Here is a 72,089-nt window from a genome sequence, read left to right on the forward strand (position 1 = left end):
CCTACCATGTCTTCCAAGTTGTTTAGCATCTCACCCTTATAGATCAATGTACCTTCCATTGATTAAGGTGCTTTGCCTTATGAAAACAAATGAGAACTCATAGAACTCTCCTGCATATTCAACTTTGATTGGAATGGGCACAGAAACAAGAATATGTCAACAAGATAGGTCATAAACCTCAAGTCGTGTGCTAGTGTTAACTAACAGTTTTATTCTTGATTTGTACTTGAAACTATTCAAAAATCTTAAAACTCCCATTGACCTCTTGACATATAAGATTCATTTTGTCAGGGAACACTACTTGACAAAAAAATATTCAAGAGTTGGTGTGGTTCCTTATCAAGACTAACACTTCTAACAATTGGTCTTAGTTGGTTTTTGTTTTATCTAAAACATCACATCTTACCAATTTCAAATGTACAATAGTAAGAAACATTTTACTCTACATTTGATAAGTGTTATAAACCTTTCTTAAGATTATGTCACTCAAGTTACAATCTTGGAGTACAACTCTAAGATTTGGAACGAAGTATGATTCATCTATTTGATTTAACCATTCCAACAATTCACGATTCCTCTTCTTAGCCATACAAATGCACTAAGATGTCCTTAGAGGATCAATTGTGATATGGTTTTCCATGATCATTAAGATAATCATAAAAGATGATACTAAAGTACGCTCACATCTTTTCAGATTGAAGAAACTTTTATCTTTCTGCCTAATTTGATTCTTCTTATTCGTCCTGATATACATTGAAACCCTTCCAATGATTCAGAATTATACTTAAACTTGTAAGTATAACCATATTTACTAAACTTTAGTAAATCATGACGAATAGTCTTATTGATCTTTGTGGTGGACCTAACCAGCACACAACCAAGTGCACCAGCTCTCCTAGTCCTTCACTTGACTCACATCTTCATGTGAACAAGGAATTAGTCTTAATTTTCCAAAGATGAAAATTCTCATTCATCATACAATACAAGTTGCATGATTCCAAGTTTCTATCCAATTGAAACTTGGGTGATGAGAATCTGTCCTTATTTGGTAAATTTGACACTACCACAAATGAAAGAATCAAACCACTTTCCAATATTGCCATCAATGGAAACACATAAGCAATAATTTTTCACAAATGTCATTGTAAGGATACTTTTTTAAATAAGATAAAAACAAAATTTTTTTCTTTATTTATAAAACTGCGGAAAACTTGTCCTTACAATGCAAATACAAGTGAAAACTATGTTGTTATCTATTCCTAAGCAATTTATCATAACTCTTTAAGCAGCAACTCATAAATCTGATCACTGAACCATGCAATCGAAATTTATTTCTTCACGATTAGACTCAACATACTCTTACTTTAAGCTTCCTTTGATTCTACAAAACATCAAAATGCAATCTTTTCACATCATGTATTAAGAATCAATCATTAGGAACTTAACAGAGTTAGACAGTGGACTTACCTGAAGTAGAGTCAAACATTTTGACTTTACCATCTGTTAGATCTCTCAGGTAGTCAGGGCAACTTCGCTTCTAATGTCCCTTCAAATGGCTATAGAAACAAATGGCTTCGGGAAGTAGATATTCCAAACAACTTTGCTTTACCAGTGCGCCAAATCATTTCTGATTCAGGAGCAACAAGCAAATAGGTAAGATCAATAAAGGGTCATGTCGTGGTCTGTCATATAGTAGTCCTTTAAAACTCACTATATGACTCAGGGAGTGACTGAAGAACCCAGTCAACAGCCAACTTCCTCAAGATTTTGACACCCAACTCTCCCAGCATATGTCGACTTTCCATCCTTGGATTTGTTTGCCAATAGGGATTGAGTGACCTTGAACTTTTCAAGTCTTTAAACTTGTGGGTTAGGGAGAAGAATTGGAGGAGGTGGAGGAAGTGAAGTATGATTTCCAGTCCCACTAATGCACGACAGAGGGATTAATCTTTCATCTTGATTGCCATGTGGGATATCATCTTCATTAGGAAATTCTTTTCCAAAAGGATAAGGAAGACCATAGTTGTCATAACTAGACATCTACGAGGGAGAAATTCAAGTTAGTTGATTTAAGTCCTTAATATAACACCCAAAATGAATATATTAAGGCTAGGACCCAACACAATATTTTACAATTGCGAAGAGGGATGCCGTAATCCAATTGTAAAATATTTGAAGGTAGGTAAATGACGATTTACCAATTTCCACTATGAAAACAAAATAAATTATTAAGTTTTAATTGGATTTGAAATTCCTAGATCCTTTGAGATTCATTGAAATTTTCAATGGCATGTTTAAATCTCGATTGTGCCCTCTCAAGTTTGTGACTGGGATGCCGAGGATCACAAACAAGGTGTGAATAACCATGCAAATTAGCTTGGTACACCTAATGTTACAAATCACCTAATCAATGTGCCGGTTAACCACACATGCTCCATTGATCTATGATTAACATCAAGCTACCCTTAGCCACTCACTCTCAGTCCCAGATTAGTGTGCCGGTTAACCACACACGCTCCACTAACGACTTAACAAGGTGCTAAGTGCAATTTCATGGGGGTAGCACCATTTTCCACATTTTTCCTAAAGTAACTAAGATTGGGAATTTAATAAAAGTTTAGTTACTTTATAATTATCATTATACTTATAATGAGGATTAGTGTCCCGTCCTACCCGTTCAGCTAACGACCCTCCACCAGTCAAGGAAGCGGTGGGTGAGAGTGCACACCCATTAAACTGCCATTTTATAGGCAGTAACCTTATACCCCCCCTGATAGACCGACTTCGTGAATGAGGCCTACTAACGGTAAGACTGACTTATTCTTATACATATATAAGTATTAAATTTTAATATTATAATAGTATAAGGGTGTATTTTACACATTTAAAGTATATAGACGTTTAATCTATTAATTTAAACTATAATCTTATTTTAATTAAACTTAAACCATGTCATTATGGAATTATTACATTCTCCTTTAATTAAACACTTCAATTAATTTAATAAAATCCATAAGGTTTGAATTTTAACTTTTAAAACTCTAGGGTTTTGGAATTAAATGTCTTATTAATGTGACTTTACAAATTCCAAAACTCGAGGGCAAGTTTTGAAACTTTTCAAGACTTTTCATATTCATAACCTATTAATCATTACGAGTTTTAATATCCATGAATGTGACTTTTCATATAACTTGAGGACAAGTTACAATAACACATTTTATTAACAATTAGATCAAATTTTCGATCAAACACAATTATCATATAATTTTTCCTATTGATCTAAACAAACTCATAACAAGACAATTCATATCAAATACTATATATAATTAATTTATTATCTAAACATTTGACAATTGCCTTTTAAATGGATGAAGACAATAATTACAAATTAAAAAAATACAATTTTTATGATTACAAAACAGTTTGTGGTAATGAATTTATCCATTTTAGCCAAGAACTCGAATTTTCTGCACACAGGAGCATCAACTTGCCGAGTACAAGAACTGGACTCGCCGAGTTGATGCCATACAGAGTGGACTCGGCTAGTCTGTTCATGGGACTCGGCGAGTTCATCCGTCAGAGTGCAGAAAAGTCGTTTTTTTAGCTTTGAAAACAAGTGTGCATCAAGTATCATAGAAAGCAATCCTAGGCTCTGATACCACTGTTGGGTTTTTTATACTACAACATCCTATGGTGCACATACAACCCCTAAAAGCTTTGGATCTATGTTTTCTCTAATTATACATGTAATATTGTTTCCAAAGCTTTAAGCCTACAACTAGCATACAATATGACAATTTGAACAATTCAACTAGTTAGATGACTTACCTCTTATTAGGACTTGTAGTTCTTGGCCATTGAAAGCTTTAGCACCTCAAGTGTGATGCCTCTAATGTGTCACAAACACCATATGCAAGAGGAGGCTTGAGAGGATAAGTTATCATACACAATTTCGTTCCTCACTCTCTAAGAATGCACTAGGCAACGATTTTGGCTCTAAGGGGGTCTTTATATAGTGTTGCAAAGGTTAGGGTTTCATCCATGAAACCCTAAAGCTCCATGACCTTCCATATCCCTTAGGGTCCATGGGTTAAAGCTCCATGGACTATCCATGAACTATTTACCCCATCCTAATGGATCATTGGCCCACACTACAAGAATGATTGATTTACATAATCAACCCCTTACATTTAATTAGTCTCTTTTGATCACTAAATTAATTCCAAATTAATTCTTGACCAATACTAATTAAATAATATGATTTCTCAATTAATATATTATACGTATAATATATTAATAAATCACCAATAACCTTATTCTCAAAAGTCCATCCTATCAAATTGCACTAGTGAAGGCAACCTAAAAGGACCATGCTACTATCGGGTCAAGTACATACCAGTTATAGTTATGGGCTTAGACACCAAATCCAACAGTATGTGCCTGGTAGGGAGGTGAATGTGGGCGAGGTCCTGTATCTCATCATTAGTTGAGTACGGACGGGGTTCCGTATCTCATTATTAGCAGAGCAGGGGTGGGGCCCGGGATAGGAGAGAAGTGAGTATGGGCGGGGCCCATATCTCACCATTAGCAGGAGCGTGGACGGGGTTCCATGACTCTTCAGTAGCCGGACAGGGGAGGGGCCCAAGATAGGCGAGACCTTAGAACATGAATTCAATAGTGTATGGTTGCTTTATGTGCTAGTATGTTTATGTGATTGTATGTGTATAGCGGACGGGGCCCGGAGACAGGCGAGGCCTAAGAGAAACAGATCTGTATACCGAGCGGGGCTCGATGCCAGGCGGGGCCTGATGCCGGAGCGAGTCTGATGCCGGGAAAGTCCCGATGCAGCGGGCGGGGGGCCAGTATGTGGTAGGTTGGGGAACTCACTAAGCTTCATGCTTACGGTTTTCAGTTTTGGTTTCAGGTACTTCCGGTAGCGGATGGAAGAGCTCGGGAGGACTGCATCGCACACACCATGATGTTTAGCCTGGGATGTTTTACTCTGATTTTTGATATGGAAGTCTGATGACAATGTTTTGATGAAATGTTTGATAACTTATGGTTTTATTAATTAATTAAAATGAAATTTTTGGTCTTGATTTTTGGGATGTTACAGAAAATGTTATGTGTTAGATAAAATAATATGAGATGAAATTTAAATTGATTTAATCATATAAGTATTATACACTTATAAATATGTATTGGGTAGTGACAGGGGATGGTAGATAAGGATATGGTAGATAGGTGATGGTAGATAGGTAATGATAAATAGGTGATGATAAATAGGGGATGACTAGGAGATGCCATGACCTTGACTTGCGATGTTACGATGTAGTCATCTACCAGAGTATAGATGACGATCACTGACTAATCTAAACAAGCCACGTGGAAACACCGGCAGGCTCATAACCTGTAGGTGATGAATTACGAGTTCAGGCGATGTAGTCACTACGTATTCATGCGATGATACTCTGACCCTTATTGGACACATATTAGGGGAGTAATCCCTGAAACAGTACTGTCTATGCGACGTAGGCGATGATCCTTAGGAAAAGTCCTTAGCAATAAGCATATAAGGAAATGCGATGTAGGCCATGATAGGTAAACGCGATGTAGGTGATGATCCTTAGGATAACCCTTAGGGAATAATAAATAATAAAACAGGGATGGGTAATTGGGTTAATTGTTCGTTCGATGATTAAACACATTAACTATATTACTTTGGGATGAAAACCCTATGTACTCACCAAGTTTCCCAACCTGACCCACTCAGTTTCTTTGTAACACAAGTAGCAGTACAAAGTTGCACGCATGATGAGAGATTCAAGGAGATGTAATTTGTTAGTATAAGATAATGTAAGGCTCGTTTATTCTTATATTTCTGTATTGACGATGACATCCCGAGTTCTATAAATAAAACACATTTCTTCGAACATGTTTTGATAATATTATTATCATGTTTTTGGGATATATTCCGCATAATCAATCTTTTTTAAAAGAATACTATGATTTAATAAGCATAAACAAATCGGTCTTTTATGGCCGTAAAAATGGAGATGTCACACCAACTACCTCCCACCACTAACCAATGTCGCCCCACCTTCACCACCTTTATCCTTCCCATTGGTCATTTCATATTTCTTTCCTCCTAAACCTAAGGGCCTCCACAATCCATTGAACTCTATGGAGTTCAATGGATTGCCACATCTTTGCCACATCAATATTTCACTTTTTATTCAACTATACTCTTTAACATCCACACTCAATTAAACTCTACATAGTTTAATAGATTCTTATATTTTAAATGTAATTGAAAAAGAAAACATTAAATCCATTAAACCGCTAAATGATCATATAACTCTCTCATTCAACTCTCCTCCATGTCATCACTCACACTCCATAAAACTTCTATTTAATCCTAGTCATCATCTATTCAACTCTTATTAAACCCCAGTGTGGATGCTCTAAGCATCAACCCCCTTACACCTAAACACTAAACCTGCTAGATCGGTGTCTGGTGGGTGAAAGAGAAAGAAAGGGTAAATGTGAGTCGTATATATATATATATATATATATATATATATATATATATATATATATATATATATATATATATATATATTGTAACACTCTAATTTTTCAAACAAATTTTTCATTTTTAAAACCTCATAAAACATAATCTCATATTTCTCAAAACCCAAATGTATAAGTTGTTCAAAAAACAAGACAACAAAATGTTTGACAACATCCCATAATCATCAAAAATATAATCTCAAGCTGGTGTGTACATTCAAGTCGGCGCCTTCCCGCGATCCTGAGAGGTACCTGAAACACATTTCACAAAACACTGTAAGCACGGAGCTTAGTGAGTTCCCCAAAATACCACACACAAATAATCAGCCTCTCATGGCTATAACTCAATAAGGACCCTCCAGTCATATGTCTCAGTGAAGACCCTCCGGTATCACAGCTCGGGTCAGACGCTCCAGTCCGATATCTCAGTGAAGACCCTCCGGTCTCACAACTCGGTTTGGACCCTTCGGTTCTAACTCAATAAGGCACAGATGTAACGCCCGTGTTTCTGGGCTAGGCATTAATGTTGTTGTAATAATCTAGGTTAACCTTTGTAACTCATTTTGAAATAATAATAATGTGTTATTTGAGTATTATGTGTTTTATGCCTAATTATGTGGCTTAATTGAATTAAGAATAAAAATAAGCGTAAAAATAAAATATTAGATAAGCTCGATATCTATGAAGGAAGTTGTAGTGGTCGTGGCAAGGTTTCCGGATATATGAAGAATGCTGAAATCCGAGTTATAACGAAGAAGTTATGACATGTCGAAGTTTCGCGACGGAACCGACACGACGCTGAAGGACGTAAAATATGAATTTAAGATAGAGCGATATCTAGCCTTAGTGATCTAAACGGAAGTTGTAGAATACGTTGAACCGAGAGCGTGCATAAAAAGAACGTCTAAATCTGACTTCGTATGAGGAAGTTATGATTTTTCTAAGTTTCGACTTAGCAGTATGCAGCCCGAAACTCGAATATGAGATCAAGTGATTTTTAGCCGAAACAATCTAAACGAGAATTGAAGATCTCGTCATTAGTAGTCCAACGGTAAAAAGACAGACGAAAACGGACGTCAGATGAAGAAGTTATGATTTTATAACGAAGTTTTCCTGTCCCGGCCTACTAAAAATAATATAATAAAAATAAAGTCAAAATTAGCCTCGATGTCGTTGTTGATTTAGTCATCTAGCGGAGTATGGATGACGACCACGGTCTCATTCTAGACAGTCCAGTGGAACACTAGCAGGCTCATAACCTGTAGGTGTTGTGAACGATGTGTTCACCGGTGTACTCCATCCCCCTGATGGTTGCCTTTAGGACATCTATTGCTAAGGAAGCCCCTTTGCAGTAATGTCCGTCCCGATGAAAATCCTAGATTAGGTACCTTGTAATAGTTGTTGTTTTAGGGACATAAAGTGAGGATAACGGGAATGGGTAATCGGGTTATTGTTGGTTGGTGAAATTAAATATAATTATTTATTGTGGGTTGAAAACCTTATATGCTCACTAGGCTCCCAAGCCTGACCCACTCAGTTTCTTTGTATTACAGGTAGTGACGCAAGGGCATAAGTTGGATGACATTGTCAAGATATTTTTGGATTATAGACCTGTTGTTATATGTAATTGTTGCAAGGTCTATTTTGTATTGTTTATGCTTTTGGTCTGTATCGGAACATGACATCCCAAGATTTTGTTATATAATGAAACATACATTTCTTTATGAAATGCTTTGATAAATTCTTATCATATTTTGTTTTGGGAACAAATTCCGCAACTCTTTTAATCAAAGGATTATTCTGATTTTATTTAAAAGCATAAATGAAACCGGTCTTTTCTGGCCGTGATTTTGGGGATGTCACAACAGAATAATATATAACATAAATCACAAAGACAAAATGCATGATATCAAATAACCCAGAATAAGCACGTAAGACCTTCCGGTCAGTAACTCAAATAAGACCCTCCGGTCAATAACCCAAATAAGACCCTACGATCACACAGTATTACCACTGAGGTAAGTATAGTGAGAAGAATCACCTCGTACGTAAGCAAGTAGGTCTCGTACTCAACGGTCGGTCTAGCTCCGCCTACATATCATAATCATCTCTAATTAACACTTTATAACAACAACTCTAAAGATGTTAAGCTAACCCCTTTTTCTAACTCTCGGAAAGGGTGAAAGACCATTTTACCCCTCCATGGTCTCCATAATCCATAACTCAACTAAACCCTAAAAGTCAACGGAAGTCAACACTCGAGTCAACAGTCCATGTTGACCCAACTCATCGAGTGCATCTATGCGACTCATCCAGTTCCTTCGTTTCTCTGAAAAATCGGGAAAATCCAACTCAACTCGCCGAGTTGTCTCATCAACTCGCCGAGTTCGTAACACGTCCAGATTATCGGGGAAAAACCCTAACCAACTCGTCGAGTCCCTTCAGTCCATTCTCTCATTCAGACATTTTTAAGCAGAACTAAGGCCCCATACTCTAGATCTAGCCTCCCAAGGCTGAAATGATGCGTAAAGCTGCAAACTTTACGTTCATGCATGTCATCTAGGGCTAAGTTTGCCAACCCAAAGCTCAATAGAGGGTTTAAGGCATGAAAGTTGGCCAAAGCTTGATAAAGCTTGAATCTTTTGGCCTAAGGGACCTCATACTGTCCAAATCTGAAGTCTCATCTTCAAGGCATGCTCAAACAACTAAAGGACTCAAAGAGAAGATGGAAATGGCCATAAACTCCCTAGTGAAGAGATATAACAAACAAATGGTCAAGGTGATAGCTTTTTACCTCCAAATGGAAGCTAACGCTGAAAGAATATTGGATACAAGGGTTCCTTCTCGTTCCAAGCCTTTTTCTCCTCAAACTCCTTCCAAGAATGCACTAAAACACACACTTTTGGTGACATCCCCATTTTCACGGCCAGAAAATACCGATTTTGTTTATGCTTTATAAAAATCAGAGTACTTTTTTTAATAAAAATGTTGCGGAATTTGTTCCCAGTAAAACATGATAAATACGTTATCAAAGCATTTCCGAAGAAATGTATTTTTTTATTCATTTAATAACATTTGGGATGTCATTGTTAATACAGAAACATAAGCATAAACAAAACTTACATTCATTTACACTAGTGATCTACACCTCTTTAATCTTTCAGTGTAATGTAACTTCGTATTTGCACCTGTGATTCAAATAAGCTTGATTGGGTCAGTTTGGGAAACCTAGTGAGTACATAGGGTTTTCAACCTACAATAATATAATTATTATGTTTGAACATCAAACAATCAACTCAATTACCCATCCCCATTATTTTCTTTACTCTTAAGGATCTACCCTAAGAATTAGCTATTCCTCGTTCATTCATTCCTAAGGATCATCCTAAGGAATCGGCATGAAATCCATCGTTGCCAGGGTTTACTCAACAGACACTAAGTCGCATAGCCGCCAGGGTTTAGGCACTAAGTCTCATAGTTGCCAAGGTTTATACAACAGACACTAAGTCGCATAGTCGCCAAGGTTTAGGCACTAAGTCTCATAGTCGCCAAGGTTTATACAACAGACACTAAGTCGTATAGTCGCCCGGGTTTAGGCACTAAGTCTCATAGTCGCCAAGGTTTATACAACAGACACTAAGTCGCATAGTCGCCAGGGTTCATCCAACGGGTGCTAAGTCCATAGCACATTTATCGACATTATTATTTTCAGCAATCCACCCGAAATACATGTCAATGGGTTTTTAGATTACACCGGGTGAACACATCGTTCACAACACCTACAGGTTGCAAGCCTGCTAGTGTTCCACTGGACTGTCTACAATAGTCTGTGGTTGTCATCCATACTCTGCTAGATGACGGGGCCAACACTTGGTTAAAGGCTTCTCTCATTTCTCACCTCTCACCCTTATCTCATGATCTATATCACCTTTCATATCATCATCCAACTCATCTTTCATCTACCCATCTTTACCCATTGTAATTTATAGGTATAAAATATGTATATAGTTTAAATCATTTAAAACATGTATAATAGTGTTCATCTAACATAGATAACAAGTATACATATAATATGCACACATAGCATGTAATTTATATAAAATACTTCATATCTATGTGTAATGTGACATCCCCTAATTTCTCGGCCAGAAAAGACCGATTTATTTTATGCTTTTTAAAACAAAATCAGAGAAATCTTTTTAAAAGATGTTGCGGAATTGGTCCCCAAAACAATACATGATAAAAGTTTATCAAAACCCTTCTTTAAGAAGGTATATATTTTCCATATATATCAAAACCTCGGGATGTCATGTTCCAATACAGATAAAAAGCATAAACAAGACATTATAAGCCTCACTACAGTTATTTACAACTACTGGCCTATAATAAAAAATCTCTCATCGTCCTCCGACTATGCTCGGGGTCCACTACCTGTAATAATAAAAAGCTGAGTGGGTCAGGCTTGGGAGCCTGGTGAGCATATAGGGTTTTCAACCCATAATAATAATAATAACTTATTAAGTTCACCAATCAACAATAACCCTGATTACCCATTCCCGTTGTCCTCACTTTACGTCCCTAAACACCTAACACAAGGGACTTAGCCTAAGGAATATCATCGGGATGGAAACTACTGCTGAGGGGACTCCTCAGCCATACATGTCCTAAAGGCAACCATGAGGGGGATTGGAGTACGCCAATGAACATTTAGTTCATCAACACCTACAAGTTGCGAACTTGCGAGTGTACCACTGGACTGTCTAGAAAGGTTTGTGATCGTCATCTATACTCCGCTAGACGACTACAACAACAACAACAACAACACCGAGGCCTCTCATCATTTTAACACCCATTGACTATTTCGTCTACCCATGTTCCACCCAACATATTTGTAGATAAAATACATATACAGTTTAAAACTTGTATAAAACATCTATTCAACAGTCACCTCAAATAAACAATTAACATATTTACACATAACACATATTTTAAGCTAAATACTTCCTATCTATGTGTAAAGTGAAAGTAACTACACACTCACATGATTTGATGATAATCGGGCAGCAATTCGTTTCCTAAAACGTTCGTTTCTAATAAAACCGGGAGTTTTATTGAGAAACCGGGCTCTGCAAAGGTCGGGCTTCGAAACTGAAAAGATAAATTTTTCGCGCTTCTCGGGCACTTCGTGGCGTATTCCGAGGGTTATAATTGATACCGGGGCTTTGGGGGAAGTTAGAATGAAAGAAATATGAGTTTAGGGGCTAAAAGTGACACTTTTCCAAAATATACCCGGGAGGTCTCGCACCCTCCTATTTATAGGTGCGAGCCTCCTGATCCAACAATTGAGAAGCCTCCAGGTGGCATCAGATGCGAGAAGAGGGTCACATGGGCTGCGCATGCGAGGGGCTCGCTGGCAGCTCCTGATTGGACCGAAGTCCGGGTCCGAGGAGGAGGGCTCGTGGCTTCTGCGAGGGTCGGATGCACGAGGGAAGGGGGCACGCGTCGCACTTCTACTGGACCACTTCGGATTAGCTCTCCGGTTCGGATGACTGAGCAATATTCCGGACACGCGTCGGATGCGAGGCGAGGACACGTGACCGAAGTCCATGTATGCGAGATTTCTCGGTTTTGGGGATTTTTTCTCGATTTTCACGCCAAAACTTCTAAAATCCATAACTTTCGCATACGAGCTCCATTTTTGACGTTCTTTATATGCACGCGTAGGTAAAATTACGCTCTACAACTTTCGTTTAGACTTTTTACCGTTGTGCTACTATTTACGAGACCTTCGATTCTCGTTTAGGTCGTGTCGGCTAAAAATCACTCGATCTAAAATTCGAGTTTTTTTAGCTGTCTACTGCTAAGCTGAAACTTCGAAAAATCATAACTTCCTCATACGAAGTCAGATTTGGGTGTTCTTTTTATACCTACTCTCGGTTTAACGAACACCAGAGAATCTTGGATCAACCTACAATGCCTAGTTCTTTCTCATAATAATCTATCCGGGCCGATTCCTTCCAAGTCATCTTTGTCTTTTCTCAGGTTAATATACCTGATCTGAGTTATGCTCAACATCGTGGAGTTTTTGATCAGTCTTACAATAGGTTGTCTGGGACCATACCTACTACGAGTTTCATTTAGATTACTAAGGCTAAAAAGTAGTTTATCAAAAACTCACTTTTTACGACACTCGGCACCGTGCCGGTTTTGTCGCGAAAGTTCGACAGGTCATAACTTCTTCGTTATAACTCGGATTTTGATATTCTTTATATATCCGTAATCCTTGTCACGACCACTACAACTTTCTTAATAGATATCGACTTTATCTAATATTTATTTTCGACGCTCATTTTTATTCTTAATTAATTAACTCTTAGTAATTAAGCATAAAACACATAATATTCACATAATTCCTTTTTCATTTCTTCAAAATGAGTTACAAAGGTTAACCTAGACTATCACATCAACATTAATGCCTAGGCTAGAAACACGAGCATTACATGTAAGATGAAAGCATATGCACTCACATGTAGCGTGAGTTGATAGAATCTAACTAGAAACAGTCAGCGCTTTGTGATCGTCGGGCTCGGGAAGCGGAAACGGCTTCAACAAACGAGAGAGAGGAAAGAGGTTTTGGTGTAAGAATGGCTGAGGTCGAAATGGCTATTTATAGGCTGATTTTTGGCCCCTCACGTCGTGAGAATTCATTGCTCATGTCGTGAGCCATGACTGATCATCTCCTAGCTTCGCTGTCACACCCCAAAAACGGAACGGCGGAAACGTTCGGGGGTGGAGGACGTCATGTACAGTATCACAACAAAGTATAGTAGTAAACAAGCAACAACATCATCCATTGCATTAATAATATAATTTCATACAAGTGTGTTCTGTAAAGTTTATAAGACACCAAAATGTAAATCAAAATAAGAGATGAGTCTTGAACGAGCTCCATTTTCTCAAAAGCGTGGCATCGGTACCTGTCTACTGATGACCTGAGAATACAAGTTATTTTGAAAGAGTTTATCAGCTTTAAAGCTGGTGAGTTCATAAGCATTTTAGTGTCATTGTTTGTATGAAAATGTTTGCAAGTGCTTGATGTAAGTTTGTAAATGTTTGTATTGTTGGATTAATGTCTAAGTCCATAACTATATTTGGTATGTACTTGACCCGACCCGGCATGGTCCATTTGGGTTGCACTTCACCGACACAATTTATATGGATAGTCTTTTGAGAATAATATATTTATGATTTATATTAATATATTATAAGTTCTAATATATTAATATATAATCATATTATTTAATTAGTATTGATCAAGAATTAATTTATAATTAATTAAGTGATCAAAAGGAACTAATTAAATATGGACTCTTAGATATATATGTGTAGTGGGCCAAGTTCATTTAGGTTGGGCTAAGTCTTCATGGATAGTCCATGGAGCTTTAACCCATGGATCCTAGGAAATGAAAGGTCATGGGTATTAGGGTTTAACCCTAATCCTCCACACTATATAAAGGGTCTTATGGTTCATGAAATTAGGCTAGTGGCTAGTGTGGATACACTAAAGAGGGCAATAACCGATTTCATAAGTGTGAGCCAAGTATCCATATTCTCTAAAGTCTTCCAAGGTGTTTTGGTGATTTGTGATTCCACTTGAGGCTTCCACACTATTGGGGCTAAGCTCTTAAAGTTCAAGACTTCAAGCTTCATTAAAAGGTATGTATTCTAACTTGTTATATTACCCAAGTATCAAGGATTGTATGCTAGATAGGGTAATACCTTGAAATATTCATATTTGCATGTATAATAGAGAAAACATAGATCCAAGGTATTTAGGGTTGCATGTACACTTAGGAGTGTTAGAATGCTCAAAACCCAACAGTGGTATCAGAGACATGGGTTGTTTTCTGTTATATTCATGCAAATGTTTGATTTTCAAAGTTGAAAAAAAAAGAAAAAAAAACATGATGTTTGTCAAATTTTAAGATAATTACTTGTTTTGTGAAAAACTAATTATTTGTAAAATTTGAATCATTTGCTATATGAGTTGAATTAGGTCAAATTTAGTAAAAGATAAAATAATATGATTATTTTATTAGTTTTAAAAGTTTGATCTAAATGTTTTAAGGAGTTACAAATTTTGTCATAAAATTTTGGAGCTCAAAAGTTTTTTTTAAAGTTGTGATCTTAAGTGTTTTGAAACCTCCATAAGTTATTGATATGAAAAGGTTTTATAAAAAAATTGATTCAAAGTTTTTATGGAGTTACAAAATTTGGTGTTAATGTTTTAAAGAATTCCATAACTTATTTTTAAGTTATGGAACATGAAAAGTTTCATCATAAAACAAGCATTTAACTCCATAAGCTATGGATTACCAAAAGTTTTATGTTTCCTTGATTTATGAGTTAGTTTAGATTAATTGAAAAAAAAATTTGTGTTTTAGTTGTTTTCAATCCTAATTAATCTAGAGGTAGTTCATAAAATGTGTTTTTGTAACTTGTCCTCAAGTTACATAAAAGGTCACATTTATGAATCTTAAAACTCATAAAAGTGCCATAGGTTACATAAAAAAATGAAGAGTCTTTTTCATTAAATAGTATTATGACTCCATAACTTGTCCTCAAGTTATGGATGTTTAAGAGTCACTCATTTAAAAGTGTTATTAAAGAATAAGAGGTTACATAAAAAATGAAGAGTCTTCATTTTAATGAACCATTAAACTCATAAGTTATGAAATGAAAAGTTTTGAATAGTTTCAAAAACTTGCCCTCAAGTTTTGGAATTTGTAAAGTTTTCACTTATGAATATTTTAATTCCAAGTTAAGCCCTTAGAATTTTAAAAGTTAAAATTCAACCCTTATACTTTATAATATTATAAGTTAATAATATTTATATGTATATATGTATAAGAGTAAAGTCGTCTTACCATTAGTAGGCCTCATTCATGAAGCCGGTCTATAAGGGGGGTATAAGGTTACTACCTATAAAATGGCAGTTTAATGGGTGTCCACTCTCACCCACCGCTTCCTTGACTGGTGGAGGGTCGTTAGCCGAACGGGTAGGACAAGGACTATAATTCTCCCTTCATTAAAAGTATTAATGATAAATACTAAGTAACTAAACTCTTATTAATACTCAATCTTAGTTACTTAGGAAAATGTGAATTTGGTGCTAACCCATGAAATTACACTTTGCACTTTACTTTAGTCAGTTAGTGGAGCGTGTGTGGTTAACCGGCACACTATCTTGATTTAACAAGGTAGGCAAAGGGTAACTTAATGTTTATTATAGTATCGGTGGAGCGTGTGTGGTTAACCAGCACATCGATTGAGGGGTAAATATTAAGGGTACCAAGTATATTTGCATGGTTATTCACACCTTGTTTTGTGATCCTCGACATCCCAGTCACAAAACCTGAAGGGCACACTCGAGATTGAAACATGCCTTTGAAAAGTTCAATGAATCTCAAAAGAATCTAGGAGTTTCAAAACCAATTAAAACCTAATAATACATTTCGTTTATCTTGGTGGAAATTGGTGAATCGTCATTCACCTACCTTCAAATATTTTATAGCTTGGATTACGACATCCCTCTTCCAAGTTATAAAACAGTTTGCTGGGTCCTAGCCTTAATATTTCATATTGGGTGTTATATTAAGGACTTTAGATCAACTATCTTGAATATCTCCCAAAAAGATGTCTGGTTCAGACATCTATGATCCTCCCAAATCTCTTGGAACTTCACTTCCTACACCTCCTCCAATTATTCTCCCTAACCCACAAGTTCAAGGTCACTCAAGCCCTATTGGCAAGCAAGGTCTATGTGTGATCGCATCTTGGAGATGAAGTCACATATTGACTAGCCGGGAGAGTTGGGTGTCAAACTCTTGAGAAAGTTGGTGGTTCAATCACTTTCTAAGTCACATAGTGAATTCCTTTGGGACTACTATGAAACAGACTATGACATGACCCTTAATGATCTTATCTATTTGCTTGATGCTGCTGAATCAACAATAATTTAGAGCACTGGGAGAGCAAATTTGATTAGTAGATCAACTTCCCAAACTACCATGGACATTGACAATGGTAACATTGGATATCTAGAAAAGCCTTCTCTTCCCAAGGAAAGGGATTGACCATAGTCAACTAGGTTGACCAAATGGTAAAGAGAAAGGCTAAGTCTGCGATAGTCCCATGTACCATTCCCAAAGAGTCCCTATGTTTCTCTTGCCAAATGAAGGGGCATTGATTGCGAAGCAGCCTATTTACCTGAAAGATCATAAGGTTGATCAAGTCAAGAAGATTGACTCTACTTCAGGTAAAGTCCACTATCTAACTCTGTTAAGTTTCTATTATGAGATTCTTGTTACATGATGTGACTGGGTCACATGTTGATGTTTTAAGAATCAAAGAAAAGTGAAGAAACTTAAAGGAAGTATATGCTGATTCTAATCGCGAAGATGGATCTCGATCGCATGGTTCTGTGATCAGAATTTTGAGCTGTTGCTTAGGAGTTATGATATATTGCTTAGGAATAGATAACAACAAAGTTTTTCATGTGCTATTGCACTGTAAGGATAGTTTTTCCGCAAAGTTTTTAAAATAAAAGAAAAAAAAATTGATTTTATTTATTTTAAAATATCCTTACAATGGCATTTGTGAAAAGGAAAAAAATTGTTGCTTATATGATTCCATTAATAGCAAGAGTGGAAATATGAATTTGATTCTTTCATTTGTGGTAGTGTCTAAATTTTCCAAATAAGGAAAGATTCTCATCACTCAAGTTTCAGTTGGATAGAAACTTGGAATCATGCAAGTTGTATAGTATGATGAATGAGAACTTTCAAGCATTGGAAAATTAAGACTAATTACTTGTTCACATGGATGTGTGAGTCAAGTAAAGGACTAAGGGATCGAGTACACATTCTTGTGCACTGATCAAGCCCACTAAAAATGTAACTTGAGTGACACATCTTAAAGAAGGTTTATTAACACTAGTGAAATGTAAGAGTAAAAGGTTTTCTACTCTTGTACATTTGAATTTGGTAAATTGTGATGTTTTGGATAAAACAGAGACCAACTTAGGCCAATTGTGTTAAGTGTTTGTCTTAATTAGAATCCACACTATCTCTTGAATATTTGGTAAGAAAGTCTTATAGGTCAAGGAGACAGTGGGAGTCTAAAAGATCCTGAAAGGGTTTCAAGAAGTAATCAAGAATAAAACCTGTATTTCATCACTAGCACACAACTAGAGGTTTATAACCTATCGTGTTGACATTTCTGTGCCCATTCCAGTTAAGTTGGCTATATATATTTGAGTTCTACATGTTCTCAATTGTTTGCATAACTACTTGGAAGCAATGGCAGGCCCTTGTGCTTCCAGGTGGCAAGAGGTTAAGATTGCACAAGTTCAATCCATATGAGTTAGGATTTGTCACTAACCTAGTCTTGTGATTATGGTTTGACAAATTCACATGGATAAGAACACATACACCATAAAATCTAAGTGTCATAAGGTTTCTCTCCGATTCATGAAAATGATGGTGAAGAAATTCTTTCACTAAGTAGATTTTAAGTAGATAGCAATTGTGATATTTGCAGTTCTCAAAGTCGTTAGTGGAGCGTGCGTGGTTAACTGACACACTAACATTGACTTATGAGAAAATTCTATATATCGCGTTCTCAAAATTTTATTATGATTACGACATCCCTTTTCATAGTCAAATTTTGAGAATATGGCAAACAAAAAATTATTATGGCAAAAGACTGGTCTACAACCATGTCTTTATGTGAAACATCATGAATCGTGTCCCATTTACTTTGGGTACAAGATCGATTACATGTGCTATAATATTTATCCTTTCTGAATTTTCCAAATGCCTTGGGGCATTAAGGGGAACAATGTCTAGAATTAGATATGAATAAAGTTATTAAGCAATTATCGAGGACAATCTAAGGTTTACCAAAGATTGGTTGCTCAAGGACAGTTGGAAGTATACTGTTTAATATTGGAAGGACCATATTGACATAATCTGAAAAGAGGCAACTCTTGTTCTGAAGCGGTAGTCAAAATGGGAATATTGAGTTGTCTTCATAGGTGGAAGCAATCTGTGTAAGGTTAAAGAAACTTAATGCAAGAAGCATGTTCAAAGCAATGCGCTTTGAGTTTGAGACATCGTTTCCATGGAATTGCTCTCCATTGGGATACTCTGTAATGATTGTTGCCAAACCTTTGTGGCTTTATGCATAATCATTACAAGAGGAACAGTGCATATAAGTTTAAAATCTAAACAGATTTCGATAAATGATAGGAATTTGGAATTCTTACATTTAAGACAAGGATTTGGGAGTGTGAAAAGAGAATCATTGAAATTATGTTCAATTGATCTAGTTCACAAAGAAAAGGATCATAGACAAACATAGAGTTCATACTTGGTGTATGGCAAAGCTATTGTTTAGAAAACATAGTGTACATGCTTGGAGCATGGGACACCTAGTGTTTTAATTCAAGTATAAAGTTGATAAAACCGACACAATGAATAATGAGTAATCAGTATGGTGATAAATAGAAAGTGTTTTATTTATATTCATAGGTTTTGATACCATATTAGATTCATTTATTCTTGTGTTTCACTTTGCATGTTTTGACTTCCATAATAACTAGGTTATTCTTCCGGATTGACTAAGTTATTCAAACCATCCACAGTCGGTCATATGTTGGAAGTAGATATGAATCAAGACTGTCATGGGTTGGCTTGTAGAGGTCCAAGTTGGTGGACAAAGTTGTGCTACAACACTCATGAGTGCTCATAAGTTCTGAGTATTGGATTCAACCCGCGCTCATTTGAATCACTTCATGGATTTTATCACGAGTGATCATGAGACGATAATATCTTATATTCTTCAAACCTAGAGACATGAGTTGTTACTATGAGTTTGTTGTACATTGATTGCACGAAAACGCATTCGGTAACTCGATGTTATAAAACGTGCCTTTGTGTATGATTCAATAAGTAGTAGAACAAGCCATATGAGTCGAAATTTATCCATTCCTTTTACCTTCGGGATAAAAGCGATATCTGTGGGCCCCTCGATGATTTAGTGATGACACATGTGAGTGCTTGGCCAAGCCAGGACTGATTTGATTTGTTCAATCAGTCAGTCGTCATAAATCGAAAATCGGGAAACAACAAATGGACAGAGAGAATGATTATAATCCATGTCTCAGTCCATATGATATCTAGAATGGAGGAATATATGATCCCTTATCCAATGGACAAGTCATTGACAAAGGTCAGAGTTCGTTGACAAGATCAGAGTTCGACAGCGGCTTTAAGAGCTACGATTGCCTGTTGGTTTTTGAAGTCATACTCAATAATAGTTTTAGACTTATCCAAGTGGGAGACTGTTGGATTAATGTCTAAGTCCATAACTATATTTGGTATGTACTTGACCCGACCCGGCATGGTCCGTTTGGGTTGCACTTCACCGGCACAATTTATATGGATAGTCTTTTGAGAATAGTATATTTATGATTTATATTAATATATTATAAGTTCTAATATATTAATATATAATCATATTATTTAATTAGTATTGATCAAGAATTAATTTATAATTAATTAAGTGATCAAAAGGAACTAATTAAATATGGACTCTTAGATATATATGTGTAGTGGGCCAAGTTCATTTAGGTTGGGCTAAGTCTTAATGGATAGTCCATGGAGCTTTAACCCATGGATCCTAGGAAATGAAAGGTCATGGGTATTAGGGTTTAACCCTAATCCTCCACACTATATAAAGGGTCTTATGGTTCATGAAATTAGGCTAGTGGCTAATGTGGATACACTAACGAGGGCAATAACCGATTTCATAAGTGTGAGCCAAGTATCCATATTCTCTAAAGTCTTCCAAGGTGTTTTGGTGATTTGTGATTCCACTTGAGGCTTCCACACTATTGGGGCTAAGCTCTTAAAGTTCAAGACTTCAAGCTTCATTAAAAGGTATGTATTCTAACTTGTTATATTACCCAAGTATCAAGGATTGTATGCTAGATAGGGTAATACCTTGCAATATTCATATTTGCATGTATAATAGAGAAAACATAGATCCAAGGTATTTAGGGTTGCATGTACACTTAGGAGTGTTAGAATGCTCAAAACCCAACATGTATATGTTTGTAGATGTTTGTAAATGTTTGTATCTTCTAGAAAACCCTATATTTTCTACCAAACGTAGCCTTCTACCAAGGCATCAATTGTTCTGTATGTTTGTTTCTTGTAAGAGTGTATATTTTCCCAAGTGTGACTATCATTAACCAAAAATATAGTTTTACATTACCTTTTATGTGAAAAGATCACAGTGTGAATGCAATGGGGAAATAATAAAGTACTGTAGTGTTATATTATAGTAACTACTATTGTACTTTCTACCTTAATCCGGCCGTTAATTAAGGTTAAATGTGAAATGGTTGCACCATACTATCGACTAATAACACGATGATGAAAGACGTTGGAAGAAATGACATTTGGCACCCGTAGACTTGCAAGTCCCACTGTAGCTAACAGCAAGGTGTAGGATAGTCAATCCAGTATAGATCTATACACAAATTCACGCTCTCCCTCTAGGAGATTCTGGCTACAAATCGAGCCATGACAGGTGATGCCATGCCCCGAACGATGGTTCACATTTATGTTATTGTATACTTGTATATGTAATGTATGTACTAGCTGTATTGTATGTTCTCTCTGTCTAGTATGTATGTATGTTCTCTCTGTTTCTCATAATAGTATGTTCTCTTGTATAATGTATAGTATGTACTAGCTGTATTGTATGTTCTCTCTGTCTAGTATGTATTTATGTTCTCTCTGTTTCTCATAATAGTATGTATTGACTCATGTATGAACTGACTCTTTGTATGTTTCATTTTTCTAGTAATAGTATTAGTAACTTCCTAAACTATACCTATTATAGTTTACTAGTAATGTTGTTTGTATGAATGAACATGATTGTATACCCTTGCTACCCAAAGGTATTAAACTGAATGGAGGAACTTTTATATCTATATACATATACATAATATATAACTAAGATTCAAACGACCTTCGGACAAACAACTGATACCCGAAGTCCACAACCAAACAAGGAACAGGAAGTAAGGTGAGTTATCAGTCCTAAGTCCTTTCAATCCTACTTATATAACTATATCTATATAGATACACATTTGACAAAATATAAGTTTAAAAGAGATTAAAAAAGTATTTAACATGTAAAAGAGTTTGTAAACGATTTGAAGTAGTTTGTTTGATAACACAGTTTGAAAAGTAAGAAATCCACTTGTTTGGTAGTTATTAATCATATGTGATTGATATAATAACTATAATAGTTCAACTTGTATCCCCCCATAAAAGCATTTAAAATCATTTAAAAGGTTGATTAAGGGGTATGAACTCACCTGTAGTGAGTGGTTTGGATGAACGGATGGTATAGGATGCTAAGTGTCAAGTGAAGACTTGAGCACACACACGGATCCTATTTAACATATAATGACACATATATGTATCTAATTAGTCAATTAACAACTAATTAAGCAAGTAAAGACACCCTAGGACATGGAAAACACTTTAATTCAAGTGCTAGAAGTACCAAAGGGTTGCATCTAAGGGGAGTATGGCCTCTCATTAGAGTTATGGCCAACATGGAGGCATCACATGAGTTTACGGCCAAGGGGTAAATCCCCATGAGTTTACGGCCGTAAACTCATGGTAATTTGTACCAAGTTGTGATATAAGGTCTTACAAGTCATTTGGAAGTGTTCTTATGTTCAAGTCTAAGCCTTAGGAAGGAATGGGAGCACATATGCACTACTTATTAGTGTTTACGGCCCAAGGTGATTGCCTTGGCTGTAAACACCATATGTTCTTGATTTTCTTTGATGTTAAGGTCCTATACTCTTCTTGGAAGTATTCTAGACTTGGTTCCAAGGCTTTGGAAGGGATTAGGGCTCATTTTTCCCCCTTAATTAGGGTTTACGGCCCAAGGAGATTGCCTTGGCCGTAAACACCTTTTGATCTTGTTTTCTTGATGTTTTCTAGGTGTAAACTAAGTGATTCAAGCATATAACAAGCTAAGGCAAGAATACTTACAATATAGAAGCTTGTAAGGGTGTTTAAGGTCCAAGATCACTAGTGTGTGTTCTTGGTGTTCTTGGTGAAATGAAGAACACTTGAAGATCTATCAAAATGAAGAGATTTCATGGATGAAATCATGTACAATCACTAGATATTGAAGGATATCAACTAATCAAGGAAAGAAACACTTACAAGGTTGAAGATCCTAGTGAAAAATCGGATGATACTTGAGAGAGAATGACTTATAGGCTTGAAAATGGTAAAAATGACTAAAAATGACTAAGTGTCATATTTATACCTTAGAGTTTACGGCCGTAAACTACATTTTATGGCCGTAAACTCCAAACTCTTGGTGTTTTGAGTCTTAAATGTTGCACATTGAACTCTAGAGTATACTTCCTATATTTACCTCTTGAAGGTACTAGGCTTTAGAACACTCAAACAGGCTCTAAACAGTGCTAAAAGTTAGCAGAAATAAGTCTGACTTAGATTGAAGTGAATGGTTGTACAAGATAGAAATTTCGAGTTGTCACATCATCCCCCCGTTAGAGGGAATTTCGTCCCAAAATTAGAGTTTAAGCAAATAAGTAGTTACAAATAACTAAGTAAAAGATGAGGATATTTCAATTTCATTTGATCCTCCCGCTCCCAAGTGAATTCAGGTCCTCGCTTGGCGTTCCAGCGAACCTTCACTATCGGGGTACGGCTTTGATTCGTTTGCTTGACCTCTTGGTCCATGATCTCTATAGGTTCTTCCACGAAGTTGAGGCTCTCGTTGATCTCGATCTCGTCGAGTGGGATTACAAGAGTCTCGTCGGACAGACACTTTTTCAAGTTTGAGGCGTGGAAAGTAGAATGTACGTTACTGAGTTCGCGAGGTAAGTTGAGTTTGTAAGCTACAGGGCTGATTCTAGCGAGAATCTTGAAAGGCCCTACGTATCTTGGATTTAGCTTTCCACTCTTTCCCGAAGCGTATCAAGCCCTTCCAGGGTGAGACTTTCAAAAGAACTCGGTCTCCTACCTGGAATTCCAAAGGTTTCCTTCTTTTGTCTGCGTAGCTTTTCTGTTGGTCTCTAGAGGCTTTCAATCGTTCACGAATCTGAACGATGTTCTCTGTCGTTTCTCGAATGATCTCCGGACCTTTGGAGCAATTTCCACTGTATCTAACTCCAGATCGTGTGTTGTATAGTTGGGTTCGTGTGTACTAAGTTGACGGAAGGCATAGGCAATGACCTTACCTCGTTGCATCAAAATGCAACCGAGCCCTGGATTTGGATGCATCGCAATAGACCACAAAGTCTTCTATTCCTTCTGGGAGGGATAGTATCGGTGCGGTGCATAAGGCTTGCTTCCGCGTTTGGAACGCTTTCTCTTGCTCCCCTTCCCAGTCAAGAGCCACACCCTTCTGGGTCGAAGTTATATGAGGCTTGGCGAATCGAGAGAAGTTCTGAAAGAACCTACGATAGTAGCCTGCGAGACCTAGAAATTTACGAATTTCTGTAGGTGTCTTCGGATCTGACAGTTCCCAATGGCCTGGATTTTGGAAGTGTCGACATGAATTCCCTCTTCACTAACAACGTGACCCAGGAATTTGACTCTTCGAATAAAAAACTCGCATTTAAGAGAACTTCGCGTAGAGCTTCTCTGATCGTAATGTTTCCTAGATCTGACGTAGATGCTTACTATGCTCTTCCTTACTGCGAGAGTAGATAAGTATGTCATCTATGAAGACAATGACGAACTGATCCAAGTAAGGACGACATACCCTGTTCATTAAGTCCATGAATACTGCGGCGCATTGGTCAATCCGAATGGCATCACTACTACCTCCTAGTGTCCATCACGAGTTCGGAAGGCTGTTTTTGGAACATCATCCCCTTGTAGTTGGTCGAACAACTCGTCTATACGAGGCAGAGGGTAACGATTCTTGACGGTCAGCTTGTTGAGCTCCCTGTAGTCGATGCACATACGAAACGATCCGTCTTTCTTCTTGACGAACAAGACTGGAGCTCCCCAGGGTGAGAAGCTTGGTCTTATAAAGCCCTTGCTGAGCAGTTCGTTAAGTTGACCGGACAGTTCTTGCATCTCTGCAGGTGCTAGACGATAGGGCGATTTGGCTACTGGGGTAGCCCCTGGAACTAAGTCGATTCTGAACTCGACATGACGTTGTGGAGGTAATCCTGGGAGTTCTTCTGGAAAGATGTTGGAAAGATCCAAAAGAAATTATGATTACTCATAAAGTAAGGAAAAAGGATAGGTACTTCTGTTCTATCTGAATCTCTTGTCTCGATCGGCGGGAAAGGCATTTGATTGGCTCCTAAGTTTATTCGTATAGCAGTGCGATCACTCGTACTCTTGAGCAGTCTTCGTTCTGAAGTTCATTTTAGAAGTCATATTTGGTTCATCAATCACAGCTTCGCGTATACGAGTCGTATATAATTAAGATTGAAAAGGCCGTCGAATAAATGATTCTTCTCTAAGCTCACATCCAAACAAGGAAAAGAAGTTAAAGCGGAACCATTAATTCTAAACTTGTAGAACCTTGATTATATACCACCCTTGCGTATACATTCCTCAGCGATAGATTAACCGTATGGGTCTTCGGATGGAAATTGACGTACTGTACGAGTGGTATTCCGGGGAGGTTTCTTTAGGAAGGATACGAAACATAAGATACCCTTCGCATGAGTATCTCGGAGTTCTGGAATGACGACTTCGCTAGAAAGGCGACTACGGGGAAAAGGATTTTCGCACGAGACTGGCATTGTGAGGATTGAATTGACTCATGTTATATGATACTGTCGGACTACTCGGAATAAAAGACGTTAGACTAGATCATAAAGGTGTTACAAAACATAATGGTGTAACTTGACAGAGTTTTAGTACTTTAGTTTTATCTTACAAGACTGCTGCTGCGAACAAGGTATACTACAAAAGCAAGTACACGCAACACGAGAGTCCCTTGACTGACGGGATCTCGCAAAAGATATGACTCGAGTTACACTAGTTTTTAATAGTTTATAAGTCTATTATAACGAAACGCCTTAGAATTTCAACGTGGGTCCGGAGTAGTCTCTCCTTCAGCAGTGATCCTTAGTATCTTCCCGTCTGCGCCAGAGTTCTTTGTTATTGGACAATCCTTCTTAAGATGTCCTATCTCACCGTATAAATGGCAAATCTGGCTTGCACCAGCATCGGTGGTGGAAGTGAAGTGTCGGGTCGGAGTTATGTGGACGCGAGCGCTTTCGTTGTTCCTCTCTTTTGGACAATTCCTTTTATAGTGTCCGGTTTCACCACAACCATAGCAAGCCGGGCTGACCCCGATGCTAGTGGCTTGGAAGACGGTTCGTGTCGGCGCCCTACAGACACGAGTAGTGTGCCCCATTCGATTGCAATTCATGCATTGCGAATCACGGCAAACTCCGTTATGATGAAAAGTACACTTTTCACACTTCGGGAGTGTTCCCTCATATGGTTTGAACGGTGTTGAAGTGGCAGGGATCGCCACTTGTTGCTATTGCGTGGCAAGTTTTTGAGATCGCTTGCGCTCCTTTCGGGCTTGACGCTTTCGTTTCTTATTCTCAGATTTGTGGCTTTGGGTGTTTATAACAGTTATCCTTTGTTGATTTCCCGGATGGGTACAACAATCTGAACTGTCAACACCTTTTACAGCCTTGATCGCGTTACTAGCGTTGAAGTGTGCAAGGACAGCTGCCACGGCAGCTGTTACCGCTGCTTGGAAGGTGGCAGCGTCTATATGAAGGATCGGGGTTTTGTCGTTCGACTGACTATTTCTAGATGACGACATGATTCTGTTATTTGACAAGAAAAGGAGTTCGTGAGTGATTATGGTCGGTCCTAGATGTATTCTACTCATTCATGTAAAGATAAAGTTTTCGTTTTGTTGAACTGTTCTCGATGGTTTGACCTACATCCCTATGATGCAGTACTGGTAAAGAGTTGAAGTAAGTTCGTAGAATGGTCACTAGACGATTGCTATTTTGAACTAGGCTATCATTGGTTGGTGGATAACATGATCCAACCTTTGACAAGAATTGGAAGTGATCCTTGAGCTAATTTACCACAACTCAATAATTTGATGAAAGTGAGGTTTAGATAGAATTCTAACGATAGTAGAATGAAAGTATTTGAACAAGGATTGGCACAAAAATTAGCCGACTGTCAATATCATTGATATTTAAGATGTAATAAGTTTGGACAAAAATGACCTTGGAGTAGGTCTTACATCATATCCGAAGTAGAAAAGTTTTAACAGCATAAAGGCCTAACTAGAAAGTGCTTATAGTACAGGGATGGTTACATAGAAAGTGCTACTTGGAGCATAGATAGGAAGACTATTCTTTAAACCAAGGAAAGAAAGGTAGAATATCTCCTACTGGTGACGGTTATCCCTCGGGTGAGCCCTTAGTTCAGCCAGCTGACGCTCCACATCGAGCAGGTGCCTTTCGTACACCCTTTGGCGTACTCGGAGCTCTATGACTTCAGCCCGAGTTTCAACTAGCTCTTGCTGCAGGGCCTCGTGGTCTCCCCTAGATCTCTCACGAGCATCTTCCAGATGAATGGTGCGGATGGTATGCATTCTCGCATTGGCGTCAACTTCCGTGATTCGATGGAGAGCTGTCCTGCCCTGAATTTCGTTTCGGGCAACTCTGCGGACCAGGATTGGCAAGACTCTGTCTGCTGAGCCTCCTTCGCTCAGGTCATAAAAGCTTCAGTTTCCATTGAATGGCATGGGCTTATCCTGCTCTTGGCTCCATGTTTCCAAGCTTTCCACCCACGGAGGCGTCAGACCTTGAAAAGCCGGACGAGGGTTAGGATTTGGGACAGGAGCCACCGGGGGTAGGTTATTGACCTCAGACTCGGAGTTCGAACCATCAGAAAAGCCTTCAGCCTGGTGATCATCCACAAGGATTGGGTGATCATCTTCTGGCTCTGCTTCAAACCCTCCTCCATTACCTTGGTTAGGGAAGTACGGGTCACCGTGGGGATGGAATCCAGCCATGTTATCTACGCGAGAAAAGGGGTATAAGAAATAACTAAATAGACGTACTAATTAGATAATTACAAGATGATTTTTATCAGTTACTTCAATACTTGTTTAGTGCATACCAGTTATATGTAATCAAAATAGAATAGACCTTCGAATAAGTGACCCTAACTCGGAACCCACAACCAAACAAGGAACAGGGAGTAAAGCAAAGATTACAGATTCTAAGTCTATGACATCCTAGTTACATATAACCTTAGTGTATCCACTTAGCAACTATTGACCCACTGATAAAGACCTTTTTAGTTCGCACATAAGTAATTTATAGTGACACAAAATACTCCTATAGTATTTTAAGTTTATGTTCTGTTCTAATGTTTTCATTGTAGTAGTATTGGTAAATTTTTAGACTTATTGCCACATCACAACCATTCTCGGGCATATGCTAATCACTTCTCGGACCAACATAGTTGATCAGGCTATGTCACTCCCAGAACTGACCATTCATCCCCGAGTCTACTTGTGATGTTCAACAATCGTAATACTTTTGTTCTGTCCTAGTGACACTGATTTTAGTATGAATGCAGGTATGTATACTTGATTAAATATTTTATTATTTAAAAGTATAAACTCTTGGTCAGAGTATTTTAATCCCGTTGTGTTTATAGTTTGTATATCTTTTATGGGTTGATATAATCGATTCACTATAAACAATGCTCTGATACCAATCTGTCACACCCCAAAAATGGAACGGCGGAAACGTTCGGGGGTGGAGGACGTCATGTACAGTATCACAACAAAGTATAGTAGTAAACAAGCAACAACATCATCCATTGCATTAATAATATAATTTCATACAAGTGTGTTCTGTAAATTTTATAAGACACCAAAATGTAAATCAAAATAAGAGATGAGTTTTGAACGAGCTCCATCTTCTCAAAAGCCTGGCATCGGTACCTGTCTACTGATGACCTGAGAATACAAGTTATTTTGAAAGAGTTTATCAGCTTTAAAGCTGGTGAGTTCATAAGCATTTTAGTGTCATTGTTTGAATGAAAATGTTTGTAAGTGCTTGATGTAAGTTTGTAAATGTTTGTAAATGTTTGTATCTTCTAGAAAACCCTATATTTTCTACTAAACGTAGCCTTCTACCAAGGAATCAATTGTTCTGTATGTTTGTTTCTTGTAAGAGTGTATATTTTCCCAAGTGTGACTATCATTAACCAAAAATATAGTTTTACATTACCTTTTATGTGAAAAGATCACAGTGTGAATGCAATGGGGAAATAATAAAGTACTGTAGTGTTGTATTATAGTAACTACTATTGTACTTTCTACCTTAATCCGGCCGTTAGTTAAGGTTAAATGTGAAATGGTTGCACCATAATATCGACTAATAACACGACGATGAAAGACGTTGGAAGAAATGACATTTGGCATCCGTAGACTTGCAAGTCCCACTGTAGCTAACAGCAAGGTGTAGGATAGTCAATCCAGTATAGATCTATACACAAATTCACGCTCTCCCTCTAGGAGATTCTGGCTACAAATCGAGCCATGACAGGTGATGCCATGCCCCGAACGATGGTTCACATTTATGTTATTGTATACTTGTATATGTAATGTATGTACTAGCTGTATTGTATGTTCTCTCTGTCTAGTATGTATGTATGTTCTCTCTGTTTCTCATAATAGTATGTTCTCTTGTATAATGTATAGTATGTACTAGCTGTATTGTATGTTCTCTCTGTCTAGTATGTATTTATGTTCTCTCTGTTTCTCATAATAGTATGTATTGACTCATGTATGAACTGACTCTTTGTATGTTTCATTTTTCTAGTAATAGTATTAGTAACTTCCTAAACTATACCTATTATAGTTTACTAGTAATGTTGTTTGTATGAATGAACATGATTGTATACCCTTGCTACCCAAAGGTATTAAACTGAATGGAGGAACTTTTATATCTATATACATATACATAATATATAACTAAGATTCAAACGACCTTCGGACAAACAACCGATACCCGAAGTCCACAACCAAACAAGGAACAGGAAGTAAGGTGAGTTATCAGTCCTAAGTCCTTTCAATCCTACTTATATAACTATATCTATATAGATACACATTTGACAAAATATAAGTTTAAAAGAGATTAAAAAAGTATTTAACATGTAAAAGAGTTTGTAAACGATTTGAAGTAGTTTGTTTGATAACACAGTTTGAAAAGTAAGAAATCCACTTGTTTGGTAGTTATTAATCATATGTGATTGATATAATAACTATAATAGTTCAACTTGTATCCCCCCATAAAAGCATTTAAAATCATTTAAAAGGTTGATTAAGGGGTATGAACTCACCTGTAGTGAGTGGTTTGGATGAACGGATGGTATAGGACGCTAAGTGTCAAGTGAAGACTTGAGCACACACACGGATCCTATTTAACATATAATGACACATATATGTATCTAATTAGTCAATTAACAACTAATTAAGCAAGTAAAGACACCCTAGGACATGGAAAACACTTTAATTCAAGTGCTAGAAGTACCAAAGGGTTGCATCTAAGGGGAGTATGGCCTCTCATTAGAGTTAATGGCCAACATGGAGGCATCACATGAGTTTACGGCCAAGGGGTAAACCCCCATGAGTTTACGACCGTAAACTCATGGTAATTTGTACCAAGTTGTGATATAAGGTCTTACAAGTCATTTGGAAGTGTTCTTATGTTCAAGTCTAAGCCTTGGGAAGGAATGGGAGCACATATGCACTACTTATTAGTGTTTACGGCCCAAGGTGATTGCCTTGGCCGTAAACACCATATGTTCTTGATTTTCTTTGATGTTAAGGTCCTATACTCTTCTTGGAAGTATTCTAGACTTGGTTCCAAGGCTTTGGAAGGGATTAGGGCTCATTTTGCCCCCTTAATTAGGGTTTACGGCCCAAGGAGATTGCCTTGGCCGTAAACACCTTTTGATCTTGTTTTCTTGATGTTTTCTAGGTGTAAACTAAGTGATTCAAGCATATAACAAGCTAAGGCAAGAATACTTACAATATAGAAGCTTGTAAGGGTGTTTAAGGTCCAAGAACACTATGGTGTGTTCTTGGTGTTCTTGGTGAAATGAAGAACACTTGAAGATCTATCAAAATGAAGAGATTTCATGGATGAAATCATGTACAATCACTAGATATTGAAGGATATCAACTAATCAAGGAAAGAAACACTTACAAGGTTGAAGATGCTAGTGAAAAATCGGATGATACTTGAGAGAGAATGACTTCTAGGCTTGAAAATGGTAAAAATGACTAAAAATGACTAAGTGTCATATTTATACCTTAGAGTTTACGGCCGTAAACTCCATTTTATGGCCGTAAACTCCAAACTCTTGGAGTTTTGAGACTTAAATGTTGCACATTGAACTCTAGAGTATACTTCCTATATTTACCTCTTGAAGGTACTAGGCTTTAGAACACTCAAACAGGCTCTAAACAGTGCTAAAAGTTAGCAGAAATAAGTCTGACTTAGATTGAAGTGAATGGTTGTACAAGATAGAAATTTCGAGTTGTCACATTCGCCATCTGCGTTCTAGGCTTGCATGGTGCCCGTTTGACTCCTCACGTCGTGAGAAATCCATTACTCATGTCGTGAGCTTTTGACTTATCACTCCATAGACTTGCCATGCGTCTTCTAGCTTTGAAATGTGACGTTTTGACTCCTCATGTCGTGAGAAATAAAGCTCACGCCGTGAGTCCAGTTAGATTAGGGTTTCTGACACATGTCATACTCTCAGACAGCTACATCTTCGGAAGGCCATAACTTTTGCATACGAGCTCCGTTTTTGACGTTCTTTATATCCACGTGTAGGTTGAGACGTACTCTAAAACAATCATTTAGAACCCTAAGGCTAAAAAGTACTTTATCATAAACTCACTTTTTATGATTCCCGATGTGGTGCCGGTATTGTCGCGAAACTTCGACAAGTCATAACTTCTTCGTTATAACTCGGATTTCAGCGTTCTTTATATGTACCGAAACCTTGTGACATATAATACAACTTAGTTAAGATTATTTGTTCTAAATAATCATCTATAAAAAAGTCATTTTTGACGCTTATCGTCTCTAATTTGACTAGCCCGAATCTGCGGGCGCTACACTTTTAGCCTCTCTCTATTTCTCTCACAGATGATAATAGCTCGATTAGGGTTTCTATCAGCGTGTTAAGGTGGTGAGGGAGGCGGGGTAAAGGACTTAAGGTCCTTTAAATATGGTGCATACCCTGAAAATTAGGGTTTTCACACTCAGCTCCTACTCGTCGAGTAGACTCTAAAAATCACGCGACCATCTCAATCTCTACTCGGCGAGTTGGGGCCTCCAACTCGTCGAGTTGCCCTGACAAAAATGAATATAATTTAATTAAATATTATACCTGGGAGTTGGGATGTTACACACACACACACATACATACATATATATATATATATATATATATATATATATATATATATATATATATATATATATATATATATATATAGAGAGAGAGAGAGAGAGAGAGAGACAGAGAAAGAGAGAGAAATAGAGAGAGAGAGAGAAAAATGTTCAAATGAGACAATTATGAAATCGAGAACGCGAGAACAAATCTAGGCTACATTTTTTCCGCAAAACACTCCCGCGTACCGGCACGACGGAGGAACTTAATATGCATATGTGAATATAAAGGTAAGTATATTCTTAGATATTACAAATCTGTCGTTTAAGCGCTCCGGCATACCAGGACGATGTAATAGATAATATTCATATATGAATAATCCCTTGAGAATATGCATATACTCGTGCCGGTACGCGTGTGAGTTTTGCGGCAAAAAGAAATATGTGGCTCAGTGGTGGTTGTGTCAGTTGTGATGGTGGTGGTTTATATTCGCGTATGAATATTAAGTTCCTCTGTCGCGTTGGTATGAAAGAGGGTTTTGCGGCAAAAATATATATATATATATATATATATATATATATATATATATATATATATATATATATATTTGTTCTCTATTTCATAATTGGTCTCATTTTAACCTCTCTATATATATAAAGTAAATCAAAATGATATAAAAGTCAGTTTTGTCGGTGAATAAATCCGCAACGAAAATCTATCAAAAATATGTTCTTTGCAAAAATGAAATATTTTGGGTACAATATTAAGAAAACAACAAATCATGTGGACCATTTTTGTCGTTTTCTATAAAAGATGTAATAATTTAATTATTAAAAAAATTGGAAAGCATAGAGAATAAAAAGTTATAAAATGATTTTTTCCCTTAAAAATAAAGATTAATTTTACAAAACGACCATTAATGTTGTACTCAATAGTCCAATAAACTATTTTTGTTTGTTTCATTATACCATTCACCGTTAGAATGAATTTCAACCTTATGCGTCATCCATTGTTGTTATCGAGTCTTGATATGTCGTAATTAGGATAAAACGCCTAGGCAAATATAAATTAATAAGTAAATTTTACCATATTAGATTTCACAGTGAAAGCTGTTGTATAAGATTTTCAATGCCAATTAATTGGGTCAAAATATACCTTAACGATGTAATCAGCCAAAACAAGAAGGTTTATCAACCTATTGAGTACATTTATAAAAATAAGTGACTTAAAAACTAAATTGTGAGTTATGTTGACCATTTTATTTGTTTTATGTCATTATCTCTTATATATAAATGATAAGATATTCAGTTTTTATGGTTTGAAAATTGAAACCCATGTAAATTAAAGCCAAGAATCTTCATTTGACTTCATGTTGAACGATGGAATAGAATTCAAACAAAAAATAATTACAAAACGAATAAGAAGACGAATCTAAGCTACAGTCCAAGACTGGGAATTCATGGGAAAACCCATAAAAACCTTCACCAATTCATTCCAACTCTTATCCAAAATCTACCCATCGAACTTCTCCAAAACTCCTTAGTTTGCTTCTAAATATTTCAGATTAAACAATCCGACTATACATACAATGGTTGCTGCCGACTTTGTCGTCGGGATCGTAGGTGAGCCCTAATTCAAGACCTGAGACACTGACATATGCATGCAAAAACAGTTTATTTCATTGTATTTTTCTACATTTAAATGTTTGTTTATCATATCATGCAGGAAACATCGTTTCTATACTGAGTTTCACTTCTCCCATGTAAGTATCAGTTAGTTTATGATCGAAACATAAAAAATGTGATTCTCACTACCAAATTAAGATCTGTTGCTATTAAAACCTAAACTGATCGACTTACTAGCTAGCTACCTTGTAAATGCTGCAGATCACAATTTCGGGACATTGTGAAGAGAAAATGTGCTGACAACTACAATGGAACACCATATATTGCAACGTTTTTGAGTTGCTCTTTGTGGATTTTGTATGGGCTACTTGACCCGGATGAAGGTCTCCTTATTGTCACTGTTAATGCAGCTGGTGTCGCCATGCAATCCCTCTACCTCATTCTACTTTTCATTTATTCATCAAAGGAAAAAAGGGTAAAAGAGAATATATATATATATATATATATATATATATATATATATATATATATATATATATATATTAAATTTGTTAAAGCAAAATATATGTGGTTTTATATATAACCTTAAAATGTTATGTATTTCGTCAGGTTAAATATTTTGGATTTGTGGTGTTGGATGTTGTGTGTTTTGGAGTGGTTGTGGCTTTCACGCTTGTTGCATTTGAAGGTGGATCACGACGTACGTTTACAGGCATTCTTTGTGCAACTTTCACAACAATGATGTATGCCGCACCTCTGGCTGCATTGGTATGCAAAATTACTAACCCTTAATTTGATCTTCTTCTTCTTCTTTGTTCTCGCTTTGTTTTATAGGTGATTTAAATTATAATTACAATTACATATTGTATAATATGCATACAGAGAACAACAATAAAGACAAAGAGCGTGGAGTATATGCCAATTCTCCTTGTGTTCTCTCTTTTTGTCAACGGGTGTGTTTGGCTCACTTTTGCTTTGCTGGTCACAGATGTTTTCGTCCTTGTAAGTGATCTTGATATCCTCTCTTTTGATATAGCAATAAAGAAGTGAAAATCCATAAATAAGATATATATATATATATATATATATATATATATATATATATATATATATATATATATATATCAGGTTCAAGTATGAGTATCACTATCATTGCCATGGGGATGCTGTGATTTATCTGGTCTAAAGACCGCTTTATTAGATATCATTCTAAATCAACTATCAAAACAATGTAAGAACTCATCATTGCAGGTGCCAAATGCGATAGGGATATTGCTAGGAGTCTTACAGTTCTGTGTTTACTTGATGTGCAAAAACTCGACACCTATAGCTATGGTGAACGAAAAGGAAACTGAAATTCAAGACTTTTCTTTTGGAGATATTGCTGGTATTGATGTGAAAGCCAACAATGCAATTCCACAAAAGCGTGCTTTGAGTCGACTAGACGCCTTCCCAATTATAAGGTCACCATCCCTCAGCCCTAACAGGTCCAACTCTACTCAACATCACGAAGCTGATGTTGAACATGGTGGTGCAAACGCAAATTAATTAAGGATTTTTGTATCAGATTCAAATTTAACCATTGTATTTGATTCCATGAAATTTAACCATTGTTTTGCAATGGTCATGTCACCATTTGTATAAAGAAAACAACTATTTTTATTATTATTATTATGATTCAATGGCATAATACATACATACATGTAATATTGGTAATTTTTTTGGGTATAGGAAATTAAGAAAGTTTATTTTGGTAGATCACAATAACAAGTGGGCCCGCCTTTTGAGAATAAAGATTACTAACCATGTCTTGACTCTTGAAGCAACAAGTCAAGTATTATCTTTTAGTCTCACTCATTTAAAACCCCCAAAACAAGAAGAAAACTCGGGGTCTCAATCATCCATGGAATGAACAAACAAGTCTTTGACTTTGAGTTCCTCTAACTATTTAATTAATCCCATCTGATTCTACAACCACTTGCTCCAAGAGTCTCGATTATCTCTGTGGAAAGAAGCGGTCTAAGGGACCTGATCATCTTAACCTTTTTCAGTCGAGCACAACAAGCCCTAAGTGCCACTTCATACCCTCTTGCTGATACGTTTGTCAAGTTCACAAGCTTTGCATCCTGCATGCGTGTCAAGTTCCCCATCATCATGCACAAACCCACATCAGATACCCCACAGTAGCTTAGGTTTATCTGCATCAATCAATGTAAATACAAATACAATCACAACTCCACAAAAGTTGTATACTCCACAAATATATTATTATGGAAATTTACCTGTTGCAAATTCCAAGAGTAGTATGCGAGTGACCAAAACCCCGCATCAGTAATGTTTACACAATGTTTAATATCCAATTCTGAAAGCTTCCTACATCCTGATGCAAGAGCTGTCAGACCTGTGCCTGTGACTTGGGTAATACTACGCATCTCCAAGTCAGATAGTTCCTCCAATTGGCTTAAATAAGCCATCCCTTTGTCTGTAATCTTACTGCAGTAACATATATTTAGCTTCCTAATCTTTTTGCAACCACTGCCTAAAAAACCTAATCCATCATCACCAACATTTGAACACCTACAAAAAAAAAAAAGTTGAGGAAAGAGTAGAAGCAATATATATAAAGATTAAAAACCATCATGTAAATGTAACATTTACCGGTATAAATCAAGTTCTTTAAGGTTTTTGCAATGTGAAGCGATATAAGACAATCCCTTATCTGAGATATCGGTACAAATCCCTAATTTTAAGCACCGAAGCTCCAAGCATTTAGACAGATATTCAAGTCCTGAGGAAAAACAGGAATAATAAATTTTAATTAATCAATATATTCCATGGTTATACTGCGGAAAGCAACCCCTCATTAGTGAACAAAATTAACAAGATGGAAGGAATCACATTTCTTTAAGAACCGTGCACTCCATTCCATCAAATAAAACAAATAGTTTTTTTTTTTTTTTTTTTTTTTTTTTTTTTTTTTTTTCCTTCCAATAGAATGAACCATTCAATTCCATTCCTTCCCTAGTTCCATCAAATTAAACACTAACCTTTGTCATTCACACTACATTCCGTTAGATCAAGCTCCTCAAGTAAGGGACATGATGACCCAAGATAGCTAAAACTTTTTTCAGTGAGCAAAGAGCAAGACTCCAATTTCAGGCAGGAAAGCTTTCTACATGACTGTGCTATGGCTAATATTGCCATATCAGTGATGTCATCACAGCAGGTTAAATCAAGTATGTTCAAGTTAGGATGCCCAGATACAAGCTTAACAATGCCTGTGTCATTTACTCCTTCACATTTGCTCAAACCAACTTCAACCAAAAGCAAGCAATTAGTGCTTATAATATCGAAAAAAGAGTCAGCAATTTGAGCTCCATGAACCCTAAATGTTTTTAGATGCTTCAAGTCTGTAAAATTGTGAAAAACAGAGGTGGGAAGCTCCTGATGCATCAAAAGAGATCACTTAATTAGTATGGAGAATCATTGAATGATGGCAAGCTTCATAGTAGACTGAATCGAATAGACTCACAAGAAAATGGTAACCAACATTGAGCTTTTGAAGGCCTTTGCATCCTCTAATGACACTAATCAGACCAGCAGAACTTACATTTTCACACCTCGTTACATCTAATACCTGCAACCAGAAACTATAATGTATGTGAAACCAATTAAAGATATGCATGATTGTGCATAAGAAGTATGAAAGCAAATCACAAGACAAATATCTTCCCTGGTGCCCTATCTTTATGTTTCAGGTGTCAACAAGTTCAAGAAAAACATACACAATCGATAGTCAACTAGTTTTACTAATGTGTGTGCCTAGTCAAACATTGCAATTTTTGGATGGAAGGAGTAGTTAGTGCATCCATTTATAGTATAGTTTCCGTATATATACAGTTGAAGCAAGAATGTTGGATACGATATGCGTTAACATGTAAAAATAAACATAGAGGTTCACAAATTTGTGCAACATACACGTATACATTATCTCAAACCAACAGATTATTTGAATCTTCCTATAACTTAATTAAGAAAGTATTATAACTAACAATAAATGTAAGAAAGTAAACAAATCAAAATGAGATCAAAATAAATTCAATGTAAGAAAAAAGTAAGGAATAGGAAAAAAAAAATTGAAGGTCAGAAACCTGTAGTGAATGACAACCATTTCCAAGAAAATGCAATCCCTCATCGCTCACTAATCCACATCCCATCATAATCAACGCCTCCAACTTCTTCAAACGACTTACTGACCTTAATGACTCATTACTTATCTACAAAAGAAAGGACAAACCCCATTAATTGAGAAGACGAGTCCAAATTCAGTACTTAAAATAGATTGGACGTGATCGGATAACAATGGTAAGATGTATTTACATTGGAGTCAAGAATTTACCTTGATGTACGACACGCAAAGATGCTTCAACTGGGGACACTTTTTTGATAAGAGATCAATTCCCAAATCAGTTATCTCCAAACACCATTTCAAACTGATCTTCACCAATTTCTCACACCCAACGGCGATCTTAGCCAACCCTACATCCGTCACTCTCAAACATTTATCCATCTTAACCTCCCTCAATTCCGCAGCACACGACAGCGCTGCTGCCTCCCTGTCGCCAAACTGAATACAGTGCGACACATCCACAGCCTGCAACCCAGGGCAGGACCCAACCAGCATCTCCAGCCCAGAAAACCTAAACGACGTCGTCCTGGACAGCACCACCCTCCTCAGTCTTTGTGCCCATCCATAACAGTTGACGTTGTTGAGCAACACAGAGATTGTCCCGTCGTAGATCCGAGGACAGACGGAGAAGTCAAGCGTGTCGGCGCGGGTGTAAGTTCGGAGGAGACCCGGGATGAACTCGGGTCGTAAGAACTTCAGATGAGTCCGGTGACTAGATTCAACACGGTGGAAAAACTTGCAGGTTGCACGGAAGGATTTGCGGTCGGAATCATCGAAGAGACAATCAAGCACTCGTGCTAGGAGGTCGTCCGTGAGGAGATATAGAAATAAGCACGAATCCATTTGATAGAGAAGGTAAGGTACGATCGGAATCTAAAATCTATGCATCTAAGTGGGAACGAAAAGGAAGAGCAGGATGTTCAGTGGTTGGTGGGTAGCAGCGGAGAGAGAACGGCAAGACTTGAATCTCCGTTTCCGGATGACGGTCATTTTCTCCGGCGGTTTGGGAGTTCCGGTGGGGCGACACTAACGGCGGTTTCCTTTGTACGGCGGAGGTACGATCATCAGATCAGTTTTAGAGAGAGAAAACAAAAACCTGAAAACCCGTTGGCAGTGATAAGCTGTGTCGCAGATTTGACGTAAATATTCACGTGACACTCCAAGTGGCAAAAGCAAACGCGTGATTGATTTCAGACCGTTGGATATAGCAAAGTTGGTGACGAGACAGTGGTACAGTGGGGCCATGTACGTGCAGCGACCGTACCTATCTCCTATTCATCCGAGTTTGAACAAGATAAACATCACACAAATGGTCCCTAAATTATTACTTAAGCGATAGATTTTCTCCCTACATTTTTGATATTACGTTTTTGGCCCAACAAAATCTTTCTTGAACCAGTTAAGTCCTTGTCCATTGTCCAAGGCAAAAGGCCGAAATGTTTATTCGATACATCATCACGTGGACTTGTAAGCTTTCGTGTTGTTTGATTTAAAAGAGGACGACTGCTTACACTATTATATATACTATCAATTCTCAAAACCTTAACTACAGTCAAAGTTCTTTCTCTTTCTTGTTTTGACACGGGATTCTTTGGCTTTGTTATTTTGACACTGAAACTTCTGTTTCTTCTTTTTAGCTACAGTCAAAGTTCTTTCTCTTTCTTATTTTGACACGGGATTCTTTGGCTTTCTTATTTTGACACTAAAACTTCTGTTTCTTCTTTTCTCGCGCAACCCAGTATACATTTTGCCATCCTTTTCTTCTCTTCCTCAAAGGCGGTTGCCGCCCTTCTCAACCAATACCGTTCGTTTGCGTTTTTCTTAAACCGCCATATATTTTGTCATCGTTACTTGCACCAGGCACTTCTTAAAACTTTCCACTGCTTCTGCTATTCATCGTTTTCTCTTCAACCCACCACTTTCTTTCTTTCATGGCTTCTCCCTAAAGTTGATTTCAGTTTTTATGATTTCCAATTTTCAAATTTCTGGTGTTTCTTTGTTCGTCTTTGTCTGTACGTTGGAGAGGTTCACAGAAGAAATCGTTTTATGATCGACAACGTACCATCGTCGACCTCGTCACAATTGAATTGCCGTTGGTCAACAACGTTGTCGACGGTGTTGTCAACTGCGGAGGGCGTTGATTAAAGGGAGCTTCTTCTCAACAACAAGTGAGACGTATACCACCACCAGGGTTTTCGAGCAACCCAAGGAGTTGTTGTCGTTCTTGAATACCTGCCTTTTTTGTTCAATAATTTATGTGGGTTTGTTGTTGTTTGTTGTTTGCAGATTAAAAGTATTGATTTCGATTTTTAATCGGGCTTTAATTTTCGATTTTAGGACTCAATTTCTGACTTGCATCAGTTCGTAGAAGCTCATGTAGTACAAACCCTGAATCTTGGTATAGACATTTTGTCTATCTTGTCTCATGCTATGACAACGAATTGGGTTACAGGTATGTATATTGATTGTTCTGGAAAAGCAACCATCTTTTTTTGGTCATAGGTAGTAGATTTTTATCTTACTTAATTTGTAGATTGATGGGCGATTTTTGTTGTAGTAACTGTCAGGTGGGTGCTTCTACAGAGAGGAAGGGAGTCTTAGTTGTAAGACTTGGGTTCATCAGAGTTCCATTTTGATGGAATTCAGTTTCGTGATGGCCCGATGAAAAAACGAAACAGGTTGTATCGAACAAAGCTGAGAGGGTTACTGATGTTTCATTTTTGCTTGATGATGGCACAGGTGATGTAGACTGCAATAGATGGTATTACAATTTTCTTATGCTCAATTGCTTATATTTCTCTCTTAATCTGTGTTTTTCCCAATATAATTTAGGTGGTTGTGATGTTTTAGGGTATATGAACCGGTACACAGAAAGGAGATGAAAGCAATAACATTCCTTCGATTCAGACTTCCTTTCAGGTTACAAAAGTAAGTTCTTCGCTCCATATATAATCAAATCATTACATGGTGACATAACAAAAAAACATGAAGGTAACTTTGAGCAAACCAAAACTTCTTAGAAATCCTCAAATCAAGTTTTTTCAGGCCTGATGGTGTTTTAGATTGTTGTCTTTTCTTTGCTTTGTGTTTTAGATTGTTCTCTTTTCTTTGCTTATAAACAAAAAATTTTGATTTTTATGGCAGAAAGACTTTAGAAGAGATAGCTTTGTTATTTGTTTTTTATGTAATTTAGTTTGCTGGAAATTGAAAACAGGGGTAAAAGAGTAATTTTTTCTAGGCCTGATTGAATTTGGGATTTAATGGTTTTGCAGAAGCCGTGGAGTTCCTGCTTTTTTTCGAAGACATGGACTTCTTGTGTTGTGAAACAATTTCCACTTATGGGTGAGTATTCATCATTACATTTTCATAGAGGGGATGTTGGTCAGAATGGTGTCATTTATTCCATGAATACCATTCTTTTATCATTCAATTCCATTCCACTTTCAGAATGGTGTCATTTGTTTTAGTCTTTATTTTATAATTTGTTGATTTTAAAGTTCCCTTATTATTATTCAAAATAACATTTGTATTTTTGCAGACCGGTAGGGCCATGGCTTCAGCTTTAAATGTTGTACAAACATACCATTTTTTTTTGCTGATTATGCACTTCTTTCAAAGGCAGTTGACTCTGAACAGGTATATATCTATAGATTTCTTTCTTTTGGCATTTTGGAGGATATTTTGGGAATTTAAGAATTAGTCGAACACTTATCTACAAGCATCTGTCTAATAAACAACACAATTTTCATAGGAAAAGTGGAAGTTTTTTTTACAATATTATTGTCATTGCTATGAGAAATGCTAAAAATGGCCAAAACGACAAAAATGTTTTCTAACTATCACATACCTTCATTTCTGTTGACTTATTATCGAAAACAAATAATATGGTTTCCATCTTTTAAACCAAGATTGTTTATTTAACTATACAACATTGCCTTTGTGCACATATTTACTTTTAGGAGAAAGGCCTTGGAAACTTTTGTGGATTGCTTGGATTGGATTTCAGGGACCTTTGAACGGTATCCTCACATACCAGCTTTTTGATGTTTCCTTCATTTCTAAAAAAGTATTGTAATAGAAACAAATAAAAGTAAGATGGTATAATACAATAGTTATTTTCAAATGACTATTTTGCCCTTGTATGAAAAGTGAAAAATTCATAACTTTGTAATACCCTTTAAGTAAAGTGTAGTTTTTTTTTAATTTTATTATTATTATTATTATTATTATTATTTTCAGTTAACAACAACAACGAACTATCAGACTTGGATCAACAACAGTATTGCTTATGCCTAATGATGTCCTTTCAACCATCGCCATAATTGAGGTCTCATGTTCAAGCAAGAAATCAACGTTGGAGGGTTGCTATGCTTTATTGTGTTTTTTTTTACAGTGATAGCTGTCCAACAAGAATGAAATGAAAGGAAGAATGGAATTATTTATTCTGTTGCCAAATGGAATGGAAAGTGTTTTTAAGTTTCAACACCGCAATCTTATATAATTATTTCAGGACCATAATCTTGACTTTTATTTATTTATGTATTTCAGATGTTTAATTATTTGTAGATTTTTGTGGATGATAATACTTCATGGGCTTTAATACTGGCTGCATTTTCTGATCAAGTGACCTTCCCACTTCCTTTGTATTCTCTTTAACTGAGCTTTGTTTTTTTTAATATAATTGTTATAGCATTGTACTTTTTAACTTTCTTTTTCAAGATGTTATATAAAATCTTCAAGAGCATTTAGGAAAACTTGATCCAACCCGGCGCCAACGGCGCAGGTAATTCCTACTAGTTTCAATCATTTTCTATAAGATGGTGTAAAAACTAAAAACAATATAAATAATGTTTTATTTTCGGTAGTTACAACAATTTTATATTAAAAGTAGGATTGTTTATACGACAGCCATTATATTTTGTTTATTTTTATAGTTTAATCATTGTATCTTATTTTTTTTTCTATTAAACCCAATATATTTTAAGAAAAATGTTAATTGTATTATTTATTTCTCTATGATCAAGATCCTTTATGTAATTATCTTAAACATTATATCATATTACTGTGAATGACAATGCAAACCATAAGGGGTTAGTTTTCCACAAACATGGTATCAAGCCATCTTCACAGCACTTAGGAACGACCTCCACTTATGTTGGGTTTTTTTTCTCCACAAATTCGCCTATCCTCAAGCACGTCGTCGATCATCAGCCTTGGGTCTCACGCCAACATCACGTAAAGTCCCAAAAATAAACCAAAATTTTTTAATTTTTAATTAACTAAAACAATTATCCAAACATCATCATAACCATAGAAAACCCAAATGTATCATCTTGATCATAAAACATCAGAGTAATCATAAGAATGCGGAACAAAATAGTGTGTGCACTGCAATCACCCCGAGCTATTCCCCTTTGTACCAGAAGTACCTGAAATATAAACAGAAAACCGTAAGCACGAAACTTAGTGAGTTTCCTCCAAATACCACATACCACACATATCAAACATATATTGGGCATTGTCCGATGCGTGTAACGGGCCCCGCTCTACTCGCATAACGGGTCCCGCCCACTGAGTATAACAGAACCCGCCCTAACTCGCATAGCGGGCCCCGCTCACTGAGTATAACCGGCCTCGCCCTAACTCGCATAACGGGCCCCACTCGGCATACAAACATATAAGTATAACGAGTAATAACATACAAAATAACCATTGGGCCCGGCCCACTAAGAATACAAACACATACACATGCAAGAGTCACGTAAACATCTAGTACCTAACATAAAAACCATGGGCCGACATTGGTGCCTTCGACCCCCTAACATGGTGAGGAAAACTCACCTCAAACTATTGAATCACTCGGATAAATCTCTGCATGCTGGTCCGACAAATCCCAACGCTATCAATACCAATAACATCCAATTTGTAACATCCATAGAAATCAAGCCAATTTAAAACTTTTTCAAACATTTAAAATCATGAGTTATTACAAAAAAGTTTTCCAAAATAGTTTCATATCAGAGTATCCCAGAAATCATAGTCATAAATCGAGGAAGTGTACGGTCACGTCTTCGCCTTCCCGCGGTCATCCGCTGTACCTGAAACAATAATCGAAAAATGTAAGCTCGAAGGCTTAGTGAGTTACCTCCAAAATACCCATACACACAATAATACACAGATAATAAAAAAAACAACATACTATGGGTCCAATCGTCCGTCAGGATGGAATACCCCAGGCCCCTCAACCATCGGGTTGGAATGCCAACATACTATGGGTCCAATCAACCTGTAACACCCATAAAATTCGAGCCAATTTAAAACTTTTTAAATCATTTAAAACCACTCAGTTATTACAATTTGTTTCCAAAATAGTTTAAACATCAGAGTTCCCAGAAATCATATTCATCAATCGAGGAAGTGTACGGTCATGCATTCGCCTTCCCGCGGTCATCCGCTGAACCTGAAACAATAAACTGAAACTGTAAGCCCGAAAGCTTAGTGAGTTACCCCCAAAATACCCATTGATGTGTGCAAATGGTTACACCTAATTTTAAATTTATAACCTAACTACCTTAACTAACTACTTGCACCTAGGCATTGTACCTAGTCAGACTATAGTATAGCTTTGGGTAAGTCGGCTGTCGATCACAGGGAACGGTATTGACTAATTAATCTACTTACTATTAAACTAACCTAATTATCAACAAAGGAAAGAGATTTATCTAATTTTGCAAGATTAGACTAACTTAACTCAAATTCAATCAATAATTAAAAACACTCTTGTTTAGTTCGAATCCACTTCTTCTTTATGGTTAGCTAACAATTATGGATTATCAAGTTGGTTGTTATTGTATTAGTAATTTAAGTCTAAATTTCCTAATATTCATGTAAAACTATGTATGGTCACACACAATCAAACACAGAACCAGTTATGATTATGAATATGCTATGTAAGATTATGCAAACACAATTATGGTCATAATTTATGTTCTCTAGCACAGCTAACTTTAATTACTTTAATTATTATCTAAGATTGATCAATCCTAGCTCTAGCAATTCAATGTTCACTAAATCACTAGGTTTCAAGTTCATGTAATTTAATAATCACTAAGCTACACAGAACATGAATTCAAGCAACTAAAGAAACAAATATTAACATGCTAGGTAATAATAATCAACACAAGCAAATTACCAACTAAGCAAATCCATTATCAATAAGCTAAACCATAAGTCAGAAGCTTCATCTAACTAAACAAGAGTAGCTAGATTCAGCTGCTCATAGCAACAGATAAACAAACACAAATCATAATAGAAGTCATAATGAATGTACCAAACAATTAAACTATTAATGTACTCTTTTCTTCTTTGGTGGTAAAAGCCTCTTCCAACACTTCTTCCCTTTTGAATTTCGTCTCCGGAAACCCTCCAAGGCAGCCAAAAGTCCCTTAAGTCGTAATGGTCAAGCGTTTTTATACTTTTCCCGAAAGTCGTGATTCACGTCGTGACAGGAAGCTTCACGACGTGACCTAAGAGATATCCTTATCGGGCACGGATTCTTACTCCGCACATATTTATCTTCTGGAAGATTCAAGACCACGTCGTGATCATGAGGTTCACGTCGTGATTGGAGTCAAATCCGTGGATTTCTTATTCTTTCATTCTCCAAGTCTCCAAAGTTCCAAGTATTGTCAATTCTGGTCCCTTTCTTCGAAAATGCTTTAATTTGACTGCAAATAACAATTTATCTTTATAAGTACCATTATTCTATATAAATAACCAAAATATCAATAAAAATGTAAATAAATATTGCCTAAAAATATGTATAAACATGGCAATATCAAAATACCCCACACTTATGCTTTGCTTGCCCTCAAACAAAACTAATTTATTTTAATGCTTAAACCTTTATCACCAACATCACATAGAACGATCCAACTCAAACTCAGCCATTATGCCAAGACTTCAACGCATGCATTTGTGTCTAAAATTTTTCCTACGTAACCCCCTCAATTCTAAATACTTACAATCCTCATAAACACGCATCCACTTCTTCTGAACAATGCTCATTTTATGCAACCCTCCGAATCTATCCTCAGAGAACTTTCTTAACCTCAAGGTATTTTTGTAAAGCTACCCAAGCATACATATTCTAGAGAATTACAACTTTTAAGATACCATAATATGGAGCTCTTGAATTCTTCTTTCTTTGACATTTGATCTTCAATTTGTACTTTGAGTTCATCACCTTTTTTTTTGTGTGATTTTTGGTATCTTCAACTTTTGATTTTTCTTCAGAATTTTTGATTTTTGATCTTCAAACTTTGATACTTCTATAGCTCCAAAAATTCTTCAATTTTTTTCATTTTTTGGTAATTTCTCTCTCTTTTTTTTTACATGTATAACTTACTTTTTTACTCAAAACCCTACATGCTTAAGCAGGGGCGCTTAGCTTCAACCTTTATTGGTTAATGTATTAGTCTTCCTAGATACATTTTAAGTACAGGCTGCTAAACATATTGCATTCCTCAAACTAAGCGAGGTTGTGTTTTTGTCCCATGATTTCACTAGAATAAAGGAGGCCACAAATGCACTATAACATATATCGGCTCAACTAAACATTTGAGCTCTCATCGGATCATCCCAGGCAACACTAGCAACTTAAGTTTAGATTATCATAACTACTAGAATTTTTTATTTAGATTATTATTTCAAATCTATATCCATTTTTTTTAAATTTACTAAATTCTAGCAATTTATTAAATTTACTAAATTTACTAAATTCTAGCAATTTATTTTTAGCAATCTAAGCAATTACTTTTTCGACCCCTACCCCACACTTATTACATACAATGCCCTCATTGTATGCAGAAACTAAATAAAAGCAATAAAAGGGAGAAAAAGGAACAGACTCCCCTGGGATAGTGGCGTGATCGAACTCCATTCGTGTGGATGAAATGTGCATCTCGAATATGGACTTCTTCTAAATCTGAACTTGGACCTTGAACTTGCGAAATATGTGAATGAGCCAACAAGCAACTAATCGAAACTTTGTTCTTCAATAAAAGTGGTGCAAATCTCCAAGGTGTAAATAATAATGTGGGAAAGCATATGCCACATTGTACGGTAAAGACAACGAGCCATAATTGTCTTCATAATGATCCCAAGAATAACCATGGCAAGCCAAAAAGTAAAATGCATCAATGGATTTTAATTCTTTGAAAAATTGGAAATCACGTCGTGGTTAGAACAGCCACGTCGTGGGTTCGCATAACAGCGCGTATTGCATATATCCAGAATACCGGTTCACGACGTGAAATGAAAACCACGTCGTGGAAACAGAGTACCTAGAAAATAAAACTTCCCACGTCTTCATGGAATTTTAACTAATGTCTTAATTTGTTAAAACTCTTCTCATTCAGTATTCTAAAGACCCTTTCTGACTCCATCCTCTCTTTTTGACGCACCCCACACTTATTTCCAATTGTGGGTCTCGACTTGTGACTCTAGACTCTAACCCGACTCTTGGCTAGACGTAAACGCTTTTGACTCGACCTTCCTTACCGAAACTCCATTGCAAATCTGAAATAAACCAACCAAAGGACAAATAAAAGTAACATAATAGTTTAACAAGTCTTACAAACCATAACAAGTTTAAAAACCAAACAAAAACTAATAAAAACTAAAAACCAAATAAAAACTAAAATAAAAAGATCAATCATCATCTTCACGTCCTTGAGCTCCACTCGGTCCTTCTCCATCTCCTCTCGGCATCCAAAGCTCCTCCCATGTAGATATGTATGGGCATTGTGGTGGCACGGAAGGTGGTCGAACCACACTCATGTGAGAAAACATGGATTCAAGAAGTTGGGTGTTATATGTCATTCCACCGTGAAGATTATACAAATAAGAACCAACCCGACTTTGAAATGGGTCGGTGGGTATTCCACCCTCATATTGTGGGGCTGTTTGACGTTCTCTCTCCATGTCTCCTTGGGCCCTAACATTCCGCCTTCTGGGCCTCGGTGGAGGTTGTTGCTCGGGTTGCTCCATTTGTTGCTCATCCTCCGGGGGTATCACATAGCCGCCCCCAACATTTACCACCACCCTCATAATACCCAAAACTTGAATTGTCAAATCATTATCCAGAAAGCGGGTAAGGTTCCTAATAAAATTAGGAGTCAAAATGTTGTAAGACCGGGCAAGGCGGGTGACTAGATGTCCACCCGTGATCGGACTCCCTTGCCTAGAATCGGCCGCTTTCTTCCCCAAAAATCGTGCAAGCATGTAGGGAAGATCACAACAAATCCCGGGTGTGATTATGCTCCACAAGTAAAACAAATTCTGGATGGAAACCTTATCGCCATGATGCTTGTGATTGATAGAAAAAGTGACAAGGCGATGATGTTGGATTAATGTCTAAGTCCATAACTATAATTGGTAAGACTTGACCCGACCCGGCATGGTCCATTTGGGTTGCATGGCATCATGCATTTGGATAGACTATAATGAGAGAAATAACACTTAAGGTTGGTTAATATATTATAAGTTCTAATATATTAATAAGGTTATTTAATTAGTATTGATCAAGAATTAATTTGGAATTAATTAAGTGATCAAAAGGAAACTAATTAAATATATGGGTTGATTGTGTAAATCATTCATTCTTATATATGTGGGCTTGTGATCCAAGATTCCTTATGTTGGACTAAGTCCATGGGGTGACCCATGGATACTCCATGGAGGTTAAAATCCATGGAGCATAAGGAATGGGTAAAGTTATGAGTTACATGGTGTAACCCTAATAGCCACCATATAAAAGAATCCCATGGCTCAAGAAATCGTGCACTAATGTGTGAATATGAGGGCTAGACGATTTCAAGGAGTGTTCCATTTCTCTCAAGTCATTCCATGTGCATTTGGTGTTGTGTGAACCATTTGAGGTGTCACACTTGGGGCACTAGGCACTCAAGCTTCATGGAGACAAGCTACATCAAACTAAGGTATGTATTATATCCATTTGATTACCCAAGTATCAAGTATTGTATGCTAGATAGGGTAATACCTTGGAAAGTTCATAATTGCATGTATAATAGAGAAAACATAGATCCAAGGTATTTAGGGTTGCATGTACACTTAGGAGTGTTAGAATGCTTAAAACCCATCCGATGAAGGAATCGATGAACAGGATTTCAAATTTGTGCCTCACTAGCATCATGAGAATTATACTCGTGATTTGAGATAGTCCTCCAAAATTAGACATCTAAAGTTCCGGGTGTAAAATCTCGAACACATCCAAGCAAGAATGGCACAAAAAATGGTGATTGAGTTTCCACCTCCGTGTATAAGCCCATGCGCCATGCGAACTCGCGAAGACCGCACTCGCGATAAACCCCACCCAAACGGAAAACAAGCGCCCGGTTGTAATCAAAATCCAAAGTCCTTTCCTCAAAGTTTACGGTAGCGAAAAACTTTACCGATAATTCCCGATAGACGGGCTCTTGAATAGCGAAAAGATTCCTCCATCCATTGCAAGTAAATGTAAAGCCTTCTCCTTCAAACACCTTTGTCCAATATCACTCCAATTCCAATACCATGCCCACACCTCGTAGCCATCTCCAATCCACAATGGGTGCTATTGCAAACTCTCGGTTATAAAGCCATCCCAACCGGTTTTTGTAAATTGTCAACAAAGCCCGAGATAAATTTTGCTGAAAACGATACAACGGGTGAATGCTAGCCACATTAATCGGGTTATCCTCCTGCTGGACTGCCCTTGTAGGAGCCATTTGTCTGCAATGACCAAAAACAAACAAAACAAACCAAAACACCCAAAGTATTTTATTAAAAAAGAAAAAAAAATTGACAGCCCAGGAACCACGACGTGGACTAGCGTTCCACGTCGTGGAGCGAAGTCGGGACGTGAAACTGGATCGAGCATCATACAGTCCAAATTTAGCCAAAATCATACTTGAGGTTTGTTTATCTCACTAATCTAAGGCCATGAAAACTGAAAATACGAACCAATTCAACCAATTTAAGGATTTTTGAAATCTATATAAACCCTAACTCTTAAAATGCATAAATTGTAAGCAATAGCAAAAATTGAAGGATGAATCACTTACCAAATGAAGTTAAGAGACAAAAGATTCAAGAAATTTGGAAGAAAAATGGGGAAAATCGGCTGTGGGGCTTCTTCAACTCGTGCAAGAAAGTATAGTAAACAAATGGGGAATGGGTCAAAGTGTTTATGTAACTGGTCCCCCCCTCGTGTCTTTTTGAAGGCCACGTCGTGAAGAGCGAAACCACGATGTGGGTATGTAATGGGCTAAAAATATTCTGGTCCATCTTAATTTAACCTATTGGGCTAAGCTATTGTAAGTCAGTCCCCGTAATTTATCTACGTCCACGACGTGGAGCGCAAGCCCACGTCGTGAATTTAGTCTAGATACAAAAATTAATTCAGTTATTTATATTTGTTTATTTTAAGTGTTTTCCACTTGATTCCCAAAATACCCCACCATTAATTCTTCCCAATTAAAAGTTTTTTTATGACGAAATGATTACCTTCCTAAACTAAAACAAAAATCCTAAAAGGAAAAGAAAAGAAAATGCAAACCAAACTCGGGTTGCCTCCCGAGAAGCGCTTCTTTTTCATGGAGTCGTGAGCTGGACTCCGTGCCTCCCTACGTTGAATCTTCAGATGAGTCCATCATCAGCTGGATTTTCTGCTCCTTCCATCGCCTTTTGTATGCTCGAACACGTCGAATGTACGCCTTTTTCGAATTTTCCTTTTTAGTCTTCGCCTCGTCTATATCAAGCTTCATTTCTGTCCCTTTTGTTTCTAATCTTTCTTCATTCTTTTTTAGCTCAATAGGAACCTTCTCTTCTTTCACCACTAGAATCGTTTCCTTTGAGATAACCTCGTTTTCATCACTCAACAAATCATCACTTTCCTTACTTATCAAAGTTGTTGGTCTTGTGTAGGTAATGACTTCAACGAAGAACGGGACGGATGCTCTTGGTTTGGTGCGTTTTAATTGATGAATTGTCTTGATTTCTTCCTCCATTAGCTTCTCCAATTCTTCAAGATCATTATCTTCATCCATATTGAACACCTCACCTTTTACATATTCTCCTTGAAAACCATCTTGTATTCCAAATGTCTCCTCATCATCACCAACCCTCAATGTAAGCTTGGACTCTCGAACATTAACTAGAGCTCTAGCAGTATTAAGCAAAGGGCGACCAAGAATAATTGGGACATTAGCATCCTCCTTCATATCCATAACAACAAAGTCAACTGGGAAAACAAGTTTCCCAATTTTTAAAAGGATGTCTTCTATAATTCCTATAGGGTGAGTCACTGAACGATTAGCCATGTGGATGGTCATTTTTGTAGCCTTAATCTTTTGAATATTCAGCTTTTGATAGAATGAATATGGCATTAAATTTATGCTAGCCCCATAATCGGCTAAAGCATAAGTCTTCAAATTGTTACCAAACTCACATGGAAGAGTGAGGCGTCCAGGATCTCCCATCTTCTTAGGTAACTCTCCCAATATGTGACAACCATCAATTTTGGCCAAGTCAAAGTCAACTATAGTCAACAAGTCAAACCGGTCAACTCATCTAACCCTTGTATATTAGGGTTTCCATTATGTTTCTTATTGAACAACTCGTAATCTTAATACAAAGTATCACTTAGAGTTTTCACGTGTTCGGAAATTCTAAACCCTAATCAGGGCAAGTGATGAAACTACTCAATAAAACATTATTCCTTAACCCTCGGGGGCATATAACACTCATAACGAGACTTAACGAGGCTTACAAACCTTGCGTTACAAAGCCAAACAGTCAAAAAGGTCACAAAAGAAGTCTCTCCCAATCTCTTTCACTCTATCTCTCTCTACCTCAAATCTCTCCCAAATCTCTCCAAGTATGTGAAATCTCTCCCAGATCTCTCTCTGTATGAGAAATCTCTCCAAGAGTGTGAAATCTCTCCCAAATCTCTCTCAAAATCTCTCTCAACTTTGTATAATCACTCGGGGCATCCCGACCCTCAAGTTAGTCGAAAACCGCTCGAAAACGGAAGTCTACGCGAAAAACAGTCTTAAGAAGCCGAACCCTCTTAAGGAGCCGAAACCTCTTAGGAACCGAACCTCTTAGGAACCGAACCTCTTAGGAGCCGAACTTGTCAGAAGCGAACCTGTCAGAAGCGAACCTCCCATTCTCGGACCGAACATGCATCAGAACCGAAACCCTCTCAGCCGAAATGGACCGAGGGTTCGGTCTATTTCGGTTCTCTAGCTACTTCGGACCGAGGCCTGACCTTCGGCCCTCCCCCTCGCACCTTCGGTCTTCTCCTTCTTCTCTCGGTTCCTTCTCCCCTCCTCTCGGTTCTCATACTCCTAAGAGCCGAACCTCGCAGGTTCGGTCCCTATTGCCGATTTTTGACCCAAACTTCGTTTTAAGCCCGTTTTTCGAGATTTTAACGCGGGATTTTCACCCAAACTCGTATTTTAACATAATAAATCCTAAATATTCATATTTTAACTATATTTTGGGGAAAATCATTGCCTAAGAATAAAATCTATTTGGTGAGATATTTAGGTGGAGTGTTGACTTATCCTTTGGACAAGGACACAAGCAACCTTCCCATACCTTCATAGTACAACCCCTAGTCACTATTCACCCATACCTAGTCAATCATTGTCCTTTTCCCACTCTTTTTCAGCCATAATCTTGAACAAAAGTTGGAGATATCCTTATCTCTCCTCCCACTTTATTCACTATTTCTCAAGAAGAACAAACACCTCTCTTCCACTTTCTCTCTCTAAAAATTCGAGTTTCAAAGGCTGGTCTTGGGTTTTTCCCCCACATTTGGTAAGTATCTTCCTCCTACACTTAGATATTCTACTATCCTTCATCCAAATCATAGATTGCTTACAAAAATATCGTCATATTTGTGTTAGATCTTCAAATCTTCAAGCATCTCCCAAGTGTTCTTGAGTTGAACACTTCTTTTTTCCATCATCCATCTACTGAAATCACTTAAGGTGAGTTCATACCCCTACATTTTCATGTTTTCTTCAAGTTTTAGGGGGGGAATACAAGTTAAAACACCAAGAACACAACTAAACTCAAACAACAGCCTTCATCAGAAAAGTTGAGTCTTATTCACGGACTTGTTTGAATATCTTAAACTTAATATATTTCAAAACTGTTTAATATGCAAATAGTTCAGGTTCATACCTTTAAAATGACTACTTGCACATCTCCATACGATTTGTCTATGATTTATGGTGATTTGTACAAAACTACCTATCATTTCAGAAACGAATTCGGACCAGTCTGTGAATATGAACAATATAACACAAGTTAAAGACTTCTAAAATTCATAATAAAAATTATGAATAAACTAGACACATTTTGTGAACCCTCCGAATTTACGGATTCAGTTTTCGACTTCGTATGATTTTTCTATGACTTTTCTAAAACAGTGCTGAAAGGCTAAAACTAATTAACAGCCTATAACTTTCATAACACTTTGTATTATGTTGAGCAAAGTGTATAACAGTAAGTTCTAAATATTGAATGTATTTTCTTGTTAGTTTATCATCATAAACTGAAATTTAGTCATTCATGATAAGGTTTCTTCATTCATTTTGAACACATATAATAAACTACAATAAGCATAGTTTATGATTTTTACTACATGAAAAAGGTTTTACTCTCAAAACAAATGGGTTTTTCATATACTACATGATAAAATATAATAGTAATAGTTTAAGGATTTCATATCACTAATTTATTCATAAAAGGTGATTTTACTTCCTCCACGGAAGAGGTTTTAATATCAAACTATGTGTAAACTAGTTAACTTAAGTTATGAGGCAATTCTCTCCCCGTACGTTCGAGTACGGGATTCCAATTCCTGTAAGTTATAACCAGAGTCTCTTGTAGGGAGAGCGTGATAATTGTGTATAGATCTATATTGGGATTGACACCCCACACCTCGCTGCTAGCTACAGCCGGACCGGCAGGTCTGCGGTGACAAGAGTCATAGTATCTTAACGTCTGAAAAACGTTGTGCAGGTTATTTCTCGTCATAGTATGGTTATAGCGACTCACATAGGGAGTTAACAATCTTTCAAGTTTACAGAGAAAACTCTACTTTGAAAACGGGTTTTATCTATTTAAAACTACAAATACATTATAAGTACAAAACACACACATATCCTCGGTCATGGGATTTAGGACTACATGACTTTTATAAGGAATATATTGGATTTTCTTTGGAAACATATTTCTATTAAAACTACATTTCATCTAGAATTGTTAGACTTCAGATATAATTGCTAAGTGTATATGCTAGAGTTATATAAGAATCTAGTCAAAATCGACTTAGAATTGGTGGGCCCGCCTTACTTCCTGTTCCTTGTTTGGTTGTGGACCTAGGGCAGACCCATTATATTCGACGGTTTATTTAACTTCAATTTTATATAACTTATATGCACTGGACGATTATAGAAGGAAACTACGGGTCTTTCTAGGGTTCATTATCGCATAACATAGGAGCATTCATTTCATACTTAACATAGGAAAATATTGGATTTTCTGGAAACATACTCTGTCGCTTTTACAAGGAAAACGATTTCTTTCTCAAACAAAACTCTTATGAACTCACCAACTTAATTGTTGACACTTTTCAAAACTACTTGTATTCTCAGGAAATCAGTGAAACAGGAAACCAACAGCATTTTAAGGATGGGACGTTAAATCGTCAAACAGTTCATTTTGTCATCATAATGTAATTGATTTTGAAACATGTAAACATATACTATGGTGTAACCTTTTCAATTATATTTATGATGGTTGTATTTACTTTGAGCACTATTATACTCATTGTTGTGGTACTTTACATGAAGTCCTCCACCCCCGGAAGTTTCCGCCATCCTTGGTTTGGGGGTGTGACAGATTGGTATCAGAGCATTGTTTATAGTGAACTAAGTATAGCGAACCACATAAGATATAAAAACTATAAATGTATTAGGACTAAAGTCTCTGATTAAACGTTTTCGAAAGACTATACTTTTAGAAATAAATAGTTTCTTGTTAAAAGCATACATGCATGCATACATACTAAGGTCAGCATCATACTAGAACAAAACAAAAGTGGTGATTGTTGAACAACGCAAGTAGGCTTGGGGATGTGTAGTCAGGTCTGGGAATGACATAGCCTGATCAACTATGTCTGACCCAGAAGTGACTAACATATGCCCAGGAATGGTTGTGGTGTTGCAACAAGTCTAAAAACTTACCAACTCTATCTACAAAGAAACATTGAAAACATAAGACAAACGTTAAAATACTATAGGAGTATTTGGTGATACTATAATCAACTTATGTGAAAACTAAAGACCCCTATTAGTGGGTCTATAAATGAACGAGTGCATACGCTAAGGTTATACATAATTAAAGATATTACTCAGAATCTATGGCTATTGCTATACTTCCTGTTCCTTGTTTGGTTGTGGACTTAGAGTAGAGTCATTTATTCGAAGGTCTATTCTATCTCAGATTATGTGTAACTGGTATGCACTATGTGATTATAGATGTGACTAATAAGGATCACCCCTCCTATAAGTAATTATAGTATTAGACGTCTATTAATTATCTCTTCCACCCCTATTCTCGCACGGACAGCACGACAAGATCTTACATACCAGGAGGCCCCTACTTTCCAAACCCGGAGAGTTAGTGAGTGATGAGGAAAAAAGTCGGAGGTGGAGCCAGAGGTCGACAACTCTCCTCACATAGCCTGGGCTCTCGCGAACCGTCTCGACTCCATCGGACCTGTGCCCCGTTGGGCAGCATTGATCGAGGGATGGAGCCGCCATCAGCAACAGCAAATCGCCATTTGGAGACGTATTATCGTAAGCAGAGTTCATTCTACTCACAAGACCTTGTAGATTAGGTCTATGAGTATGCGTTGGTGCTACTCCCCTCCAGGTGTAGGCCCGACCCCGCGAGTTAGTGATTACACTAGTCGAGAGATTTATTTGCGGTCCAAACTTTTCTTGCAATGATGTGGTGTGGACCTGCATCAGACTCAAAACCTTCCTCTAAAAACTAAATATGCTAAAATCATACAAATAAAAGGGGCATGCGTATTATTTCATTGGGAGCAATACTACTAAAATTCATAAGTTTATCATATATAGACTCTCGTTATGAACTGTTTTCAGAACACCATAAACAACCGGAACACGATACACTCAGAACTAAGATAAATAACTCCCGTCGTATAAACCCTTATTCAAGACTCACTATCATCTCACCTTTTTAAGCCTCATAGTTGAAAGGAGCCTTTTTCGTAGACCTATGAGGGTGCGATCATACCGGCACTAATACACCGGATCCCATCAAAACTCCTCAGCTAAGTGTGTTTGGACAAACATGATCCTAAGATGAGTAAAGCTTAACGCCTGTACGAAACCTACTTCTACCCACTACCATAACTCCGTCTCAGGAACGTTAGCAGAAACACCGAGAATAGTTCAGTAAAGTGTGAAATTTATACATGTGTATATAAATGGTAAGGATATAGCTAGAGATAATCATCCCCACTCACGACATCGTTTCTCTCCATGCAACAGGATTATGTCTTCACAAGAAGGTAACCAGCCAACAAGCAAGGCAGCAATCCTGCAGATAGACCCTGCTACCTTTCAAGCTGCAGTCACGGCAGCAGTGACAGCCGTCATGGCGCAACTCAATGCTAACAATGCCAGCAGAGATGGAAGCGGTACCGACAATACAAATCGTTGTAACAATCAGGAACACCGGCGGGTGTCTGCCAATGAAGGCGCCTCAGGCCACAAACCTACTAACAAGAAGTGAAAGTTTTGGGACGAAAAGAAGTGTAACCTACCTCAAAAATTTGCTGAAAGACAGCAATCCGTGGCTGCACCTGCCATTTCAACACCAGTCACGACACATGCCTCGACACTAGCCACACGGTCTGTCACCCAAGCACCGGCCAGACCATATAAGGGAGCACTCCCAAAATGTAACAAGTGTAACTTCCATCACAATGGGGCTTGCCGGGTGATGCACTGTAAAAACTGCAACAAGAACGGACATACTGCCCGTTTCTGCAGGAACCAAACCCAACACCTCCCTTAAATCACCAACACCAGGGTAGGCCTAGTATGCTACCTATGCGGTAAAACGGGACACTTCAAGAGAGAATGTCCAACTGAGAAGAATGACGGGGGAGTAGGAGGAGTGTGACGAACAAACCAACAGGAGCAACAAGGGAACCTTATTAGGACTTTTGTAATGTTTACAACGACAAAAATGTTTAAGTACCATATGTTTGTAATGAATCTGGTATGCTTGCTAAAATTACCATCTTTCAAAAAGTAGTTAAAATACTCTCTCGTTCAAATCAAATCAAAGACACTCATATATGACCTTAGGATCATTACCTGTAAGCTGTGATGACTTTGTGCATACATCGGGGTTAATTATAATCAAAATACTAAAGACTTAAAGCGAATAATTCCGTCTTGACTCCTGTTCCATGTCTAGCAGTGGGATTAGGGTAGAGCCACTCACTCGACGATTTCACCAATACCAAATTTCAAGCGACTTGCATATACCACTCGATCATAGAGTGACCGGTCGGGGATCATGATATAAAGTATCATTACTAGCTATCAGAACAACACTCACCATAAGAGTATTATACCTTCCGAAACCCTTCCACAAGTATTTCCAGAAGACCCTTCGGGAATGTCACGCATACAACAGATAAGGTTCAAGCGCAGAAGCTTGGGACGAATACAGTTAGTCTATCACTACTAAGTGTACACGCAAGGATAATATATAATTAAGATTCTACGGACATTGGATGTGTGTTTCTGCCCTATTTCCTGTTCCTTGTTTGGTTGTGGACTTGGGGCAGAGTCGCCCATCCAACTGTCTTACCAACCTTAATTACATGTGACCTATATGCGCAAGTAAATGATGGATGGACCAGGTACGAGTCCTATTATGAACTGCGGGACAAGGCTACCCAGGAGTGCGAGTGAACGTTCTACCATCCGAATAAGTCTAATCGTGTAAACCAAACCCATATGTTCCCTACCGATCTAATCAAATGAGAAACACTAAAGCAGACCCTATGCAACGCTCCGAGGAGAAGTTATCACTTATGACTTAGTACAAATTCAAGAAAGGTTGAAAGCATCTCGGGAACACGGCGAAACCCGAATAAGTATTATCATCTATATAAAAACGCAGGGTTTTTACTGGTGAATCTATGATGGCTAGTGTAAAAATTATGGTCATATATCATTAAGATTCTATGGACTTAGAATGTGTGATTCGGCCTCATTTCCTGTTCCTTGTTTGGTTGTGGGCTTAAGGCGGGGTCACTCATCCGAATGCCCTTACAATCTTAATGATATACGATTAGTTTACACCAAAGCGATTATAGAAGATCTGGTAGGACTTATAATGCAAGTTTCGTCTCAAATTGTTGAAGCATTCGTAATGCTGGAACTCGCTAACTACGTTATAAAATATTCAGAGTAGTAATATCAAGAATAAAGTGGGGAGCATAAAGGCAGACATAGAACATACTATCCTCCCAAAACAATAACTCCTTTTACATCGACTCGGCTCAAGTTACAATAAGAAATTCCAAGGTCGTCATTTAACATCAGGCGGGTTGGTCCCCACCATAATCAATTTCTTGTACTGCGAAAAGTTCCCCCATCTTTCCTCCAAATTCTTGGAGTCCCAGTCGAAACACTAATTTCGGGACGACATTATTTCTAACGGGGGGATGATGTGACAACCGTCAATTTTGGGCAAGTCAAAGTCAACTATAGTCAACAAGTCAAACCGGTCAACTCATCTAACCCTTGTATATTAGGGTTTACATTATGTTTCTTATTGAACAACTAGCAATCTTAATACAAAGTATCACTTAGAGTTTTCACGTGTTCGGAAATTCTAAACCCTAATCAGGGCAAGTGATGAAACTACTCGATAAAACATTATTCCTTAACCCTCGGGGGCATATAACACTCATAACGAGACTTAACGAGGCTTACAAACCTTGCGTTACAAAGCCAAACACTCAAAAATGTCACAAAAGAAGTCTCTCCCAATCTCTTTCACTCTATCTCTCTCTACCTCAAATCTCTCTCCAAATCTTTCCAAGTATGTGAAATCTCTCCCAGATCTCTCTCTGTATGAGAAATCTCTCCAAGAGTGTGAAATCTCTCCCAAATCTCTCTCAAAATCTCTCTCAACTTTGTATAATCACTCGGGGCATCCCGACCCTCAAATTAGTCGAAAACCGCTCGAAAACGGAAGTCTACGCGAAAAACAGTCTTAAGGAGCCGAAACCTCTTAGGAACCGAACCTCTTAGGAACCGAACCTCTTAGGAGCCGAACTTGTCAGAAGCGAACCTCCCATTCTCGGACCGAACATGCATCGGAACCGAAACCCTCTCAGCCGAAATGGACCGAGGGTTCGGTCTATTTCGGTTCTCTAGCTACTTCGGACCGAGGCCTGACCTTCGGCCCTCCCCCTCGCACCTTCGGTCTTCTCCTTCTTCTCTCGGTTCCTTCTCCCCTCCTCTCGGTTCTCATACTCCTAAGAGCCGAACCTCGCAGGTACGGTCCCTATTGCCGGTTTTTTACCCAAACTTCGTTTTAAGCCCGTTTTTCGAGATTTTAACGCGGGATTTTCACCCAAACTCGTATTTTAACATAATAAATCCCAAATATTCATATTTTAACTATATTTTGGGGAAAATCATTGCCTAAGAATAAAATCTATTTGGTGAGATATTTAGGTGGAGTGTTGACTTATCCTTTGGACAAGGACACAAGCAACCTCCCCATACCTTCATAGTACAACCCCTAGTCACTATTCACCCATACCTAGTCAATCATTGTCCTTTTCCCACTCTTTTTCAGCCATAATCTTGAACAAAAGTTGGAGATATCCTTATCTCTCCTCCCACTTTATTCACTATTTCTCAAGAAGAACAAACACCTCTCTTCCACTTTCTCTCTCTAAAAATTCGAGTTTCAAAGGCTGGTCTTGGGTTTTTCCCCCACATTTGGTAAGTATCTTCCTCCTACACTTAGATATTCTACTATCCTTCATCCAAATCATAGATTGCTTACAAAAATATCGTCATATTTGTGTTAGATCTTCAAATCTTCAAGCATCTCCCAAGTGTTCTTGAGTTGAACACTTCTTTTCTCCATCATCCATCTACTGAAATCACTCAAGGTGAGTTCATACCCCTACATTTTCATGTTTTCTTCAAGTTTTAGGGGGGGAATACAAGTTAAAACACCAAGAACACAACTAAACTCAAACAACAGCCTTCATCAGAAAAGTTGAGTCTTATTCACGGACTGTTTTGAATATCTTAAACTTAATATATTTCAAAACTGTTTAATATGCAAATAGTTCAGGTTCATACCTTTAAAATGACTACTTGCACATCTCCATACGATTTGTCTATGATTTATGGTGATTTGTACAAAACTACCTATCATTTCAGAAACGAATTCGGACCAGTCTGTGAATATGAACAATATAACACAAGTTAAAGACTTCTAAAATTCATAATAAAAATTATGAATAAACTAGACACATTTTTTGAACCCTCCGAATTTACGGATTCAGTTTTCGACTTCGTATGATTTTTCTATGACTTTTCTAAAACAGTGCTGAAAGGCTAAAACTAGTTAACAGCCTATAACTTTCATAACACTTTGTATTATGTTGAGCAAAGTGTATAACAGTAAGTTCTAAATATTGAATGTATTTTCTTGTTAGTTTATCATCATAAACTGAAATTTAGTCATTCATGATAAGGTTTCTTCATTCATTTCGAACACATATAATAAACTACAATAAGCATAGTTTATGATTTTTACTACATGAAAAAGATTTTACTCTCAAAACAAATGGGTTTTTCATATACTACATGATAAAATATAATAGTAATAGTTTAAGGATTTCATATCACTAATTTATTCATAAAAGGTGATTTTACTTCCTCCACGGAAGAGGTTTTAATATCAAACTATGTGTAAACTAGTTAACTTAAGTTGTGAGGCAATTCTCTCCCCGTACGTTCGAGTACGGGATTCCAATTCCTGTAAGTTATAACCAGAGTCTCTTGTAGGGAGAGCGTGATAATTGTGTATAGATCTATATTGGGATTGACACCCCACACCTCGCTGCTAGCTACAGCCGGACCGGCAGGTCTGCGGGTGACAAGAGTCATAGTATCTTAACGTCTGAAAAACGTTGTGCAGGTTATTTCTCGTCATAGTATGGTTATAGCGACTCACATAGGGAGTTAACAATCTTTCAAGTTTACAGAGAAAACTCTACTTTGAAAACGGGTTTTATCTATTTAAAACTACAAATACATTATAAGTACAAAACACACATATCCTTGGTCCTGGGATTTAGGACTACATGACTTTTATAAGGAAAATATTGGATTTTCTTTGGAAACATATTTCTATTAAAACTACATTTCATCTAGAATTGTTAGACTTCAGCTATAATTGCTAAGTGTATATGCTAGAGTTATATAAGAATCTAGTCAAAATCGACTTAGAATTGGTGGGCCCGCCTTACTTCCTGTTCCTTGTTTGGTTGTGGACCTAGGGCAGACCCATTATATTCGACGGTTTATTTAACTTCAATTTTATATAACTTATATGCACTGGACGATTATAGAAGGAAACTACGGGTCTTTCTAGGGTTCATTATCGCATAACATAGGAGCATTCATTTCATACTTAACATAGGAAAATATTGGATTTTCTGGAAACATACTCTGTCGCTTTTACAAGGAAAACAGTTTCTTTCTTAAACAAAACTCTTATGAACTCACCAACTTAATTGTTGACATTTTTCAAAACTACTTGTATTCTCAGGAAATCAGTGAAACAGGAAACCAACAGCATTTTGAGGATGGGACGTTAAATCGTCAAACAGTTCATTTTGTCATCATAATGTAATTGATTTTGAAACATGTAAACATATACTATGGTGTAACCTTTTCAATTATATTTATGATGGTTGTATTTACTTTGAGCACTATTATACTCGTTGTTGTGGTACTTTACATGAAGTCCTCCACCCCCGGACGTTTCCGCCATCCTTGGTTTGGGGGTGTGACAGATTGGTATCAGAGCATTGTTTATAGTGAACTAAGTATATCGAACCACATAAGATATAAAAACTATAAATGTATTGGGACTAAAGTCTCTGATTAAACGTTTTCGAAAGAATATACTTTTAGAAATAAATAGTTTCTTGTTAAAAGCATACATGCATGCATACATACTAAGGTCAGCATCATACTAGAACAAAACAAAAGTGGTGATTGTTGAACAACACAAGTAGGCTTGGGGATGTGTAGTCAGGTCTGGGAATGACATAGCCTGATCAACTATGTCTGACCCAGAAGTGACTAACATATGCCCATGAATGGTTGTGGTGTTGCAACAAGTCTAAAAACTTACCAACTCTATCTACAAAGAAACATTGAAAACATAAGACAAACGTTAAAATACTATAGGAGTATTTGGTGATACTATAATCAACTTATGTGAAAACTTAAGACCCCTATTAGTGGGTCTATAAATGAACGAGTGCATACGCTAAGGTTATACATAATTAAAGATATTACTCAGAATCTATGGCTATTGCTATACTTCCTGTTCCTTGTTTGGTTGTGGACTTAGAGTAGAGTCATTTATTCGAAGGTCTATTCTATCTCAGATTATGTGTAACTGGTATGCACTATGTGATTATAGACGTGACTAATAAGGATCACCCCTCCTATAAGTAATTATAGTATGAGACGTCTATTGATTATCTCTTCCACCCCTATTCTCGCACGGACAACACGACAAGATCTTACATACCAGGAGGCCCCTACTTTCCAAACCCGGAGAGTTAGTGAGTGATGAGGAAAAAAGTCAGAGGTGGAGCCAGAGGTCGGCAACTCTCCTCACATAGCCTGGGCTCTCGCGAACCGTCTCGACTCCATCGGACCTGTGCCCCGTTGGGCAGCATTGATCGAGGGATGGAGCCGCCATCAGCAACAGCAAATCGCCATTTGGAGACGTATTATCGTAAGCAGAGTTCATTCTACTCACAAGACCTTGTAGATTAGGTCTATGAGTATGCGTTGGTGCTACTCCCCTCCAGGTGTAGGCCCGACCCCGCGAGTTAGTGATTACACTAGTCGAGAGATTTATTTGCCAAGTTGAGCTTCAAGGTTATTGATGGAGGCTTGCTGATTTCATAGTGAGTTTTGCTGGTCAATCATCATGGCTTGATGATTTTTCATCAAGGTCTGCTGTTCTTTCATCATTGTTCTTTGATCCTTCAATGCTGCTTCAATATCATCATGTCTCTTTTCTGAAGCTTCCATGAAACGAACCATCATAGTCTCCAAATCAGCTTTCTTCTCAACTGGTGGTTGCTCTTTTTGGTAAAAACCTCGGCCAGTCTGCCTGTATCTCTCCTCCTTCTATTTCTTGCACTCATCATAAGGCAACCACTCATTCTTTGGCTTCCTCCAATCGTCATCATACTTGTCTCCACTTGAGTAGCAAACTTGAGCCTTCTTGTTCCCATAATCATCCAAATGGCAATCCTTAGTCAAGTGTGGTCCACTACATTTCTCACATCCAACTCTTATTGCATGAATTGATTGGTCCATTTGGGTCAATCTCCGATCCATAGTATTGAGCATCGCCATCATGGCAGCCATCTCTTCAGAATGTGCACCCCCACTGCCTTTTGCTCCATCTTGTCTTGGGTTGTGATACTCACGAGAGTGTCTTGCGAATTCTTCAACTAACTCCTTGAACTCCCTTGGATTTTTCTTTGTCAATGGCCCTTGAGAATCAAGGAGTTGTCTTGTCATAACATTGACCCCATCATAGAATATAGACATCTCTTGTTGAATATTTAGATCATGTTGAGGACAATTCCTTAACAACCCTTTGTAGCGCTCCCAAGCTTCGTATAGTGATTCCCCCGGTTGTTGCTCAAAGTTGGCTATTGCCTTCTTGAGTTTAGCTATCTTGGAAGGTGGGAAAAATTGATCTAGAAATTGCTCACGCATTTGAGCCCAAGTAGTGATTGTACCAGGAGGAAGTGCTTTTAACCAATCTTTTGCAGCTCCTTTGAAAGTGATTGGTAGCATCCTTAACAAGACAGTATCTCTATTGACATTTGGGACATTGAAATAATCTGCAATGTCATTCACTTCATCTAGATGCTTAAAAGCATCCTCATGATCTTTCCCATAGAATGGTATATCCTTAAGTGCAGTAAGGATGTGTCCCTTCAGCTCGAATGTGGCAGTGGCAGGAATTGCGGGTTGTACCAAACCCGGACCAATATCATCTCTGATACGCTTCTTGTAAGCTCCCATGGACATCTCGTCAATGTTTGCCATTTCGTTGCTTGGCTCGTCTTCGGGTTCGCTTGTATATAGTCAAAATCCGTTCTCGGACTCGTATTCAGACTCGTTTGGGAAAGGTATTTGATCTAAACTTACAGCCTTGCTCTTGTCCTTTGTAGATGAACTCGATTCTCCCGTTTTCTTCCCCAACTTCTTTGAGAACACTGACTTGAGATCTTGTAAGGGCGTCTTCTTTGGTGTTTGATCTTCTTTCACGTTCTTATCTTTCTTTTTGTGAAGGGCAGACTCTGGATCTTTAAGTGGTGGTACCAAAGGTGTGTTGGAACCTCTGGTCATGAACTCCTGCAAAATGAACAAAATAAAAACGTAAAACTGAACAAAAACTAAATGAAAATTGCTCACTGACTGGCCACCACGACGTGGTAAAGTCTACCACGTGGTGTTGTCGCAGATAAACAATCAGAAAAGAAAAACGAAAAAAATTGATAAAATACTGAACTCACGTCGTGAATTTAAGGCTCACGTCGTGAGTTAGGTACTAAAAAAAAGCTAGATAAAAATAAATTTTTTTGCAGGTTTTACCCCACAAAAAGGATCGATTAATCTAAAGTAAATAAATAAACTATCAAATAAGCCGTTCCCCGGCAACGGCGCCAAAAACTTGATGTGTGCAAATGGTTACACCTAATTTTAAATTTATAACCTAACTACCTTAACTAACTACTTGCACCTAGGTAGTGTACCTAGTCAGACTATAGTATAGCTTTGGGTAAGTCGGGTGTCGATCACAGGGAACGATATTGACTAATTAATCTACTTACTATTAAACTAACCTAATTATCAACAAAGGAAAGGGTTTTATCTAATTTTGCAAGATTAGACTAACTTAACTCAAATTCAATCAATAATTAAAAACACTCTTGTTTAGTTCGAATCCACTTCTTCTTTATGGTTAGCTAACAATTATGGATTATCAAGTTGGTTGTTATTGTATTAGTAATTTAAGTCTAAATTTCCTAATATTCATGTAAAACTATGTATGGTCACACACAATCAAACACAGAACCAGTAATGATTATGAATATGCTATGTAAGATTATGCAAACACAGTTATGGTCATAATTTATGTTCTCTAGCACAGCTAACTTTAATTACTATCTAAGATTGGTCAATCCTAGCTCTAGTAATTCAATGTTCACTAAATCACTAGGTTTCAAGTTCATGTAATTTAATAATCACTAAGCTACACAGAACATGAATTCAAGCAACTAAAGAAACAAATATTAACATGCTAGGTAATAATAATCAACACAAGCAAATTACCAACTAAGCAAATCCATTATCAATAAGCTAAACCATAAGTCAGAAGCTTCATCTATCTAAACAAGAGTAGCTAGATTCAGCTGCTCATAGCAACAGATAAACAAACACAAATCATAATAGAAGTCATAATGAATGTACCAAACAATTAAACTATTGATGTACTCTTTTCTTCCTTGGTGGTAAAAGCCTCTTCCATCACTTCTTCCCTTCTGAATTTCGTCTCCGGGAACCCTCCAAGGCAGCCAAAAGTCCCTCAAGTCATAATGGTCAAGCGTTTTTATACTTTTCCCAAAATTCGTGATTCACGTCGTGACAGGAAGCTTCACAACGTGACCTAAGAGATATCCTTATCGGGCACGGATTCTTACTTCGCACATATTTATCTTCTGGAAGATTCAAGACCACGTCGTGATCATGAGGTTCACGTCGTGATTAGAGTCAAATCCGTGGATTTCTTATTCTTTCATTCTTCAAGTCTCCAAAGTTCCAAGTATTGTCAATTCTGGTCCCTTTCTTCGAAAATGCTTTAATTTGACTGCAAATAACAATTTATCTTTATAAGTACCATTATTCTATATAAATAACCAAAATATCAATAAAAATGTAAATAAATATTGCCTGAAAATATGTATAAACATGGCAATATCACCCATACACACAACAATACACATACAATAACAAACACCATACTATGGGTCTAATCATCCATCGGGAAGGAATACCCTAAGCCCTCAACCATCGGGTTGGAATGCCAACATACCGTAACACATATACAAATAATCAACATGTACTGGGTCCACAACTTTACAGACTGGATTACCCCTGGGCCCACAGTGTGAGTTTGGATTGCCTTCCGGGCCCACAGCTCACATCTGGATTGCCATCGAGCTGAGTCTCCCTTAGCTCGTATCTGGAATGCTCCCGAGTTTTTTGGTTACCGCACTGAGCAGTTTCACCTCAACCTATCCCACATAATATGTCGATATACAACATAACTAATGCGCATACATATAATCACATCATACTACAGGTAGTCCTACAGATCTAGCTAACTGGCATAACAACTAGCATGCAGACAGTCAGACCAACTATAGGTCACTAAGCATAACCACATCCGATCTACCAGGATACCGATCTAACAGATCATACTAGCATATAACCATCCTATCTACCAGGATACCGAGATAACATATGACAATGGTAATGACCCCAATAACAAAACAAAGGGCCGACCTTGGTGCCTTAGACCCTTGAGTACAGTGAGGATAACTCACCTCGCAATGCCGATCTGAACAGAAGAATCAAACTCCCGAATCGCTATCTCACCGGAAATCCCAAACTATCACATAATAAATACCAAGTCATCACACAACATAACAATCTTGACTAAGGATCCACACAATCGATCATGTCCATTCTCTTTATTGGGCCAAGGCCCAATGCCAAGTCCATAACCTTGAAAGTCCTTATGCAAAGCCCATTATTGGCCCAATTTACCAAATTGGGCCCAACTCCCTAACTGGGCCAAATTCCAAGACCCATTAACAAAACTTGGCCCAAAACATAATATTCATAAGGTCCAGCAAAGGCCCAAATCCAACTAGCCCAAAAAGTAGCCCAAACCCAAAGCCCAAATCACCAAAAGTCCATAGAAGGCGTACGCTGGGCGTACCCCAAGGCTACGCGGGGCGTACACGAGTCTCGCATTGAATGGAAAACTGGGTCATTAACTCAGTACGCTGGGCGTACGCAGGGTTTCACCAAAACTCTAATAAGTGCTTAATGGCTTAAGCACTTAAGCCCAAACTCCAGATCCAGTGACCAAATGTGCCTAGGACTCATAAAGTCTCGAACTTTATCACTTTGGACCTACAGAAAGCTCTTAATCCATTAAGACCCTTCTACTTCATGCATGGGACATCTTAAGCCATTGGGACCTCATTTTTATCACTTAAGACCTCTTCAAGGTCCAGAAAGGACAACTTATCTCGTCCAAAATGCATCATGCACCATATTCGGGTTTTTGGGACAAGAAATGGTTCCATAATGCTAGAAAGGCTAGATCTATGACCTACAAGCATAAAGTTTGAAGCTTTTTACCTTCTGGAGCTTCTAGGGCACAACACAACTTCAGATCTACAAGCCAATCTCCTTCTTCAACTATTTGTTGCAATGGCTTCACCTTCAAGAGCTCAAAATACCCACCAACTCACTCTCACACACAAGAACTAGGGTTTGGGGACGTTTCTGGAAGATGGAGGCTGAGAAGGAGGAGAGAAAATGAGCCATAAGGATGTTTATATAACCCCCAACCCGAGATATTAGGGTTTCCTTCTGTTATGAGTACGCCCAGCGTACACAAGTGTACGCCCATCGTAATAGGGCGCACCCTAGTACGCTCAACGTACCCTTATGTACGTGCATCGTACTCCTCCTGGTCCCAAAATTACAATTTAGCCCTTAGGCTCTTCATGGATTTACTCTTCCATCCCCAGGGACTACAAATGACAAAACTTGGGATGTTACAACTCTCCCCCACTTAAATTTGATTTCGTCCTCGAAATCATTCCTTACCATCCCTGGTAACCCGACATCCTGAGGGGCACCTCCACAACCATGACATCCGATGACTTTCGAAGGAGACTAAACCCAAAGGGAATTTTTTCATTCCAGAGAAGACGATTCCACAATCCCATGCGGCACACCATCCTTCACCACCTAAAACCCGCAATCTGGAAACCTGGATTCGGTCTGACTCCTTGGCCGACCACTCATACTATCCATCTCTAGCTCTCTTCCCATTACTACTAACGGGCTATTCAGCCCTGGGAACTTGAAGTTCCTATCCGAAATAGAACCATGGATCATATTCTGCTGAACCCCTGAGCCTACGACTTACCGTCGGCCCGCATCGGGTATCTTGGCCTACTGCATAGAGCAGGACCGCCTCAGCCCGATCAAGCACAACATGCCACCTAATAGACCATCTGGATAAGATGTCCACATAATACCGACGATAATCTACCATGTCGCTCCTTGTCGTCCACCATATCCATCGAATACAGTCCCGCAAGCGATTACCACCAACAACATACCTACCACTATCGGCCAACCAGACAAAATCCTGATGATCCAAAGTATCGGAAACCCAACTTTCCCTCTTCCTGGAGAGAACCCTTTGTGGTGATAGGATAATGCATCCTTTAGCTCCCAAAATATCATACAAAAAAAATCAATCCACTAATAAACACGAACACTCATGCCTGGCCCAATCAACCTCGAGCTGGAATACCATGCATGCCTACGACGGGTCCAGTCATCCCTAGGATGGAATACCCTCGTATCCCCACACATGTTTGGCCCAATCAACCCTCGGGTTGGAATACCAAACATATCAGATCCAATCAATCATAGGGTCCGGTCATCCCCAGGATGGAATACCCTAGATTGGAATACCTCTATGTACATAACTCGGGTCTACTCATAACTTGAGACCCAAGGATCTATCCTCACTAGGGATGAAAGTGGGTCCAAACCCGGACCGGATGGACCCGGACCCGGAAAAATCAGAACCGGTTAACGGGATTTTGTAGAACCGGAAACCGGACTGGTATATAGGAACCGGTTCCGGTTCGGTTCCGGGTACGGTACCGGGTAAAGTGGGTCTAGAATCGGAAAACCCGGAAACATCAAAGTGGATAGGTTGGAACCGGCTAAAGTGGGTTTAGAACCGGAAAACTCGGAAAAACCGGATTTTTTTGGTAATTACTTACTATTTAGTGGGTTGAACTTTGAAATTTTCATATTCATATCCCGACTTTGGGGGACTATAACTCATTGAATATGAAACCAAAATTGACAAAATTATAGTCTAAAACCATGTGCAAACTCTAAACTACACTCCGGAAAAAACCTCATGTCAATCCGACTTTAAACGAATGAGATATGCATGTGTTAACATTTTCACAGAATACAAAGTACAAAAACAAATAGCTAAAAAGTTGAAAATTTTTAGTTTTTATATCCCGACTTCGGGGTACTGTAAATCATTGAATATTAAACCAAAAATGACAAAATTATAGTCTAAACTCATTTACAAACTGTAAACTACAAGTTGGAAAAAACCACATGTCAATCCGACTTCAAACGAATTAGATATGCATGTTTTAAAACTTTCACAAAATACAAAAAAAACTAAAAAACTAAAAACTTTCAGCTTTGATATATCGACTTTGGGGGACTGTAAGTCAATAAATATAAAACTAAAAATGGAAAATTTATAGTCTAAAATCATGTACAAACTCTAAACTACACTTTGAAAAAAGTCGTATGTCAATCGGAGTTGAAACGAATGAGATATGCATCTTTTAAACGTTTCACAAAAACCGGTTCCGGCCCTAAAAGTGGTTTCGGGTCCTAACACCGGTTCCGGTTTTTAGACCCGGTTTACCCGGACCCGATGGACCCAAACCCGGATTACCCGGAACCTGGATAAAGCCAATTTTTAAACCCGGAACTTGTAAGTCCCTAATTCTTAAGATCCAAATCAGTGATCAAATGATATTCAATAAATCAGAGTGTAGAATGAGTAGAAGATGGAATCAATCCAAGCATGCACACATTTATATCAGATAAACGTCAAATACACCTTGGAAAACACGCACATACGTCACCTAAGACTAACATAGACACACTCTATTTACAGGACCACCAGCTGTACATGTGTGTACAGCCGTACACCTATATACGACCGTACACAGGGTGTACGACCGTACACACGAGTCCGGCCGTACACAGCCACACACCAGCTACAAAGCCCAAAATCCCACCAAGACCTATACAAGATAGATGCCTAGCCCAAACCACATAATTATGACCTAACAATCTCCCCCTTGGTTTGTGGCTAGCATGAACTCAGGTCTTCTTGATCAGCGTCACAAAGGTGTGTATGTCTCGCTTCCTGAACTGCAGAAGATCCTTAGCATCAATCAAGACGAATAGCGCAATCGCTATCTTGAAACTTGATCACTGCAGCGGCGCGAGGCTCTTCGACAGTGGTCTTGAACTTGTCACCAAATTCTGCAATAATTTTGTTCTTCAAGTCAAAGTAGCATGCTGATAGGGCACCAAGATTAAGCTGGAGATCGGAGATCTATTTAGACTTCTGAAAGTTTTCTTCTTCAAGCTCGGAAACTTGAATATCGAGGTTTCCGATTAGAATGTCTTTCTCGATGATCTTCTGTTTAAGAGTAGTGATCTCCTCCTTGAGCTCTGAGATAGATGGGTCTGCTCCCCCTGAACTTCCTTCACCTATTGATATTCATTTGCCACGAGGTAAAGGATCCAAATCGTGTTGAGCAAGAAACCTGGCAAGCCTCACAGAGGCAACATCATGCGCAGGTTGTGGAGGAGAAAAAACCCCAGGAGCAGAAGAACTCTCGACTTCAAATGAAGATCTAACATTACTTGGTCCTTTTAGGGTCGATTGAGTTGGTGTAGCAGCTGCGGAGGGTTGTTGGACTGGTGGTTCTTGATCTTGAATAAACACTCCCTGCCTCGGATCGAGTCAACTTCTTTTTACAAAAGGCAAGGAGATTTGTGTCGGTGTCGAATCACTTGTGGATGGCACAGATGTAGGAATAGCAGAATCAAGGGGAGGAATCCTTGAAGTTGTATCCATATTGGTTGAAAGGTGTCGGCCATCTGATCAAAAGTAGGAGACGTCACTTTGAGAACACCACTAATGTGACAGCCCGAAATTTCCATTTGAACAAACTCTACCGTCTAGCACTTCAATTAAAAGTCAAATTCTTTTCTGCTAATTTTTAGCTCGGTTTAATGTCCGATTGGGTATTTTTAATATTTATTTTCTTGAGAGAACAAATTAGAGGAAGTATACTTTAGGATTAATTGTGCAACATTTATGTCACAAAACTCCAAGAGTTGGGAGTTTTCGGCCCAAAATAGTGTTAGGGCCGAAAACCCTAAAGGGTATATAAATGACACTTAGTCATTTTTTTCCCATTTCCAAGTCAAGAACAATTCTCTCTCAAGTATCATCCGAATTTTTGTCAAGATCTTCAAGATTGTAAGTGTTTCCTTCGTTGTTTAGTTGATCTCTTCCATTATCTAGTGATCTTACATGATTTCATCCATGAAATCATTCCATTTTCTTAGATCTTCAAGTGTTCTTCATTTCACCAAGAACACACACTAGTGTTTTGGGCCGAAAACACCCTTCTTTGCTTCCATATTGTAAGTATCTATCTCCTATACTTGTTATCTAGTAAGGATACTTGATTTA

General features: G+C 37.7%; 2 protein-coding genes, 1 long non-coding RNA gene and 1 other non-coding gene across 5 annotated transcripts; 3 read left to right on the forward strand and 1 right to left on the reverse strand.

Annotated features, from left to right (window-relative positions):
• The first annotated feature begins 33,729 nt into the window (after window positions 1–33,729).
• On the forward strand, window positions 33,730–35,314 carry LOC145113034 (bidirectional sugar transporter SWEET16-like). Its single transcript, XM_079049144.1, has 6 exons — window positions 33,730–33,763; window positions 33,867–33,903; window positions 34,028–34,241; window positions 34,376–34,534; window positions 34,649–34,768; window positions 35,018–35,314. The coding sequence occupies exons 1-6, from the start codon at window positions 33,730–33,732 to the stop codon at window positions 35,312–35,314; spliced, it is 861 nt and encodes a 286-aa protein (XP_078905270.1).
• Window positions 35,315–35,470: 156 nt separating this feature from the next.
• On the reverse strand, window positions 35,471–39,070 carry LOC145114955 (F-box family protein). Its single transcript, XM_079051083.1, has 7 exons — window positions 38,166–39,070; window positions 37,918–38,043; window positions 37,299–37,403; window positions 36,814–37,210; window positions 36,425–36,554; window positions 36,049–36,343; window positions 35,471–35,964 (listed from the first exon to the last, which is right to left on the reverse strand). The coding sequence occupies exons 1-7, from the start codon at window positions 38,796–38,798 to the stop codon at window positions 35,719–35,721; spliced, it is 1,932 nt and encodes a 643-aa protein (XP_078907209.1). The 5' UTR covers window positions 38,799–39,070; the 3' UTR covers window positions 35,471–35,718.
• Window positions 39,071–39,502: 432 nt separating this feature from the next.
• Window positions 39,503–42,699, forward strand: LOC145114956 (uncharacterized). 2 transcript variants are annotated; one of them, XR_013711354.1, is made up of 8 exons: window positions 39,503–40,212; window positions 40,293–40,407; window positions 40,513–40,694; window positions 40,806–40,883; window positions 41,228–41,297; window positions 41,494–41,591; window positions 41,915–41,974; window positions 42,195–42,699. It is a non-coding gene; the product is annotated as an uncharacterized LOC145114956 (long non-coding RNA). The 2 variants fall into 2 exon arrangements; XR_013711353.1 differs by having other exon boundaries at window positions 39,520–40,212; window positions 40,513–40,716.
• A 21,305-nt stretch (window positions 42,700–64,004) lies between these two features.
• LOC145117839 (small nucleolar RNA R71) lies at window positions 64,005–64,111 on the forward strand. The gene has a single exon (XR_013712833.1). It is a non-coding gene; the product is annotated as a small nucleolar RNA R71 (small nucleolar RNA).
• Window positions 64,112–72,089: the final 7,978 nt, after the last annotated feature.

Source organism: Lactuca virosa, chromosome 5 (assembly GCF_052849685.1).
Source record: "Lactuca virosa cultivar CGN04683 chromosome 5, Lactuca_virosa_CGN04683_v6, whole genome shotgun sequence".
In the NCBI taxonomy this organism is placed as follows: Eukaryota; Viridiplantae; Streptophyta; class Magnoliopsida; order Asterales; family Asteraceae; genus Lactuca; species Lactuca virosa.

Excerpts from the sequence above, each read along its gene's own strand:
- LOC145113034 (XM_079049144.1), top strand. The coding sequence starts at position 33,730 with ATGGTTGCTGCCGACTTTGTCGTCGGGATCGTAG. Across the intron at positions 33,904-34,027 it reads CTGAGTTTCACTTCTCCCAT|ATCACAATTTCGGGACATTG; the intron begins GTAAGTATCAGT and ends TAAATGCTGCAG. Across the intron at positions 34,535-34,648 it reads CCGCACCTCTGGCTGCATTG|AGAACAACAATAAAGACAAA; the intron begins GTATGCAAAATT and ends ATATGCATACAG.
- LOC145114955 (XM_079051083.1), bottom strand. The coding sequence starts at position 38,798 with ATGGATTCGTGCTTATTTCTATATCTCCTCACGGACGACCTCCTAGCA. Across the intron at positions 37,211-37,298 it reads ATGTTGGTTACCATTTTCTT|GAGCTTCCCACCTCTGTTTT; the intron begins GTGAGTCTATTC and ends TTGATGCATCAG. Across the intron at positions 36,344-36,424 it reads AAAGAACTTGATTTATACCG|GTGTTCAAATGTTGGTGATG; the intron begins GTAAATGTTACA and ends TTTTTTTTGTAG.